Source organism: Papaver somniferum, chromosome 3 (assembly GCF_003573695.1).
Source record: "Papaver somniferum cultivar HN1 chromosome 3, ASM357369v1, whole genome shotgun sequence".
In the NCBI taxonomy this organism is placed as follows: Eukaryota; Viridiplantae; Streptophyta; class Magnoliopsida; order Ranunculales; family Papaveraceae; genus Papaver; species Papaver somniferum.
This window is the reverse complement of record NC_039360.1, coordinates 140,710,660-140,782,748: the sequence shown is the minus strand read 5'-3', so window position 1 is coordinate 140,782,748 and position 72,089 is coordinate 140,710,660. Positions and strand designations below refer to the sequence as shown.

The window sequence follows — 72,089 nt, the reverse complement described above, 5'->3', positions numbered from 1 at the left end:
GTCATGATCTTGTAATTGGTTGATCAAGCTCAGTGGAACAGATGAAACAACGTGACAGTTGCAGTCTATTCGTTTTTCTAATGTTTCTTGGCTTTCAAAACATAAACAACGAACTTATTGATGAAAATATGAATATCATAGCCCACCATTTTTTAATGAGTGGTTTTAAGCCGCTTGATCCACTGCAGAGGAGCTTATTATTATGATATGTGCACACAGTTTGTTTCCTGCAAGCATAAACAATATATGTTAATATCGATGATTTCAAATGTGCCTACATTGGTTGTGGTCAGGAGCACTATGGGCGGGGCCATAAAGGATGAACATGTAGCGGCAGTCAACAAACTTACCTAGAAGAGCAGAATGTCAGGATGTAATCAGTTCCGGAACAGGTAAAGATACTGCTTGGATCATCATAAGCATAACTGTAAGCAGCTGGACAAGCTTCCTTGAACTTCTTTGAGTAATATGTAGGTTGGCAAGTCATGGAATTACCATAGTTACCCTTGCAACAATACTGATCTGATTGAAACACATCGCATGCACTCCGGCAACCAACGACATTATTTCCGGATTTAACAGCAAGTTCTTTCGGGCAATTTGGCCTTAGATCACCATCGCATCCAGCAATGCTACAATTTCCTCTACCATTAATTGGTGTTACAACTAATGGTAAATTGAACCCATCTACCAGGCTAACATCGTAAAAATCAAGCGAAGCAAGGGTAAATTCTGCAAGTGTAGCTGGGGTTTCTCCCGACGCTACACATTTAAGGGCTGTACCGCAGTTCCCAGTTTGGCAAGTGCCATTGCCAGCTTTATCAAAGTTGCAACCAGTTCGACCCCATATTCGACCTGACCAGCCTACCGGGGCTGTAAAAACAGCAGATTGGCCTGGTTTTAATAGGAAACCACCTCCACCAAACATTTCGCCTGGGGTAATTGCAGGCCAAACTGTCTCTTTGCAATCATTTATAATGGTGAAAATTCGTGCAGCTTCGGATCGTTTGACTCCTGTAAGTGAGGTGCAAGGGTTCAGAAAAACAATTAGTAAATAAATGTGTACACATTCCAAAACTCAATGATATGCTCAGAAAGCATGAAACAGGTACTTACATACCTGCACCGCACAGACACAACCGAACAAAAGATGGAAAAAATAAATACCCTACTAATCGAAGTGAAGAATGTATGTTATTACCTGATGTGAAAGTAACTAATATCATCATCAGCAACAATTTTGAATGCACATCATTAAGGTGGGAGTAAGGAGCCATATTTCTCTCAATTGATCAGTCTTAGTTGGATTAAATTTAGACAGGAGACAACGAGTATAAGAACAAGAGAATCAGTAATTAAAAAAACATGAAACCATAGAAGCCAAGATAAGTATAGTAGAATACGTAGTGGACAAGTGATTTACTGCTCAAGGCTACTTTGATTCCTTTCCATTCATCCATTTCCCCATCCGCTTTTGAATATACTTTACCTCCACCGGAACCTCCAGTTCAATTTTATCTTTTTTGGATCGGCAAACTTATTTATAAAAAATGAAAACTCCACTTTATTTTCCTCCCGCTCCCAGTAAAATAAAGTGCTTTTCCCTTTTTACTTCCACAAGCAGCCGTTCTAGGCTTGAGTTTCCGGCAGGGGAGCTGGGATCGAAAGTAGGAGGCGTAAAATAAAAATCACCCAATTTGGGGGGTTTGTGCAAATATATGTCAATGCAACCCTTAAAAATTAGTGGGCAAGTGCGGGCATTTGCATTTTACACCCACTTTCCCTAGGTCCCTCCGCCACACCGGGCTATTGTAGCGGGCATAAATGACTCCCCCATTTTGGTCGTGCTTTGTTTTTCCTCCTCTAGTTAATGCCGGTGGTTTATTGGAATGCTCAGTGCTTGGTCAAAGATGGTGCAAGGGCCAAGCCAAGTAGTTATACATGTTGCACAGTCCGGATATTATTTGTATTGCAGAGCCAATGGTTTTTTTTTTGTAGTACTCGTTTTGTTAGAAGTTTGAGGAGGTAATTACTAATGAAGCTGATGGTGGAAAAAATAACATTTGGGTTTTTAGGAATAATAGTTTAGATCTGCCAATTTCTTGTACCCAACAAGCTATTACTCTTGATTTTTATGGTGATTTATTTTTGTTGTGCATGCTTCTTTTAATCCTGTCATGACGAAACAGTTATGAAAACAACTGGGTTTGGGCTTTATATCCATTACTTGGCTTGTCATTGGGGATTTCAACTGTAGACTTCGTTTGGATGAAAAGAAAGGTGGCAGGGTTCCTAAATCTGTGTCTATTAATGAGTTTAGTAGTTGGATAACTGATAACGGTTTAGTGGAAGCTGATGCTATCGGTAAGAAGTATGTTTGGTCTAATTATCAAAGTGACACTCATAGAATTGTGTCCAAACTTGATAGAGCCATTATTAATGATGCATGGCTTTTGAGGTATGAGAATTGGAAATGCAAAGCTTTGTCTAGAATTGTTTCAGATCATTTACCCCTAATAGGTTTTGCATTTGACAATCCTATGCCACATAGAGATCCTTTTCGAATTCAAAAGATGTGGTTATCTCATCTTGGATTCATGGATTTGGTGAAAGAAAGTTGGCAACTGCCACTAACGGGTGCTCCTCCTTTTGTTTTGTCGGAAAACTAAAAAGATTAAAGGAGACTTTGAAGATATGGAATAGAACTTTTTTTGAGGATATTCAATTTAGACTAAAGCAAGCTGAGTTGAAGTTGGAAACCAAAACTGGTATTTGGATTATGACCCGGTTGATGAGCTTCAGTTCACTAGAGTTATGGATGCTAAGAAAATTGTTGATGATGTATGCACAAAGTTGGCAGTTTTGCTTAAGGTGAAGTCGAGAGTGACATGGCTAGTAGATGGTGACCTAAATACTCGATTCCTTCATAATAGCATCCGGATTAGAAGGAGCCAAAATACTATATGTGAATTGAAAATTTCTATTGATGCTACTTTGTTTTTGCAGGATGAAATTAATGACTATATTGTCAATTACTACAAAGACAAATTCAATGGTGGAGATTTTGTAATTGATCTAAAATTGTTTGACATAGATCACGAGAGTATATTACATCCGAGGAAAGTGCTCTTATGGATGCAATGCCAACTTTGGAGAAAATAAACGAAGTTGTCTTTGATTTAGGAGCTGATAGTGCACCTGGAGCAAATGGTTTCTCAGGTACTTTCTATAGACACTGTTGGGATATAATTGAAGAAGATTTATTTAAGGCCAATATAAACTGTTGGGAGATGAGAAAAATTCCGAATGACATTAATTCAAGTTTTATTGTGCTTATTCCAAAAAATAATGCTTCTGATGCTATAAAGGATTATAGGCCTATTGGTTTAAGTAACTTATTTTCAAAATCTTTACTAAGATTCTTGCTACAAGACTTGGCATGGAGTTGAGAATCTTGGTTTCCGAAGAACAAGTATCTTTATGAAAGGTAGGAGTATAAAAATATTGTTCTAGCCTATGAGCTGATCAATGAAATTGGCGTGAGTAGGAAACATGATAATGTTGGCCTAAAACTAGATATTGCTCAAGCTTTTGACACGGTTAGTTGGATGTTGTGGCCGAGGTATTTAAAAGGTATGTATTTTCTGAAAACTGGGTGCAACTGGATTCTCAACATTCAACATTCTTCTAGAATATCTATTTTAATTAATGGCAGTCCTGAATGTTTCTTTAGCATCACTAGAGGTTTACGACAAGGGGATCCACTTTCACCTTTAATTTTTTGTTTTTATTGAAGATATCTTGAGTCGAAACCTCTCAAAACTTTTTGCTACTAAGAGAATGAACTTTATGGTCAGTAAGAAAGGAGTGGCACCAACTTATCTTCTATTTGCGGATGATATTCTGGTGTTTTGCAACGAAAATTTGCATAGTTTACATTATATAATGGATATGTTAGGATGTATCAAAGGGCCTCTGGCCAATATGTAAACAAAAATAAGAGTAAGTTCTATTATGGAGGTGGCTCTTGTTCACGAGGTATAGCTATTTCTAAATTTTTGGGTATGGAAAGAGCCATCTTTCCTGAAAGATACTTTGGTGCGAACATGCCTGGCATTGTCCATAATATTCATTTCAGGCACGCTGTTGAGAAGATAATTGATAGGTTGGATGGTTGGAAGGGTAAACTGCTTTCTTTCCAGGCTAGATTAATTTTTATTTCTTCACTGATCTCTAGTTATGTTACTCAATAAATGGCAGTTTATCACTGGCCTAGGAGGATGATTGAAAAACTGAAATAGATATACATAACTTATTATGGCATGGGGACTCTGAGAAACATAAATATTTCACGGTGGCTTATGATAGTCTTTGTTTTCCTCGCCGAGAAGGTGGTCTAGGAATTAAGAGGTTGGATGCTCATGAAGTTGTGGTTGAACATTAGAGACTCGTATTAAAATCTAGAAAAATTCTTGAAGGCCGAGTACTTCAAAGTTAATGGAAATTTACTTGATTACAAGTATATGTCCTCGGTCTACCCTGGGGTCAAATGAATATACAATTATGTGGAGAACCATACGCGCTACATTATAGGTACAGGTGCAAATACTTCCTTACTCTTTGATAATTGGTGCGAAAATTTCTCTATTGCTTAGAGACTGAGAATCACTTCTTTGGGAAGGAAGGAATGATATAACTTCAAAGTTTGATTGTTAATGGAAACTAGGTTATTCCAAATACGGTTCGTATTTTGATGCTTAGAGATGGTGTATATATGAATGATTTACCTCTTATTGCTGGTGGTGAGGATTATAAAATTTGGGACCTAGATCAGAAGGAAGTTTTCTCGGTTAGGTCTACTAAGACTATGCTGAGAACTCCATATGAAGAAAGTATTGCAGTTAAACTCTTTTGGAGGTCAGTTGTACACCTTACTTTGGTTGTACATTATTGGAAGATTTGGAGAAAGGAATATTGTGCAACACAAGATCAGGTGATAAAAAAGATGTCTAAGGAAATGCCAAACAAATATTGCTTATGTAAAAAATGCAGTAAGTCTCTTGGCCATATTATTTGGCATAGCAGATTTGCTAGGCGGATATGGGCATAGGCTGTTAGGATTTTTGATCTACATCCTGCTGAGGATCTTGTAGCCTCTTACAAAGATGCAACTGGAAGAAGCAGAATGGTTAAGGACTTATGGCTTGTTGCAAATCTTGCAATTTGCACTGAGTTATGGAAATTACGCAAAAAAAATTTCTTTGAAGGTACAGGTATTAACTAGGTTAGTTTTAAGTGTAGGGTTTATCAGGTTACTCGTGATAACTCTATTCATATGAAAGGTTTTATGTTTAATTCTGTGGAGTACTAACGCATAATGGATTACTTCAAGGTTAAGCATAGAATATCTAAAACTTCTATGCTTGATGAGATTGGTTGGACTCCTCCAGAACATGGTGAGATAATGATATGTTGTGATGGTGCAGTAAAGGGAAATCCGTGCCAAGATGGTGTTGGTATTTGTATTCATGATGCTAGTTGTGCTACTCTCGGCACTTTATGTGTTGGCCTAGGCTGGCATACAAACTATATCGCGAAAATTAGTGTTGTTATCTATGGCCTAGAGTTGGCGCCTCTAAGATGGAATGTGAAGAAAATATATTTCAGGTCAGATTCTCAAAGTTGTATTTAAACCTTTAAGGGTGGAGATTTACCGTGGGATCTAAAACAGAAGTGGAAGTTGGTATGTTTTTTTATGATACCATACGATATGTGCATAGATATAAGAAGTTAACTTTACAGCTAATCACTTGGTCAAGCGAGCATGTTTTCTTGCGGAGAATGATTTAGAGTTTTTTGAAGGTAGGCCAGATTTCATTCCGGGTGTGGAATGGCCTGGTAGAATTTATTCTTGTTTCACTTAAACTGTGAAAGTTTTTGGGGCACAATGTCTTCTTTTCTTTCATAGTTTTATATTTATATTTAGTTTTATTTTTAATGAATTTTTATTGATTGAGTGGAGAAAAAAATCTCCTCTCCCTTAATGTGATGTGAGAATATGAGCCTTACTTTTGTCGTGCTTAATTTTTCTCCCATGACTGCCTAGCCTAATGCGATGTGATAAAATGAGTCCCTGCTTTCGTTGTGCTTAAAAAAAATTCATAGAAGAAAGAAACCTAATATGGCTTTCCAATCCAATAGAGGGGATTGTCCAATATGATCAACGGCTAGGGTCTTGGTTATGAGGTGTCTTCTAGCATATTAAATGTTTGAGTTACCCTTCCATTAATTAAACATAAAAATTAACAAAGAAACCTAATTCTCTAATTCTAATTATGGCACTCCATCCCTCATCCCTTCTTTTACCCTAGCCATAAGTTGGATTCGGCCCCTTTTTTTTCTCAAACAAAACCATTTCAGTGTCTTCAATTAATCAGTGATTCGAAAAATAATTTATCGTATATTAAAATCGAAACCTTTGTTGTTGTTTTTGGAACTCGAAATATGTTAGGTTCTCTCAAATAAGTTCGGGAAAAAAAACACAATTTCAGAACGACCTAAGGTTAGGTGCATGTATTAACTAGGTTAGTTTTAAGGGTACAGTTTATTAGGTTATTCGTGATAACTTTATTCGTATGGAGGGTTTTATGTTTAATTCTGTGGAGGACTTGTGTATAATGAATTACTTCAAGGTTAAGCATAGAATATCTAAAACTTCTACGTCTATTGATGAGATCAGTTGGTCTCCTCTAGAACATGGTGAGATAATGATATGTTGTGGAAATCCGCGCCAACCTGGTGCTGGTATTTATATTCATGATGCAAGTTGTGCTACTCTCGGCACTTTATGTGTTGGCCTAGGCTGGCAAACAAACTATATCACGAAAATTAGTGTTTTTACCTATGTTGTAGGTCTGGAAATGTACCTACAATTAACTGCAAGTGCACAACGTCTATTCTAACAGTGCAAATACAGTTCGATCCCGCTGGGAGTTGTTACGATGTGAAGCTAAACTTCTAAGTTCATTAATACTAATTTAAACAACAAGTATCAAAAGGAGGTTTGTCGATATGACTGGATGATTTTTATGTAGCACAAAATAGAAAACAAGAATGAAAATAAAAGGTACTAGGGTAGTCGAATCCACCTTTTAACCTACACTAAGTTAATTCAGTCTCAATAATGTTCTTGTCCCTTGTAATGGACACTGGTGAAGATGCAAGTCTGTCGTTTATCCATGAAGATCTCAAATGGATGGCTCAATGTTAACTATGCTCACTAACTAATCCTAGTATTATTTGTCTTCTTGCAGTACAACTAATCACATACCAATTTCATCGCTTATATAATTAAACATGTCCTAAGATGGATATTCTAATCGCAAATAAAGTATCTTTCCAAAGCATTAACTGTCTAGGTAAAGCACAACTAATCTAAGGATCAATAACAATCAATTAAACATGAGTTGCAGCACAATCAACATAGTAGTGTTCTACCTATAATGGATGCATGACATACATTATGAGAGTAAAATGCTGAAGTGCTCATATTAACTTTATCTTAAAAAAATGAAGCACAACAAGAACAATATCAAAAACATGAAACAAACTTAATAGTAGATTAAGGGCTTCATCTAAACCCTAGTTATGAAATTAAAACATGATGGAAAATACTGAAAATGCACTACTGCTTGGTGCACCGGCTACTCCGGGCATGAGTTTTACATCACAACCTCTTCTCTATTTATACACAAAAATCCCCAATTGGGTTTTAATTCAACAATAAATCTCCACCCACTCACCATAATTGCCTGAATTTCTTGTCCCCTCTGCTATTTCTTCTCTGCAATTTTATTAATTTTTTGCTCCCCCAGCTGTTAATGGATAACTCTAAACCTAACTTCTAGGTTTACTGTTTTTCGATAAGGAGAAAGATAAGGTTGAGAGATAAAGGGATTAGAGGTTTAATTGGTGGCGTTAATGATGGTGGTATAGGTTGGACAATGGAGTTATTGAAGGGGATGAAGGTGGTATTGGTACTGTTGAACAAGAGAGGAAATGGAGATGGGTTTGGTTTGGTTTCTGCTCGATAGGGAAGAAAAGAGGAAGTGGCTTGGGTGTTTAGCGGGTGTACCCAGTCTGATGTTTTGATGGAGGTGTTGTTGGGCAGCTACATCAGAATTGATGTATCGGGTATGAAAATGGGCTTTGGTCTTGGATCTCTTGATTTTTCTAAGCCCATATCTTCTTTGAAGCCACACCTTCTATCAAGCCCACTGCTGCACAAACTGAAAAAGCGGGGGTATAACAACCACACCCAATAATTCGTTCAGCAATCTGTATGGACTAAAATCCAACTTAATTCCGACAACACCAACTTAAAAGAGAGACTCAATCAAGAATTAAATAAAAGAGTTTATATCTCTTTGTCAATATAATCAGCAAATAAAACAGATAGAAATCTGCGAGCCTGATTGATATGAGAAATAACTTGGACGGTACCAAAGACCAATGCATAAGTATCAATCAAGTTCTATCCAACAAACAAGTCGGATTCATCAACTGATTGAACTACGCACAACCTGTGATATTTCAATTATATAAAAATATAATGCAGAAAAGAAATAACACATATACCAGAATTTTTGTTAACGAGGAAACCGCAAATGTAGAAAAACCCCGAGACCTAGTCCAGATTTGAACATCACATTGTATTAAGCTGCTACAGACTCTAGCCTACTACAAGTTAACTTCAGACTGGAATGTAGTTGAGCCCTAACCAAGTCTCAGACTGATTAAGGTACAGTCGCGTTCCTTACGCCTCTAGAACCACGTCGGATTCTGCGTACTTGATTCCCTTAGCTGATTTCACGCAGAACTAAGAGTTTCGACGACCCAAAGTCGAAGACTTATAAACAAATCTGTCCCCCACCCCGACTTCTGTAAGGGATGCATTTATTAGATAAAAGGTCGACGAGGGCTTTGCCCGTTGCTCAGATGATTCATGATAACTTGACGGATCGCACGGCCTTTGTGCTGGCGACGCATCATTCAAATTTCTTCCCTATCAACTTTCGATGGTAGGATAGTGGCATTTATTGTTTATTCGGTTTTTGATCCGTCTTTTGATAAATCAAGTTGAACATGAACCAATTGATAATCGGGTCTTATACTCCCGAAGATCAGCCTAGAAATATCAATCACCTCAAAATAACCCAACTGATTAATATGGAAATTTATTGCGGAATCACAAGAGTATGAGTCGAAGAACTGTTGTGATTACTTTTTATATTTCACCTATCGGAGATAAATCTCGAGTAAATCTTAGAGAAGATAAAACTCAATACTATAGAAAAATTAAGATCGGAATACGCAACTACAAAGAAAATAGTTGGATATGGCTTCACAAACCCCAATGAAGTCTTCAAGTCGTTAACCTATAATGATTTTTGGAAAAACCTAGGTTAAAGGAGAATCGACTATAGTACGCAGAACACACAAAAGTGTGGGGATTAGGTTTTCCCATTTCTAGAGTTCTCCCTTATATAGTCTTTCAAATCAGGGTTGCTTTCAATCAAAGCTAAGATAGCTTAGTAACAAAGCATTCAATATTCACCGTTAGATGAAAACCTAATTTAAGATTCAAGCTAAGTCTGCTTAAAAATAAAGCAATCAATCTCCACTATTAGATGGTTTTAGCTTGTTACACACAAATGAAAGATACCTTCATTTAGATATGGGTTACCGTACCTAAACATGTATATTGAGTTGGCTCAATAATAGTTAACCCGAAGTTATCCATATGAACACTTTTGTCTTAGCCGTATTCATCAAACACTTCTAGATCAAATATGAAGATCAATCAATCATGCAAGATAATCAATTGAATTTAATTATGTTTCAAATAGAGTTGTTCAATTGTTCACTATCTCATAGAAATATATATGAACAAATTGAATCGAAATCGGTTTGATTCGTAATCGTATAAAGTACATATACAAGATCAATTCATGAACATTAAGCCACGGTTTGCAAAGATTGCATTCCTTAGATCATAAATGTTTTAGTTCATGAGTATGAGAATCATACATTACCGATTCTATAACTTTACCATTGTGTTTGTCAACCAGATACGCGAACAGCAGCTTCAGACCTTGGCCTAGTCAAGCCGTTCGCAAACCCGGTTCCCAAACAACTGTCCCGGACCCAACTCAGGTAAAACTGTTCTTATACTAGGTATCAAACAAGGTTCCCGGAACTTCTCAGGTAAAATCGTTCGCATACTAGGTACGCAAACAAGGTTCCCGGACCTGAATCATTACAAAACAGTTCACATACTAGGTACACATACCGTATTGTATCCATACATAGGTAATTGTTCTAAAATCTCATTTCAATCATTGAAACATCCTTGGAAGACGACAATGGTTGTCTCACACAAACCATTAGCTTCAAGTAATTTTCGAGTGATCGACTGATCAATACGAAACTTCCCAAGCTAACATCAAATGACTGTCTCACACAAATCATATAAGATGTTCAAGGTAATTTTCACATGATCATCTTTTGACATTATATTTAGTTTCTAACAATAAATTGTTTCCAACTAAACTCGTCAAGAATATGATTAACATAGCTAAAGCAAAAAGCTTCCAATACATATTTCGAGAAATAGATAAGCGAGTTAAGCTCGTCTCGAAATATCAAATGTGTATAATGTAAAAGTTTATATACCTATACGACTTAGTATGATTAGAAGATAGAATAGACTTCTGAGTGATAGATAAGTTTTAGTCTCCACATACCTTTTGTTGATGAAGTTCCTCCAAGCTCCTCAGTAGATCTCAGTCTTCAATTGGTGAACGCCATGAAGTCTAAAAGCTCAACTACACATTCTATCCTAACACAAAAGGATTGCAACATGAGGGTAGCCTTTTGCATGAAATTTCTTCTACATTTCTCATTGCCTTTACGCCTTTGGCCACCAATTTCCTGCTCTTTTGTCTTCTCAATCCATCCAAGCTTTATTTAGTACCTTAAAACACAAAATTAATTAGTATAAGTATTTATTCTTGAAAATAATGAAAATACATAATTTGGGATAAAATAGAGAATTATAGCACAAAAGATGAGATGAACACCAATAAAAAGATATGAAATATTTATCACTCATCACTATGGCCTAGAGTTGGCTCTAAGATGGAATGAGAAGAAAATATGCGTCAGGTCAGATTCTCAAAGTTATATTCAAGCCTTGAAGGGTGGAGATTTACCGTGGGATCTAAAACAGAAGTGGAGGTTGGCCTGTGTTTTTTATGATACCATACAATATGTGTAGCTATGGGAAGTTAACTTTGCAACTCATCACTTGGCCAAGAGAGCATGTTTGCTTTCCGAGAATGATTTAGAGTCTTTTGAAGGTAGGCCAGATTTCATTCCGTGTGTGGAATGGCCTGGTAGAATTCATTTTCGTTTCACTTAAACTATGAAAGTTCTGGGGGGGACAGTGCCTTATTTCCTTTCACAGTTTTATCTTTGTATTTAGTTTGCTTTTTAATGAAATTTTATTGACCGAGTGAAAAAAATTTCTCTCCCCTAATGTGATTAGGGGTGTTCATGGTCGGTTTTGGTTCGGCTTTCTAAAAATCTAAACCAAACTAATCCATTAACCATTGGTTCGGTTTCTGAATGGTTTTAGCCGCTTTCGGTTTGTTCCATTGGGTTAATGGAAAACCAACTGTATGTCAGTTTTCTGAAACTGACGGTTCAATTCTTTAAAAAAAATAACACAGTTGAATTTTTTTAACCTACCTGCAGAATGTAATTAACACACAAGCGTAGTTCATAACTCAAATTTATAAGCATAGTTCAAAACATAAATATTACAGATTCAAAATACTGAAGAATAGAAAAATAAGAAAAGAAAATATGATCTCGTCTGGGTAAGGGTGGAACTTAGGTTTACAAAATGTGAGATGGACGCGGTAGATTAAATCTATCTGATTTTAATCAACGACCTATACTTAACGGTTTTCCATTGGTTTTTGGTTCGGTTTTCAGGTCAAACCAAAACCGAACCAGTAATGTCGGTTTTCAAATTCTTTTACCATAACCAATCCATTAGTAAATAGTTTGATTCGGTTTCTTCCTTATCGGTTTGGTTCAGTCCGGTTCCGGCGGAAAACCGAAACCATGTTCAGCCCTAAATGTGATGTATGAGTATGAGCCTTACTTTTTTCGTGCTTGATTTTCCCCCTGGATGCCTGGCCTAATGTGATGTGAGAAAATGAGTCTCTGCTTTCACTGTGCTTAAACTTTTTTCGGTAAAAGAAATAAACCTAATATGGCTTGCCGATCCAATAGAACAACTTGTCCAATATAATCAATGGCTGGGGGATTGGTTAGGAGGTGTCATGTAGCATATGAAATGTCTAAATTACCCTTCCATTAATTAAGCATAAAAGGTAAAAAAAAAAAAAAAAAACATAATTCACTAATTCTAATTCTATCACTCCATCCCTCAGCCCTTCATCTTCCCTAGTCATAAGTTGGATTCCCTTCTTCTTTTCTCAAACAAGAATATTTCAGTGTCTTCAATTAATCATTGATTCGAAAAACTATTCATCGTAGATTAAAATCGAAAAATATTCTTTGTTGTTGTTTTTGGTACTAGAAATAGGTTAGATTCTCTCAAATAAGTTCGGGAAAAAATAATAATTTCAGAACTACCTAAGGTCATGTGGAAGATCAATTTCCCAATTGTAGACTTAATTTTCACGTTTTACGCCTAAAAAAGAAACTCTCATCCGTAGATGGGTAAAATAATTCTTATGGCTAGATCGGAAGTCATCCAACCTAGACGCAACTAATGTTTCTAAAAATTTGTCGTATATTTATTGTTGGATTTTTCGTCACTCTACCTAGTCAATATTTATATATGACTAGGTTATTTTTTGAACAACCTAGCTATAACACATACATATGTCCAGGTTAAGAGATGATCTACCAAGATGTAATTTGGTTAAGATGATGGTTTCCTTAGTTTTACTCGGATATGGTTAGGAGTTCATTATTTTCCTATTTGTAAACATGGTTGCGCTTTAAGTACAAAGCTCGTCATAAATAGGACTAAAAAACTTAAAAAAATCATTTTTTTTTACAGAAATTTGTTTGATATATCATATAAAAATTCATCAACCTCAAAAATTTTACTGGAGTCCCTCATTTTCCTTGACTAAATCAAATTTTACATTTCCAGAAGAAAAAAAAAAGATTGTTATTTTCCATTTTTTATTCCCTCTAACTTTTGCAATCTAATTTTGTAACACTAACTTTAATTAAAAAATATTAATATATACTAATAATTGAAACTAAATTAACTAACCTAATTAAAATCATTAACACTAAATATTTAAAACACTTTGGCCATTATGAAAAATAATTGGATATGGGGTTTTTAGATTTACCTATGGGTGATTATATTTTGTCTTACATGATAAGCCTCTCTATTGGAATTAAAAGACTCTACATTATCATTCAAAAAAAATTAATGCTAAAGCAATATATGAGGTTGGCTAATCTTATGGAACATTTTCCTACCACATGTATAGTGGTGCCACGTAGGTTAGGGGAAACGTCTGAGTGTGGCGGTGAGAGAGGGAAAGAAGACTTGGGCGACGATTTAATATAAATATATTATATTTATTTCATAAGATAATTTTAGATGTATTCCATTTAAAAGTGGGTCCAAAGTTGATTAACAATATATTATATTAGATTCGTTTTAATAAAAAGTTAATGTGCGAGAATTGGGTCGTAGCTTTTTTACTTTCTTCAGCGAGGATTAAGTCCTCGCTTGTGTCAGTTTTCTCTATGACGTACTTTGCTTTCGAGCATAGAGAAATGAACTTTCTTTTATACCATGATTTTAAGTCTAAATCATCCTACTTATTTACTCCGTAAGGGTCGGGCTGAGGATCATTTTCTCGTGGTTGATAATGAAAAGGAAAATCTTACAAAAGTATCTCCAATAATCAGAGAAAAAAGTATTGATTTTTGTTATTACATGAGGTTTAACACCTAATTTTACTAAAACTCTACCTCCCATATTAGGGTCCATAAGTTTAGAAGTGATGAAATATTGTTTACGAAATTTAGTTGTGGAAAGAATCTATGATTCAACTATGGATGAAAATGATTTTAAGAATTTCATGAGACAATATATATTGGGTTTTATTCATAATGGCATTGGTAGTACCTATTTTGAGAATACTAGCATGCTTTATGCTAACAATAAGGTGTTGATTTTATTATACCTCCAATTGGATCTATTCAAGCTATATGCATGTTATGGATGGATTACAAGACTTGCAACATAGACCAAATTGATCATGATAGAGAGAACGTTGCACAAACCGATTTCTACAATAATTACCTTTATCCGAATCATGATCTTAATTACGATCATTCACCCATTCAAAGGGAAGAGTCATGGGCGATAAGCGTGTGAACATAAAAAAAAAAACTTGCTGAGAAATTATACAACTTGGAAGATGACGGAGCCCTGGAAGAGCTTCTCCAAGAAGTTAGTGGGACCATACATACGGAACTTAAACGATGTCGTGATAAAGGTTATGAAACCGATGAGAATTCTTGTTACGGTGAGTCTGAAAGCGGAGATGATCATGTTGAAAAATACCAACATTTTGGGACATTTGATGATACTAGTGTAGTTGACTCAACTCTTGATTTTAATAATGATCAAGCACTTATTCAAAAGGTAGAGCATAAGTATGATGAAACTAGTGTCCTAAAAAAATCCTTGCGGAAAGATTTGAGTATAACATCGTAGAGGAATATGTTAAGACTGAAACCGAATTGAGTAATAATGTGGAAGACCAAAGACCCAGGTGAGCTTGCAAAAGATTGTAGTGATGATGTTGATCTCGGAATTTTGGTTGAGGTAGAAACTGACGAGGAGTGGTTGCAAGGTTCCACAGAGGACCATGATATACAAGAGGTAAGTAATTCACTTGATTTATTTAAGGATGAAGAAGATTCCATAATATAAGATATTTTGCAAGGTTTGACTAATTCCTTGTCTATTGATTCTTCTCTTTTACCACGTATTGGATTGAATTATGTGCTTCAGAAGTATTGTTGAATGACTTGACTTATCGACATCCGTCATTGGAGATAGTTGATTCTCATACTATGCAGGTTTACTAATAAGAAACCGTAGGAGTTCCCAAATTCTATGTTCTTTATATACTTACAAGTGAAAAGACCAAGTGTGGGGAAAATATCTATCGGGCAATAGCTTCACTTATATATTCTTATACTAGTATTTGTGTGAAGCTAGTGTTTGCAAAACAAATTCTGTGAGAGGATCCCCAGCTTTTCAGATTGTTGACATTTGGGAAGTCCATCTTGCAAATCAGGCTAAGGACTTTAAATCCAACGCTGCATGGGAGGCAACCCATTGATTTAGTATTTTTTTTTTCTATCTTTTATCTTTTCTTTTGTTGTATTATGATTTCTACCTTGTTTTATATTAGACTCGATTTACATTGAGGACAACGTAAAGTTAAAGTTTGGGGGAGTGGTGAAGTGATGCGTGTCGTAGGTACAATCAATTAGTGATATCTACTCAATTAACAAGTAATACAATGGAGGTCAAGTTCGTTCCCACGAAGAGCAGGGAGTTTTAGTTCTCGAATACGTCAAAAAGGGGGGATTTTGTTTTGGATTCCTAAGAGAATAAGTATTTAAATAAAGTTAAGTTGTAAGTAAATTGATAGAAGATAATAAGAGTATACATATTTTTCCTACAATTACCCGTAAAAAGCCTTATATATCTTCGGTCCTTTACTATTGTAATGAATCTTAAGTAAATTGAACACTTAGAATATTTCTGGAATCTTAAAAAGTTCAATTTAAATTAGTGATTCTTTATTATTCCTAATTGAATACCTAGGCGTTTTTAGGATTTATAACTATCCTTCAGTTTTTTCTATTGATTTTTGTGGATTGTTCTAAAGAATAGAACCAGACGGATATCCATTACCCGGTCCAGACTAAGAGTTCAAACACAATGAGCCTTCATTATTATAACAAGCCTAAGAAAAACAAGTGCATAAGAAAATCATGGTATCTAATTAGTCAACTACATAAAACAGAACAAGTGTAACAATAAAATAGAACATCTATGAAAACAATAAGAGATCACACCATTAAGTGTGCATTGGCAGATGAGTTTGTTGGTTAAACTTCAACATAGAAGTCACTAACAAGCTGGTTAGGACAAGATTAGGAAATTGATGTAATCCTAAGGGAATTAGAAGTCATCTAGTTCTAAGAAAAGGAAAGACATGTAATAAGGTAATAGGACTAGGAAAAGGAATTCATAGTTCTATATATATATGATCACCAAAGTTGTGGTTGATCATATGAGCAAGATTATAGATTGTGTTTAGTTTTGAGAGATTTTCTAAACATCAATAAAGATAGTTGTCTTTATATAAGCTAAGTTTCATCTTGAAGTTGCCATTAATTGGTATCAGATCTTTTTTCTGAGCCATGGAAAACGAAACCACCATTGTGGGTGCAAAACAGTTCACGCCACCATCAATACAAGTTCCAATCCTCAACGCCACAAACTACACAGTATGGGCCATGAGAATGAAGGTACTGATGAAAATCTAAAAAGTTTGGGAAACAATTGATCCTGATACATTGGACCCAGACAAAAACAGTGTTGCCATTGGATTAATCTTTCAAGCAATACCAGAATGTCTTGTTCTACAAGTTGGTGAGCAGGAAACTTCAAAGAAAATTTGGGATGCAATAAAGGCACGTAATCTCGGAGCTGATCGAGTTAAAGAAGCCCGTCTGCAAACCTTAATGTCTGAGTTTGAAAGAGTGAAGATGAAAGACACTGATATTATTGATAGCTTTGCAGGAAAGCTATCAGAGATAGCCTCAAAAGCTGCGTCACTTGGACAATCCATTGATGAAGATAAACTAGTAAAGAAGTTTCTCAATAGTTTACCAAGATCCAAGTATATTCATATCATAGCTTCTCTCGAACAAGTCTTAGATTTAAAGAAGACTAGCTATGAAGATATAATTGGAAGATTGAAAGCATATGAAGAAAGAATCCTTGATGAAGAAAACAATGGAGAAACTCAAGGAAAACTCTTTTACACAAACTCTTACCAACAAAACTCTGCGACAAGAGGAAGAGGTCTTGGAAGAGGTGGTAGAGGAAACAGAGGCCGAGGAAGGGGAGGAAGGTTTAACTCACAAGATAGAACAACAAGTCAGAATGATCAAAACCAAGGGAAAGAAAAGAAGGATAGATCAAACATTATTTGTTACAGATGTGATAAACCAGGACACTTCTCCTCTGTATGCCCTGAAAGAATACAAAAGATGGAAGAAACAAACAAGAATGAAACAAGGGAAGCAGATACAGCTCTTTTCATGCACAAAGTTGTCTTCTTAAACGAAGGGAAACTAATACCAAAGAACTACGAATCAAAGGATGGAGAAGAAGGAATCTGGTATTTAGATAATGGAGCCAGCAATCACATGACTGGTAAGAGACACTACTTTTCTGAACTCAATGAGAAAATCAAAGGACAAGTGAAGTTTGGGGATGGATCTTCTGTAGAAATTGAAGGGAAAGGATCAATTCTATTTCAGAGCAAGAACGTAGAACAGAAGCTTGTCACAAACATCTACTTCATCCCAAACTTACAAAGCAACATTCTAAGTTTAGGACAAGCTACAGAAGTTGGATGTGATGTTAGAATGCGACAAGATTATCTAACAGTTCATGACCCAAGTGGAAGACTTTTAGTTAGAGTCTCACGCTCACAGAGTAGACTCTACAAGATAAGTCTCATGATTGGAAGGCCATTGTGTCTGAATATGAGACTGGAAGATCAGACATGGAAGTGGCACGCAAGGTTAGGACACATAAGCTTTAGAACTTTAAAGGAAATGTCTCAAAACAAGATGGTTCGAGGACTACCACAGATAAATGATGAAGCAAAAATCTGTGAATCATGTTTAGTTGGGAAACAAACTCGTCAAGGTTTCCCAAAAGCAACAACATTCAGAGCCTCAAAGCCATTAGAGCTTCTTCATGCTGATTTATGTGGTCCTATTACACCACAAACGCTTGCAAATAACAAATACATATTTTTTATTATAGATGACTTCTCAAGATATATGTGGTCCATTCTTATGAAAGAAAAGAGTGAAGCATTTGACAGATTCAAAGCTTTCAGAAATCTGATAGAAAAAGAGTTAAAAGAGGAGGTCAAAATGCTTAGAACTGATAGAGGAGGAGAGTTCACTTCCGTAGAGTTCAACAAGTTCTGTGAGTCAAATGGAATCAAAAGACAACTCACAACACCATATACACCACAACAAAACGGAGTGGTGGAGAGGAGAAACAGGACTCTAATGGAGATGACAAGAAGTTCTTTAAAGGCTATGCAGGTACCTAATTATCTATGGGGAGAAGCTGTACGACACTCCACATACCTAATAAACAGGATACCTACGAAAGCTATGAAAGACATGACTCCATATGAAAGCTTGCGAAAGAGAAAACCAAACATAGATCATTTAAGAGTGTTTGGTTGCAAAGCATACGCAAAAGTTGATTCTGCAACTCTTAAGAAACTGGATGATCGATCTCAGACTCTTGTGAATCTAGGAATTGAGCCTGGATCCAAAGCTTACAGAATATCATCCAACAACGAAAAGAGTGATAGTGAGTCGAGATGTGGTATTCGATTAAAAAGCAAACTGGAACTGGAAATAAACTAATGATGGACCAAGTAGGGATCCAGGAATGTTTCACATGAGATGGGGTCAAGTAATTGATGAAGGCTAAGGACCCATAATCATCAATACCAATGGAAACAATGATGTTAATCAAGAAGAAGAAGAGAATAATGAAAACACTGAGAATAACGAAGAAGTAGAAGAAGAAGAAGAAGAAGAAGAAGAAGAAGAAGAAGAGATCGATGAAATAACTCAACCCATTCCACTGCGAAAATCAACAAGACAGATACAAAAGCCACAGTATCTGGAGGATTATGTTCTTCAAGATGCAGAAGAATGTGAGATTATGATACTTTCTGTTAATGATGAACCAAGGAATTTTCAGGAAGCAAAGGTCTCGACTAAATGGACACAGGCATGTAGAGAATAAATTATTTCAATCAACAGAAACAAGACTTAGTTTCTAGTTGATAATCCAGGTGGGGTAAAAGTGATTGGTCTTAAGTGGATCTTCAAAATAAAACGGAATGCTGATGGTACTGTCAAAAAATATAAGGCAAGACTTGTAACTAATGGATACGTTCAAGAATCAGGCATAGACTTTGATGAATTTTTCGCTCCAGTTGCTAGACTAGAGACAATTCGTATCTTAATAGCAGAAGCAGCATCAAACTCATGGGAAATTCACCACTTAGACGTTAAGACAGCATTCTTACATGGTGAATTGCGAGAAGATGTGTATGTTGAACAACCAGAAGGTTTTGAAGTAAAAGGACAAGAGCATAAGGTTTATAAGTTATCAAAAGCTCTATATGGTCTAAGACAAGCTCCTCGAGCCTGGAATACAAAGTTAGATCAAATCTTAAGAGAAATCAGATTTGTTAAGTGCTCTAAAGAAACATCAGTATACAAAAGAGAAGAAAAGGGAACGCTTCTTGTGATTGCAGTCTATGTAGATGATCTATTTTTGACTGGAAACTCCCTTAAGGTGATCAATGAGTTCAAGAGATAAATGTCATCAAAGTTTGAGATGTCAGACCTCGGAAAACTCACTTATTACCTTGGTATAGAAGTCCATCAAGGAGTAGATGGGATTTAGATTAAACAAGAAACTTATGCAAGGAGAATTCTGAAAGAAGCAGGACTTGAAACTTGTAATCCAACTAAGATACCAATGGAGTTTGGACTTAAAGTTTCAAAGGCACAAGAAGAAGCTGAGATTGATCCAACGAGTTATAGAAGAAATGTTGGATGCTGATAGACGCATTTATGTGTCTATTTTGTTCTCAATATTCTGTATTGTTAGACTCGATTAAGTACTTATTGTGTTATTTTGTGTTTTTGTAGATGTTTTTAGAGAAATAAGCCCTTGCGGCGAAATGGGCTCAAAAAGTGGTGTTTTACACCCCGGATAAAGTTACTAAAGGCACCCCAAAAATGCACCGGAAACGCCCCAGAAATGTGCTTGAGGAACCCAGAAAAATTACTATTTCCATCCCAATTGCTATTCGCACCCCATCTCTGGTTAAGGGGCACCCTTCTTCTCAAATTCAAAAATAAATTTTGGCGGGAAAGTTTCTTTATACACTGGTAGATTTTCCAATCGATTTTTGAAGGTGTTATAAGGAGATTAAATCGCTGAAACTTAATGGGTATATGTGATATGGATTTAAGAAGATATTGTGGTGGTTGAGATCGATCAAATTTTTCCAGATAATCGATTCTCAATTAAAGTAGGAAAGAAGAGATATCGGTTAAACTTGGAACGAAAATTACGTAAAGATGCTGCATGGGTTGTGGAAGTTAAGTGCATATATTCTCCTAGGTTGCATATCAACAGATTTTGGAAATTATCAAGACAATTAACGCATGCAGAGAAAGAAAATAAGAAATTATTCCCAAGAATAATTTTCCTTTACTGTGAAAATTTTGAGGAATTAATGGCGAGATTTGATGCGCCTGGAATGTATAAATAGGAGATACATGATTCCTAGAAGGGTTGTCGAGAGTTTTGGGAGTCGATAGGAGGGCCAGAGAAGCAGAAATCAAGAGTTGATGAAACTCTGTTGTTGCTGCTGCTGCTGATGAAGAACACCAAGAACACGAAGAACGGACTCGCAAGGACAGTCGTTTATGAACAGTGTCTAAGACGCACAGCCGTGGGTCGCAGCACAGTCTAAACAGCAGCAGCACTTGTCATTTATCATTCATTCTGTGACGCTTTTTGTGCGTCGCAGATTACAGTTTACACCATTTTCTCTTCTTCTCATCATTTGTAAACCATTTTTGAGCCATAATAAATTATTTTGAGAGCATTTATACTATGATGAGCTAATTCCCTCGTAACCAAGGCAATGGAGGAAGCTATTCATGCAACATAAATGGGTAACTATTTCATTTAATTATATAATTCACCTAATCGCTGCTTTTGCAGAGTTTTAAATTGTTTGAATGATTGTCTTAATTATTTGTTATTCAGTTTGATAGGTTATGCTTGGTTAAATCTCTTGATAATCTATGCTTAAGGTTTGCAAATAATGTTTGAGAATCTGTATGATTGATAGTGAATTAAAGATAAAAAAGGACTTAAGAATTGAATAGAGTTTTGAAATATTTATCATTCAATTTTGCATAATAGTGGAATCTAGTGTCTTTGTTACCTCTCGCACCCATTGTTAATAATTTTGTATATAATTTTATTGAATCTTTAAATTTAATCTTCACAAGTCCGAGAGTTTGAACCTCATTACTACAATCCCAGAAAATCTATAATCATTTTGGCGCCGCTGCCGGGGATTTGTGATTAGGTAGAATTCTTGTGTGTAAGATACTTATTACACACAAGACCAGATTTGGCTTTCTCTGTGGGAGTAGCAAGCCGTTATATGCAGAGTCCACGCAAGTCTCATGGTGATGTAATAAAGCAGATATTGAGATATCTAAGAGGAACAATCAGCTGTGGATTGAAGTATGGTCGAGGAGGATCAAAAGGAATTGTTGTGTATAGTGACAGCAGTCATAATATTGACCAAGATGATGGAAAAAGTACAACTGGTCATATATTTTATCTAGGAGAAGCACCTATTACATGGTGTTCACAGAAGCAAGACACTGTAGCCCTCTCATCCTGTGAAGCTGAGTTTATGGCTGCAACAGAAGCAGCTAAACAATCAATATGGCTTCAAGAACTGTTGGGTGAAATCAAAGGAAGAGAACCTGAAAAATTTCTCATCAAGATTGATAATAAGTCTGCAATTGCACTCACTAAAAATCCAGTGTTTCATGGGAAGACGAAATACATTCACAAAAGGTATTATTTCATAAGAGAATGCATCGAGAAGGAGGTCATTAACGTTGAACACATACCAGGAACTGAGCAGAAAGCAGATATATTGACAAAGGCATTAGCTCGGATCAAGTTTGAAGAAATGAGACAATTGATTGGAGTACAAGATATGTCACGGGTAAGGTTGAAGCTTAACGGGGAGAATGTTGGTTAAACTTCAACACATAAGTCACTAACAAGCTGGTTAGGACAAGATTAGGAAATTGATGTAATCCTAAGGGAATTAGAAGTCATCTAGTTCTAAGAAAAGGAAAGACATGTAATAAGGTAATAGGACTAGGAAAAGGAATTCATAGTTCTATATATATATGATCACCAAAGTTGTGGTTGATCATATGAGCAAGATTAGAGCTTGTGTTTAGTTTTGAGAGATTTTCTAAACATCAATAAAGAGAGTAGTCTTTATATAAGTTAAGTTTCATCTTGCAGTTGCCATTAGAGTTGCGCTCCAGAAACATGTCCGGACTCGCAAACATAAGCTGTCACAATGGGTTCACCATCCTCGACCCTCGAAGAAAGCCCATAATGCAAAGGGGAACTTAGGCGCAGGCCCAGAATTCTTTTTTTTCTTACCGCCAGGCCCGGATTACTTTTTCCTACAGTCGCGCCCAACATTATTTAAAATCATTAAAAACGTGCAGAGTTCCTCAATTACCCTTCAGCGGTTTCTATGTGTAACCTGATAAGCTAAACGGTCGGAACCATTTCTTTTCTCTTCTTCTCATTTTTTCTTCATCCGTTCTTCTCATTTTTTCTTCATCCGTTTTTCTATTCCTATTCCTCCATAAACACTGTAACGGATGATTGATTATTGAAGTTGATCAAACCCTAAAAATCAATTTCAAACTCTAAAAAACATTAACCCTAGAATTCAGTTTTTGAATATGGTCCATCAAGTCATGAATATGGTCCATCAAGTCAAGAATCAGAAATGGAAATTCTTGTTTCAGGTTTCATCATGAGTATTTCTTTTCTTTTGAATATCAATAGACTGATTAGTAAAAGGGTTTTTTAGTCATGGGCCAGACGTGTACGAATGAGATCCTTGAATCAAATCAGATAATATTAGCTGTGTTTATCACAATTTTAAAGATTAATGACGAATCAAACTAAATAATTTCAAAAAACAATTTTTTTTAATATATCGGGATGTTATGCAGCTGTAAAAAGAACTGCACCAACGGCTTTGGGTTTCTGGAGATTTGGGTCTGCTCTGTGTATTTTTCATACATTTGGGTCTGAAATTATACAAAAACAAAAAATGAACAAGAACAAGAGTGAGAGGAAGAATGGATAAAAATGTAGTATTAATTGATGTATATATCTCTGTATACATAATGAGGTAATTACAAATCCTTGGTAGTGATTATGAGCAACCAACTAATAATCAATCAAAACAAAATTTAGCAGACATGAAAGAAATGGGGTACATAAAAGAGTTCGAATAAGTGAACCTAACAACTTGGCTATTCAACAACGGTCTCCCATTATTGACCAAACAATCATCATGAGATAATCTTTTAATATATTAGGATTAACAATCTCTTGAAATCAATTTCAACCCAAATCACCATGTCTATAAACAAGTTGCGTTGAATTCCTTCTTGTTCCTGTTATGCATCAGTTATGCACCTTAACAAATCAATGCATGACATATTATTCAGTTCCAATATTAAATGCATGACTAGTTATGCACCTTAATAAATCAATGCATAACATGTTATGCATCCCAATATATGAATGCATGACCGGTTATGCATTTTTCAATATTGAAAAGGAGTTAAGAAGGGTTGTGTTTTTAAATGCATAATAAGTTATGCACCTTAACAAATCAATGCATGACATATTATTCAATTCCAATATTAAATGCATGACTAGTTATGCACCTTAATAAATCAATGCATAACATGTTATGCATTGTTTAGACTTGCTGCATCACAGGTTATGCATATAAAACAATGTTGTTATATTTGTTATGCATTCCTTTGTTGTTCTAAATAGCAGTTCTAAAATGCATTTTTTTTGTTCTTTTTTTTACGCAGTTAAACCTAAAACCAAATCTACAGTTCAAGGAGGTACTTATAGAGCAGGTTTCCTTAGGGTAGGTTACTTGTTTAGTAAGATAAAAGACAGAGGTGGTTTGAATCCGTTGCAGGCTAACATGATGAATGTGTGTGTGTTTGGAAAGTTCTATAACTGGTTATATGCTGCAAACATGGCATACTTGGATGGTAAGAGCAACAAGTTGATGGATGAAGTCTTTCTATCATATGACCATGAAGAATTGAATCAACATTCATTCAAGTTGTCTGAAAACAAGTCCATAGCATCAACGTCTAGTGAGCTTGCTGTTACATTTCTGATTCCAAGAATTGAAGGAGACAGAGGAAATGATATTCTGACTTCGAAGGCAGAGATAGAGATGACTCAGTCGCATCCCCTCGTCAAGCAATTCCCATTCAAAACAAATCTAGGATTTATCAGCAAAGATCCCAAAGCACGGGTAACAAAGGTGTGGATAGATGATATTGAAAGGCTGGTGTTGGAAAAACTTGATAAGAAAGGTCATGAAGAGGAAGTTGTCTGCCTTATCTGCCTTTACATGCTAGTCTTCTTGTTCTTTTGTCATTCAAGTGGAGACAATTTAGATGTCTCGTATGTTGGTTTGGTTAAGGATTTGGAAACCATGGACTCTGTCTCTTTTCCTGATCTTATTCATGAACACCTGATGGAGAGCATCAAGACTGTCAAAAGAAACAATCTTCATATCAGGAATTGCAGTGGTTGCACTATATATTCTCTTGTGAGTTAGTTTTTTTTTTACTTTCATAACATCTGTCAATAATTACTTTCTTGGATACAGAATATCTTATTAGTTATTATTTTTTGCAGCTTTGGTTGGATGAGCATTCTAACATAGATGAGATATCATCAGACATCGTCAAGGTCATTTCCAATGCTACACCGAGAGCTGCGAAGTGGGACTTGGCAGCAATGAAGAAAGCAATGCTCAAGAAGAATATTACGTTCTTAAAGGTACCTGTTTGTGAACATTTCATGATTTATAATGACCTTCATGCATCTATGATTGTATCTCTAAATTCCTTAAAAATGAATGCATAATAAGTTACGTTAGCAAAAAATGATAACTGCATAATAAGTTATGCACCTTAATAAATCAATGCATAACATGTTATGCAGCCCAATATATGAATGCATGACCGGTTATGCATTTTTCAATATTGAAAAGGAGTTAAGCAGGCTTGTGTTTTTAAATGCATAATAAGTTATGCACCTTAACAAAAATCAATGCATGACATATTATTCAGTTCCAATGTTAAATGCATGACTAGTTATGCACCTTAGTAAATCAATGCATAACATGTTATGCAGCCCAATATATGAATGCATGACCGGTTATGCATTTTTCAATATTGAAAAGGAGTTAAGCAGGGTTGTGTTTTTAAATGCACAATAAGTTATGCACCTTAACAAATCAATGCATGACATATTATTCAGTTCAATATTAAATGCATGACTAGTTATGCATTGTTTAGATTAGCTGCATCACAGGTTATGCATATAAAAAATGTTGTTATATTTTTTATGCATTCCTTTGATGAGTGTCATTAATCATGTTGCAGTATAATGAGAAATTTAGAGATGAGTACAGTACAATGGAGATGGAATTCTGTGAACCAAGAAAACCAAGAAAAGGGAAAGAGACATATGATCTCGTCGCAATGAATCTTGAAGAGAACAGGAACAAGTATGAAGAAGCATTTATGGATGCGATTAAGATCATTGAACAAGAAACGTGTCCACCCGATTGTGCTGAAGCAAGGTTGCAGATCATTGAAGCAAAGCTGAAAGACATGAAGCAGACTCAGGATAGGAATAGACAGAGTGGAGTAGACTTCAATGAAAAGTTGTATAATTACGTGAAGGAATTGCTCGTTGATTGTGGCAACATAGAAGTGCAGGAGGAGGAGTCAGGTGGACCTAGTGTCAATGTATCATCAGCTGAGCCAAGCGACCCACTGAGCCAAAACTTGCCAAGGAGTGAGACTCTTGTTGAACTGGTATCTTCAACTGAACCACCTACACAAGAATCAGTTCCAGAAGTTATCAGACTCGATAGCCAAGACTAAACGTCTAGTCAAGGTATCCAGTCTTCACCTTTCAAGTTCATGGACATGGAAAAAGTTGTTAATCTCTCCAGCGACGACAAGGAAACAGAAACTCAAGTGGAATTGGAGACAACACCAAATATAGCAACAACACAAGAAAGACTTGAAGCACAGGAAAGAGACTTTTTGGCCGGTGGTGATGATGACATTCTTCCAGAAACTCAGAAGAAAGCAGAAGAATATGTGGTGCCCACATTTAATCTACATTTATCACAACCTGCTGCTGCAATTAAAGATGATGCTGGCGGACCACAAGAGCAAGCTGAAAATCTGCAACAACACGCTGTTGAGATACCACAACATCAAACTGAAGAACCACAACAACCAGAAGAGCCAGTGGCTGAAAAGCCACAACAAGTAGCTGTTGAGATGGTTGTTGATGCAGAGAAGGAGATGGTGGTTGAGAATCCTTTAACTCCTGGTGCCACACAAGATGCTGAAAAAGAAAAATGCTATAATGAAGATGCTGAGATGGAGACCGTTTCAAAAAACCTGGTACCTAAAATATAACATCTTTTATTATGGTATTTTTATTAATGTCAAATCAACTATGTACTACTTATTATTTTTAATCAACTATAAACTGTTTATTATTGTTGTTTGTTGTTTAATCAACTATTTACTTAATTTCATAATAAACTGTTTATATCTAACACATTTTGGTTACATGAATCTCTAGGAAGAAGACGTAGGAGGGGAGTTTGTACCAAGAACAGAATTTTTGAAGAGGTCACCATTGAAGAAAAAGTCAGTATTGAAGCGAAAAGCAAACAAGGCAGAGAGGATGGGAAGCAACCAGGAAGCAAGGTAAGAAGAATCAAGGAAAGGACAACATGGAATCAAAGGAAACCAGTGTACTACTCAAAGATTGTGAGCTAGGAAGCAGAAGAAGCAAAAAGACAAGCCTGATGAGAATAAAGTTGAAGAAGAAAATCCCGTACGTCTGCTGGCTTGCCGTTCAGAAAATTACCTCGCTGGAAACAATGGAATGCTTTCAAGATTACAAGGATACAATAGAACCAGCCATGATGGAAGTACTGGAGACATACTTTGAGAATGCCAACAGCCTGTAAGTACATCAAAATACCTTTATGCTTGTTTGCATAATATGTCATGCAGCTCCCAATGTTTAATGCATGGTTAGTTATGCATTGTTTAAAATATCTACATCACATGTTATGCAGCTCCAATGTTTAATGCATGTTCAGTTATGCAAAAAATGTTGTTATATTTATTATGCTTGTTTAAGAAATCAATGCATTACAGGTTATGCTTCTTATGAAATAAATGCATAACAAGTTATGCTTAAAAAAAAACCATGCATAACACAACCCTCTAGTTTATGGTTCTGCCGCATGTCACTTGAATAAAACATCTCACCAATTGTGTCTTATGTCATCTGCAGAAATTCGGCTTGGAGTATCAGAGAAGGAGAAGACCCGTACTTGTGGGATATTCGGATTCACGGAGATATAATAAGGCAGCTAATGAACAACGAATACTTAGAAGACCAAGTAGTACGCTACTACAGTTATAGGTTGTTCAAGAAGCGGAAAATGAAAAGATGGCTGATAGTGTTGAACATAGGTATGCGGAGTCTGCATTCATGACGCCAGATGCTTGGGTAAGTCAAGAAAATAAAATCATTTTGCTGCATAACAAGTCATTCCTGCATATTATCTTATGCCCATATAATTACTTCAGCATAAAATGTTATGCAACTAGATTGAACTGCATAACAAGTTATTCACATTGTTTTCTACACCTGTTGTGCACCCTTTCAATTGCATCCACTAACTTTTTTTTCCTAAAAAATATTTCTTTTGCAGTTCTTTGTTAAAAAAAGGAGAAAGATGGGATTGCCAAATTTGTTGGAGAATTCATCTTGAATCTCCCTATTGAAGTTGAGAGAATGTTCATTCCAATGAACTATATGACAAAGGAAAACCCTGCTGGTACACATTGGACATTGTTAGAGTATGACTTTTCAGAGGGTGAGTGGAACTACTATAACAGTGTTGAAGGCTATAAATCTAACTGCAAGAAACAAGCTCTCATAATGGCAAAGGCTTGTATGCCGTATTTGATCCAAAGATATGATGAACTGAATCTATCACCACAAATCGTGGATATAAAGCGGGAACCGCTTGTATACAAGGATATTTTTACCAAGATTGTTCCTGAACAAGGTCATCACCCCGACTGCCTCATATTTGTATGCTATTATATGAAGATGAGCATGAAGTCTCAAGTCAGGGACAAATGGCTGAAGTTGGGAAAGGAAGATGCGAGTAGAAAAATCCAACAAGAAAAGAGTAAGTCTGGTATTGAAAATGCTGACGGATCTTAGAAACAGTTGGGCGATAGATGCCAATGAAGACATCTGGGATGATATTGCGCGTCAATGTGATGAAGCTGAGCGTCAAATGTGAAGCTGTGCATAATAGAAAGGCTCAAACATAACTTTGTTTTAACAACCTGTGTGTTGTTGGTAGGTTGAGAAATTTAACTTGGGAGTGAAAACTAATGGGAAAGTAGTTAGTAGTTCTTGTCAGAACAACTTATGTTATCTTGTCGATGTTTATATATATATTTATTATATATCAATGCTGGTTTCAGTGCTTCTATTTGCTGCAATCTTATTTCATTTAACTGTACTATGATATAAATCTTACAAGGAAAATGAAGGAACAACAGGTTACATATAAACATCTAAATAACAAGTTATGCAAAAAATAAACCTGAATAACATGTTATTCCTAATAAAATAAATGTGCATGACTTGTTATGCAGACGCATGACTTTTATGCAGATGCAGATGCATGAAGGAACCACATTTGCATGAGTCGTTATGACACCATCTTTAAAAGAATAAATGCATAACAGATCGTGCATCGTCGAAAAACAATGCATAAGAGATTATGCATCTTCAAAACAATAACGCATAATACGTTATGCATCATAAAAACTAATGCATAACAAGTTATGCATCATCAAAAACTAAAGCATAATCCATTATGCATTTAAGAATAAAAATGAAAACATTATCTGATAGAAGCAGAAAAACACACAGTGAAAAAAAAGTATTTTTCATAAAACCAATACAAAAAAGAAACTAAGTACAGAAAAAGTACTTGTTCATAAAAACTAATACAGAAACTAATGAAAGAAAAATGAATAAGGTTCAAACATAAAAGTAATAGTCTGAAGAAACAAACAATTTTTTTTTTTTGTCCTTAGTCGTTTCGTTGTTTTTTTTCTTCTTTATGCTTCGGAGGCTTCTTGTAACAGGTAGGATTCGTACATGTTTGCTTGTTATGATGACCAAGCTCAAAACAATTACCACAGCGAATAGCTCTCCTGGGCGGCTTCTCATATCTGCTCAAATGCCTATTAGCTTGTGGTCTCCCTGGCGGCCTCCTAACATCAGGTACATCGATAATATCATTACCTTCATAAACTTCAGGCCTGTTATAGTTCGGAATAGGATGAATTGCATGACTGTAGGCATTATTGAAGTATGAAGTAGTGAAATAAGGTTCAACAAAATCATATGGATTAGAACCAGACATTGTTATCGATGCGAAAGCATGCACATGGAAACCCATAGACGCGCCACCTCTGACAGGTACATGTCCTTGCCTCAAGGTTAACACTATGAGAACTGTCCCCTCCTTCCACTTCATAAACATGAGTATCGGACTGTATAACCATCCAGGTTAAACCCCCATCAATAAGATCCTTCATCTTATTTTCATTCTTCGGTGTGAGAATTGTTATGAAACTATTACCCGTATTCCACCTTTCTGACATCATACTCATCACATCCTTCCTTATCTGATCCAGAAGAGCATTTGCAGGGAGCTTCTTGTGTACCTTCATCCAACTATTGAAGGATTCAGCAAGAGTAGAAGATGTCCTACCATACCTACAACCCTGGAAAAAGGCATTTGACCACTTCTCTGGAGGGATATCTTCAATATAGTCGGCAACCCAACCACAATCAAGACCCCTAATAGTAGCGATGGCAGTTTGGAAACCTTCGCGACTAAGAGCATAAGCATCAGCTTGAAATGAATCAATAACTGCACCATACCTTTCGTCAGATGCATTAATAGGTAAGTTCATCTTAAGATGACAATAGCAGAAACTATGGAAGGCTCCAGGAAAGTAAAATGGAATCGCTCTCTTTAATCCTTCTGCACGATCAGATAAAAATGTGATTGGCCTTTGATCATGATCAAGAACATTACTCAAATTCCTCATGAACCATTCCCAGTTATCATTATCTTCACCAGGTACCAGGGCCATGGCTAGTGGGAAAAAGCCTGCACAGAAAAAAAATATAAAATCAAGCCAGCGTCTACATGAAGTATGTACAGCTAAAAAATGCATAAGACATTATGCATCTAAACTAAATAATGCATAAGACATTATGTATCTAAAACAGAAAATGATGCATAACCAGAAAAGTGAAAACAAATAATGCATAATGTCTTATGCATCTAAACTAAATGATGCATAAGACATTATGCATGTGCATAAAAAGGATGCATAAAATCAATAAGTGAAAACCATAATGCATAAGACATTATGCATCTAAACTAAATAATGCATAAGACATTATGCATCTAAAACAGAAATGATGCATAACCAGAAAAGTGAAAACAAATAATGCATAATGTCTTATGCATCTAAACTAAATGATGCATAAGACATTATGCATCAAAAATAAATAATGCATGAGACATTATGCACATATATAAAAAGGATGCATTATCAGAAAAATTACCATTTTCAGCATTGATAGCGGTTGCAGCCATGAGGCATCCTCTATATGTCCCTGTAAGAAAGGTAGCATCGACATAAACCATGGGGCGAAGGTAACGATAACCATGGATGCATGCCTCGAAAGCAATAAAAAGACGCACAAACTTATTTGAAGGTGCCTCATCTTCTAATTCAGCTGAACTATCCTCGTTCTCTTCAGGTTCATCCGTTTGAACTTGAAAATCAATCCAACTCCCAGGATTTGTGATGCGAATGGAATATACATACCATGAAAGATGCGAATACGACATGGCTTCATCACCAAATATATCCTCATACACTTTCTCTCTTCCGTTGTAAGCTTGGTAGTATTTCACATTGATCCCGTAGCTAGTTTTGAAAAACTTCGCCAAATCAGATGCTTTGAAACTCGGATCACTTCGGATTTCATCCTTGATCAGACTAGAAACAAATTTACTGCTGAGCCTGTGAAAAAGCCTTTCAGTTCCAACACCACAGGTATGACTGCTCTCATATTTCCTAACCTTAAGCATCCTGTTTTCAACATCAACAGCACAAACCTTATACTCCCAAGGGCAATTTTCTTTTGAGCATTTTGCATAGAACCTGCTAGGTTCATTCTTCTTATATACAAGAACACGCCTAGCTTTTAACTCGTATTTCTTCACTACGAGACGTACCTCTACTACACCTCCAAAAAACACTTTACCAACTTCACCAAGTAATTTATCCCAACCTTCAGTCCTAAGAACCTTGTTAACAGGCACAGAACCATCTTCAAGGAAATTCACCATAGCTTGTTCGGGTTCAGGTTCTATTACACGACTACTTGAAGCTCTACTACGACTTCTGGAAGAATTACAGCCAACTTCGACAAGTAAATCAAATCTCTTCTGACCTTTACAGTGGCAACGAGATACAAAACATTGAAGCAGAATATCAGAATCAACTCGCACAAACTTGCTTCCATCATTAAAGGAAAATCTGACATGATGCGGTAATAAACAAGTCCAGTTCTGGCAAACGGCTGTCTTCAAAGACTCCAAAGTTGTGTTGACATCAACAGGATGTGCTAAGAATTCACTGAAGTAGTGAATTACAGCTAGTGCACTACCAACATGCATTTTCACCCTGCAAAACACAAAAGAGAAAAAACCAAACATATCTATCCTGCATATACCTTCACAAAAATTCTTACTCAAAATTAAAAGATCAAATCAACAACAACAAACAATCTACATTAACCATAATCAGATGAGAAATCAACAGGATATCAAAATTAATAACAGATAACAGATCAAAAATAAGAATGGAAAAACAAATCAAATAAAAAATCCAACAGAACAGAAGCAAAACCTAGTAAATTGGTATGTCAACATCGGAACATGAAATCGAAACAAAAAAATTTAATCGAAAAGATCTACATTGATGTTAACAAATTCAAAACCTAGAAAATAAACAAAAATTCAAAAACAAGCTTAAAAGATCTAAAAAACGATTCAAAAAACTAAATTAAGCTTCGGAAACCTAAAATAATAGATCCTAATCTTACAGAAACTAAAACATAGAATCGAATCGAGATTAAAAAAAATCAGAATCAAAGATTGGAATAAAAACGAACGAACCTGAAGCTTTGCTGAGTAAATTGAATCTCTCTCGGTAATCAAGGACAAGTGAGGCTAAAGCTTGCTGAGTAAATTGAATCAATCTCTCGATAATCAATCTCTCGAAAATAAACAGGATATACTGAAACTGAAAGTGAGGCTAAATTGGGAAATAAAAAAGAAAATAAACGAATTTTGGAAACTCTAGGCCTGCAAATAATTTGTTGGCTGCTTTTGGGTGCGCCCGTGAGATTTTGTGAATGTGGGTTTCATAGTAGGAAAATGTGTAAGAATGGGTCTCCCTGTAGTTTTCACTAATGCAATCAATCCCAAGGGGGAACTTAGGCGCAGGCCCAAAAAAAAAAATTCTTACCGCCAGGCCCACAATTAATTTCTGATACAGTCGCACCCATAATTATTTAAAAATATTTAAAACGTACTGAAAGACTCTATTACCCTTCATCGTTTTTAGGCATAATTTGTTTTCTTCTCCGCCGGTTTCTTTCCCTATTCCTCCATTAATCTCTGTAACGAATCTGCAAAGATTTTTTCTCCATCATTTAAAGAAATAAATCATTTAAAATCGATGATTCAAAGAAGTAAATCATTTTTGACTAAACCCTAGAATACATTCCAACAAAAATGGATGAAACAGACGAAGAAGAAAAAATCAAGTAGAAGAAACAGAAAAAAAGTTATGCAGCTAAATTTTCCCTTATATTGTCTTATGCACTAAACAAAATGATGCAGAAGACATTATGCACGTGCATAAAAATCCATAAATCAGAAAAGTGAAAAAAGTAATGCATAAGACAATATGCAGCTAAAACAAAATAATGCATAATGTCTTATGCATCTAAAAAAACTGATGCATAACCAGAAAAAGTGAGAAAAGTAATGCATAAGACATTATGCAGCTAAAACAAAATAATGCATAATGTCTTATGCATCTAAAAAAAACTGATGCATAACCAGAAAAGTGAAAAAAAATAATGCATAAGACATTATGCAGCTAAAACGAAATAATGCATAATGTCTTATGCATCTAAACAAAACTGATGCATAACCAGAAAAATGAAAAAAGTAATGCATAAGACATTATGCAGCTAAAACAAAAATAATGCATAATGTTTTATGCAGAAATAATAATGGCATAATGTCTTATGCACTAAACAAAATGATGCAGAAGACATTATGCACGTGCATAAAAATCCATAAATCAGAAAAGTAAAAAAGTAATGCATAAGACAATATGCAGCTAAAACAAAATAATGCATAATGTCTTATGCATCTAAAAAAAACTGATGCATAACCAGAAAAGTGAGAAAAGTAATGCATAAGACATTATGCAGCTAAAACAAAATAATGCATAATGTCTTATGCATCTAAAAAAAACTGATGCATAACCAGAAAAGTGAAAAAAAGTAATGCATAAGACATTATGCAGCTAAAACAAAAATAATGCATAATGTATTATGCATCTAAAAAAAACTGATGCATAACCAGAAAAGTGAAAAAGTAATGCATAAGACATTATGCAGCTAAAACAAAATAATGCATAATGTCTTATGCATCTAAACAAAACTGATGCATAACCAGAAAAGTGAAAAAGTAATGCATAAGACATTATGCAGCTAAAACAAAATAATGCATAATGTTTTATGCATCTAAACAAAACTGATGTTATGCATAAGACATTATGCATAACATCTTTAATTCAAATCTAATCATAAATTTTCGATTGAGATCAAAAACATGGAGACAAATAAGGAATGAAAATTTCCAATTCAGTTGACATCGAAATACTGCAACACACTTCTTACCCTTTTCAACTTCAATTTTAATTTCTTTTTACTTCTCGAATAATCAAAGACAACAGAAACCCAAAATCCCCAGATTTAAACCGCATATTTTGAAACAGAAACCCTAGTTTTATTGAGAAGATTATTCAGAAAAGGATTTGGGAAAAGATTTGACAAAGGGAAAAATCCAAATGTTAAAAACGAAGAATCGGAGTTCACCATTGTTTTCTTCTCGCTTCTCTCTGTTCGTCGCTCGAAGAAAATGGTAGTTTGGCCTTTTAAAAACTGAGAAGCAGAATTTCATAAATTATGGGTCTGCTACGAATTTTTGACGGGAAAATGGGTGCGCGCCTGAACTTTTCTGTCCGTGGGTTTGACAGTGGAAAAATCTGGGAGAATGGATCTCCTTGTAGTTTTCACAATCCCAAGTTACTTTACAAGAACAAAATGCACAATACACAGGAATCTTACTTCTATTACCATCATTTAAAGTTCTCCAAACCATAGACCTCCTAACATTCTTGAAAATCCTTCTAAAAAGCATATACTTTCTTCTCTTCTTTGCGTACACAACCAGGCCAATTATACAGATATAAAAACAATCCATTCGACATCGATTACCTCGTCGCCTACTTCCTTGTTCTCTACTCAAATTCCAAACCTTTGCAGCTAAATGTGGCCCAACTAATACACATTGTTTCATTATCTCATTAGTATACTTCCTTATTTTTCAATTACGTCATTCTTACTTAGGTACTGTATTTTTCAATTACATCATTCTTACTTAGGTACTGTATATTTCTAGACAACTTGTTAACAACCAAGCAAGAATTCCAGAAAAAAAAAAGATTGAAGTCAAGAACTATTATTACTGAGTGATGACAAGCCGAGATGCACAAATCTGCAGTGAGGAAAAAGGCCCTTGTAAGGCTAACAAGAATTGGGAGTAAGCCTAGTCTCTATGCAATTATGCTAGTAACTTGAAAGAACAGAACCAATTCATATAACAACGGGATCGGGAACTTTCAAAAGAGTGAACACAGACCCATTATTCAGACACCACAAGTTCAAGACACAATGTGCAATCAATTTCATAAAAATTTCAAACCTCAATCATCATCACAAGCATTCAACAGAAAGAAAGAAAAAAATGCAGGAAAACAATAAGAAAATAACACTATTAAGTGTACATTGGCCGATCAGTCCACGCTCCGGAAACATGCCCGTTCTCACAAACATAAGCTCTCACAACAGGTTCACCATCTTCATGATACCCAAAAACTCTCCTCAAACAAAACGCAGAATGCAAATCCCAAGTCTCATTACAAGAGCAAAATGCACAATACAAGGGAATCTTACTTCTATTACCATCATTTATAGTTCTCCAAACCAGAGATTTCTTAAAATTCTTGAAAATCCCTCTAAAAAGCATATACTTTCTTTTCTCTTCTTTGTGAACACAACCAGGCCAATCACAGATATAAAGACAATCCCCTCGAAACCGACTACCTAGTAACTTATTCCCTTGTTCTCTACTCAAATTCCATACCTTGGTAGCTAAATGAGTTCCTATTGATGCACACTGTTTCGTTATCTCAACACTTTCTTGTTTCTCGACCTCATCAACATTCATTTCCTCAACTTCTTGATTCTCAATCACCATTTCCACAATTTCATGAGACTCAGAATTATCATATTGTGTATCAAGATACAAATCATCAAACAAAGACCAACGATCATTACCAGAGTCAGAACAAGTACTTACAGCAGTTACCAGAGCCGAAGAAGCCGCAGTTGAAGAAGAACAAATCTGCTGAGAATTGTGGTTGAGATCAACATGGGTTGTAGGTGTAATCTGTCTGTAACTTTCGTCGGGGCCTAACTCGCGTTCAAGACCAAAATCTGAATTCTCTAACAAAATTCCAGCATGAAGAAGTCCTGGGCAACAGACTGACAGCTTGTAAAGAGAAGCCCAACCTCCAGGAGGATGATCAGAAGTAGTACTAGAGATATGATCGGAAACAATAGTAGGAATTTTCTCTAAACATTTGTTTTTCCAGAATATGTTACGAATTAGTGATGAGAATTTAGTTGATACAGATGCTAAACTAGCCCAATCTCTTGGATCAGGCTCAAGTTTATGAATAATATGAAGGATAACATCTTCAGAGAGGTTTGAAAATGAAGATTTTGGTCCTTGGGTTTTCAGAAATTCCTCCATGAATAAGATTTTCCTTTCAAGAACAAGAAGAAAAATGGATAGATGGGGATTAAGAAGACTAGCTAGTTGCAGAGAATGGAAGTAAGAAAGCTTGGGTCTTTAAAGATGAAATGAATACTGGGTCGGTGAGAAAACTGCAAACGATTCAAACAAGAAACTAGACAAAAATACGGACAGAGAAACAAAGAGAGTTCATCAATACTGCCAGGGTTGGGTTACACGAGTACTGATGAATTCTCTTTGTTTATTTTTTTCTTTTTTGTGTGGCAGAGAGTGCGGGTTGTTCTTATATTGAGTGGCTGACGATACAGATGGTAATTCTTTTTTTTTCTTTTACTTTGTTTTCAAAACAAAATTGAATTCATTGAATGAGAATCCCATTATTATTGGGGATGCACCCGGCTCGGGCCGCCCGGGATCATGAAATAGTAAATACAACACCGCGTAGCCTATTATTTATTTTTTGACTCAAAAGTGGCAAAGTATATTAAGAAATCTGGCCATCACTAAGAAAATAATAGAGATTAATTAATCAAGAATTATCCATCACTAAGAAAATAATAGAACTTAATTAATCAAGAATTGTACAAAAATTGAAAAGAAAAGACATCAAAACAAGCACAACAATTACAAATTCCTGGTTAATGCAATGATTGCCTCCCAATTGTTCAACATTGTTATTAGAACGGCTAGGCAAGAAAGCCTTTGTATTACCACCAAATTTGTGTTGACAACTCTTCTCCATAGCAGTTTTTCTTCTTTCCCATACTTCCAAATCCACTTAGGATGCAACGCCTTGTTCATGAGTCTTAATTTTTTTGATTCCTACGCCATCACCTTCTTTTGTCAAGCTAATTTTATTCCATCCCACCCAACTTTTCTTTGATTTTTGATTCACAATACCCAAAAGAAATTGTCTCATAATCTTCTCCGTCTGTTTTTCAACTAACACTGCAAGATTACATCCCAGACACCTACAACTTTGGATTTTCTACCTAGTGGTATACCTAAGTACTTCATAGGAAAAAAAGTTATAGGATAACCAAAAATATATGCACCCTCAACAGCATTTGTAGCATCACCCACCGGAACCACTTTTTTGGAAATTTACCCGTAAACCAGAAACAATCTCAAAAGCCAAAATCACGTTCTTTGAGTTACGTACCTGCTCGCAACTATCATCCAAGAAAACAATGAGATCATCTGCGAATTGGAGATGAATAATCTCAAAGGACTCACTCGATGTCTTGAAACCAGATAATAAGTTCATAGATGCGGCCTTCTTAATCATAATAGAAAGAACTTCAACTATCAAAATGAATAGAAATAGAGACATAGGATGACTATGATGTAAGCAAAGATTTCTTGTTATATAAGTAATATTAGATATAATTGATTTTTATTCAGGAGTTATTTTTGTTGTTTTAAATAATTTTTTCGCTACTAGAGCGATTTTTATCTTCGCTATTTGGGCGATTGTATCTACATTTTTATAGTGTTTATTTCTAACGATTTTTTCGTGTTTCGTTTTCTTGATAAAAGTACATCGGCGATTCAACACGGGCGAAGATCAATTCTTTCTTCTTCATAAAAATAAATCTAGGATTTCGGGATAGTCGCTGCACATGAAAAAAAATTGGGTAAATCACTCCTATGTCATAGGAGAATCTCTTTTCCAGGAATCTATCAAAATGGTCGTATTATAATTTCGAGAACCATTTCTTCTCTAATATCAAAGTACAAGATTTGGGGGCTATCGTGGTAGATCGCTCTTTCTCTTCGCGATTTATTTATGTTTTGTATCTTTCTTTGTATTTGTTTCATGTTGTGATGTACTTGTTTCTTTTTAAAACCATCATGTAAACGTTTCTTTTGGAACGAAATACTTATGGTTTGGTGATAAAAAAACTAACCTAATTATAATTAATGAAGGGTCAAATGATTAATCTTTGGGAAATCAAAACTTTATTTTCCTTTTTTTCTTGATTTAGAAAAGGAAAAGGAGGATTTTTGATGAATATTTTTGAAAACCTTTGAAGAAAATGATGAAACCTATCTTGAAAATACTCAGGAAAACCTTGTAATCTACCCCATTAGAAATTTTAATTGATTCAAATCCGTTAAAAATCGAAAAAATATCTACGGGTTTTTTTACTAGTTACGGCTGGGATATTTTGTCGTGCTAGCCATAGTACATATGAACTGACGGGAGAAAGATCTTCTCCAATACGTAAAGGATATTTATGGTTTGCAATCTAAGAACTCCTAGTTGTAACTACTTATTATGGCTGGGTGAGTATGAACTCCTAGCCGGATCATGTGACTCTTTCACGGTTGTAAACTCAACCGTGAATGGCGGCTAGGTATCCCAACCGTTTTTGGTGTCGGCACTCTCAACCAATTCAATTATTGCTTTTTTTTTTACTTATACCAATATGGTTGAGTCTCTAAACGGCTAGTTTTTAAATAACAAAAAAAATAGTCGTTAGGTCATTAAACTCTATAAATGAAGACCATGCTATCATATCTTCCTCACCACATTCTAGTTTTAAGCTTTCATGTTCATTTTCATCTATTTCTCATCCAAGAAAAAAAAACACCATGGTGACTTCTTTCCCTTATTTTGAAGATTCTGCTATGAGCATGGGTCACGGTCAGACAACATGGTGAAGATCTAGATTTCGACATATACCAAACATCGTTATCCTCTTGGAACTTTATATTCATAGTTTTTGTGGCACTAAACGGAAATCGTAATGGAAGAACTTTGGAAATAATTAAGGAAAGATTCAAGAAACTCTTAGAAGAATGCGAATCTTGCAAAAAGGAAATGAAAGTCATAAAGGATGGCAATCTCACAATTTCGGGTGCCATAAGAGTAAGTTTTTTAACAAGTTGTTTCATTATAAATAGTTTTGAATAACATTATCTAATATGATTGATTTGTTTTTCGGTGGTCGATGACTCGAGCCGGATATAAGGCAGTCCATGCGAAAGAGTTTGAGCAAGATGATTGCTACCGAATCTTGGAAAATATTACCTATGATTTTTACCATGTATGATTAAGCATTTAACTGAAATGTTATGATCTATTCTATCAATGTTACGAAAGATATATGCTTTTCCGATTCAATCAATGAAAATTCATTTTGGAAAATTATGTTTATGTTTGTTCAATTTCTTAAAAGGAAAAATGAAGAATTTTGGGAATTTATAGGTACTTTCGGCTAAGTTTTCTCCAGCAAGGACCTAGCCATTTTGACCTAAATGGTAGAAAAATTGAATGTTTCAGATTTACGATTTGGATAATGGACCATGACCAAACCGTAAGTCCAATCACAACTGTGTCCTTGGGCATTCCTTGTCGTAATGTGTTTTTCAGTAGACGTTACAGATTGGAAATTGATGGTTCGACTGGGAAATAACTGGTTACGACAGATTATTTTACATGTGATTTTTATAACTACAGTTGGTTTACCTAGCCGTTACAGATCAACCACATGTGATCATCAATTCATAATATTACCATTACATAATTAATCCACGTTACATCCCATTATATCTAAATGGAAGGAAAAAAAAAACTTAGAGTATTACGCTTAAATAGCCACGCTTTGTTGAAATGCTTAATAAATTCTTTTGTGATCCAATAGCATTGTTCATGCTCAAATTCTTTGCGGATAATAGCTTGGTATTGGGAAAGAAACAAAGCTTCCTAAAAAAACAAATAAAGATTAAGTTAGTATATTATTTAAAACTTACTTGATGAACAACGTTTTCACATACTCACTCTTCTGAAAAATGACTTTTCGGGACTATTCTTCTTCACTCGTTCCAATTGACCCCTTAAAAATTCCATTTCTAGGTGGATCTCCTCGAACATTTCCTTTATTTGGTTCATTTATCTTCCATTTTCATTACCAGTTATGGCCACAAAGACCATAAATGCACGGTTCCATTGAGAATTATTACTTTCATCCACGTTGATACCCTGATCTTCATCATAATTTCTGACCGTGAGCGTCACCCAGAAAATTGCAACATCCTCCTCTTTAGTGTAGTGAGTAATCACGTTTCTTCTTTTTTGTTGCAACAATTTTAGAGTTTGAAAAAAAATTGAGAGTTTATCCACAATTTTTTTGTTGGAGAAGGGTCTTTTATAGCAAAAAATGAGCGAACAAATAGTTTTTCGAAAAAAAATAGTTGTTCCTCGAAAAAATTAATGCAATTACTCAATGCAATCTCTGATTTACGGCTGGATTTTAATCCTTACCAAGATGTAAATATGAATTTTCCAAGTGAATTCAAATGCAATCCCAGATTTACAGCCAGGATCTAAAGAGGAGACCAGGTCGTATAAGTACCTATAGTTGGGTGTAGAGAGAGCCTTAAATATGAACTTTCCCAGCCGATTCATTCACGTCCCGACCTGTGTCTATATTGCGGCTGGGTCTCTTCTATAAATCCCAGTCGTAAGTACTTATATGACCTGGTCTTTTCTTTAGATCCTGACCATAATTTGGGATTGCATTTGAATTGACTTGTAAAGTTCATATTCACGACTTGGTAAGGGTTAAAACCTAACCGTAAATATGAGATTGTATTGAGTAATTGCATTGAGTTTTACGAGGAACGACTATTTTTTTTTCAAAAAACTAGTCGTTTGGATCATTTTTTGCTATAAAAATACCTTTCTCCAACAACAAAATTGTGCAAAAACTCTCAAATTGTTCCAACCAAAAAGAAGAAATCTGGTTACTCGCTACACTACCAGGGAGGATGTTGCAATCGTTAGAGCGTGGCTGACGGTATTAAAGTATCACAAAAATGTAAACATTTACATAGATGAAACCTTCGATTCTTTTTGGAACCGTGTGCGTATTTTTTTAGTGGTGTTACACGGAAATCATAAAGGAAGATCGTTGAAACTCATTACGAAAAGATTCGAGAAGCTCTTTCCACAATTGGAAGCTTTCAAAGAGGAAATGAAAGATGTAAAGAAAAACAATCCCAATATGTCACGTGCTCAAAGATTAAGTTCGTTAATAATTTGTCCATCAAAAATTATTTTGAATAATACTAACCTATAATTGATTTGTTTTTTCAGTGGGAGATGGTTGAAGCCGATTATGAGGATGTCCATAGCAAGCCTTCATGGTTTCTATCATGTCTTGGAAGAAAGTATTTATGCTGATTTCGATCACCATTATTAAGACCCATGCTTGCAATGTATTGATTTTTTCTTTAAATTTTATGTTATGAAATACGTATGCCTTTTCGTTTCAGTGAAATGTGTATGCCTTTTCCCTTTCCTCAGATCCTAAAAATGACACAATTATATAAGCACATGGAAAATTATATTTTTTTGCAAATACAAAACCGTTAATGGCTAGGAAATTAAGCCCAACCGAGTTGGGACTTCACGGAAAGAAAAACTGCAAAACCTAACCGTTGAAAGAACATATGACTAGGATAATAGTGTCACGGCTGGGATACTACTGTCATAGTTAGGAATTCCTAGTCGAGTTAAAAGAAAATTTTCTAGTTTTCTGCAGATACTTAAAAACTAATGGCTAGTAGCTAAAAAAACTGCAAGACATAACCGTTTGAAGAACACATGGCTGGGACACTACTGCCACTATTAGGAATTCCTAGCTGAAAGAGAGGAAATTTTTTTAGTTTTCTACAAATACAGAACAACTAACGGCTAGGAAGTCTCAACCGTGTTGGGAATTCACGGCTAGGAATTCTTAGAGTCCTGACCGTAACTAGCATTTTACGGTTAGGTCGACCGGAACTCCTAGTCGTAATCAACCCAAAAGCAGTTTTCCTAAACCCTAAATTCATACCTATTAAACCAATCTAAAGGTAAAATAAATTGTGGGTTTTTCAATTATTAACATTATAGAGGAGGATTTACTGGTGGTTGGACAAATTCATTCACCGAATCTTCAATTCGTGGTTCAATACCTTTACTGGTGGTTTATCAACATTAGAATCATCACCAGTTGATGATGGATTCAATCCAAATCTCCCTGATCTAGTCATTTTGAGAATCAACCTTCATAAAAAAAATTGAGGATCGATGAAGATTTCATCAAACAAAATGAAATATATAATCATAGGTTTTGTTTTGTTGTTTGGTTTTTTTTTCTAAAAGTGAGGTTAGTGAATAAATTTTGGTTTTTGAGTTTTGAATTAATTTTGACTTTATGTAACAGAAATAATTAAAGGGTAAATTTTACTTTTAACACACATGTGGTACCCCATAACCACTTATAGGATACTAGAATCCTACGAAGCCCTCAAAATCCAAATGGGTGTAGCCCCAGTAATAGGATTCTTGAATAATTAAGAATGTTCAAGTTGCCTACATAGTAATTACTTAACTACTCTAAATGACAAGTTTTTCTCTTCTAACTTTCTTAGAGATTGCACCAGCAATGTTATTGACATCTCTTCTAATATGAGAAACTTTTGCAAAACTAACACAAGATAATAAAGTTTTGACATCCCTAATTATTTTATTATTCTCCCATCAAATTGTGACATTATCCAAGTTAATTGAATGTACCACCTCTTCAACATCAACAATCAAGTGAATCATGTTGATGTTTGACCCTTTGACCCAGTTCAATGCCTCCTAAATAACCATGCACTTTCCTTCTTTGGGATCTATCACTCTACATGCATAGGTTCCTTTGGTACCTGCATTAGCAAAGAGCACCATTCATGTACCTAGATCATTAGTTAGATAATCAAAGGAAGCATCAGCATATATAGTAAATGTATTAATTACAACACGAGACACAGTTGTATCTGTATTTGAATGATTTAATTCATAGTAAAATTATTTTGATGAAACTTGATTCTTGCATTTGTGCTAGAGTGAATTGGAGATTTGTTCCGGAAGATGCCTTCACATCATTCTTTCCAAATGATCAACACCCTCTTACTTGATCAATGTTGATAGATCTCCAGACTGCTCTTACGTGGTCACAACTGATAAGAAGATGGTATAATCAATAGTGATTCTTCTTATGATTACAAACGTTGCAGTTAGTGTCAACTGAAAGTTTTTTCCTTGTTGGAGCAAGGCCTTTAAGATACTTCTAGGTGAAAAATTTGACTCTGTGAGGTAGCTTCATCTTCCATTGAGATTTCTGGACTTCCTTAGGAACTTGACATAGAGCAGCTTGATTCATGGTCATATTTTCCACTAATTTATTATCACTAATTTTGATTGTAAGTAATCTATCTTTGGAAGGCTTCCATCTGATAATATCATCTTCGTGGGGAAATTTGTATCTCCTTTATCTTGTTTGCAACTTTAAAAGTGAAGTGAGTGTTAAGAAGAGTGAGATTCTAAGTGGTAGTGTTGGGCAGAATGAGTTCACTGGCATATTCATAATTCAGATATTGTGGTGCTAATGGAACCGGTTTGATGTCAATATTTATAATCCAGATCATGACAAATTCTGGTACCATTACCAACATTATTTATCTTTGTGAAATAATTTTGCTGAAGAATTGATAATCCAACTCCAATCCCTTTCCACATCCAACAAGTATTACTTTATTTAGTCCAATGTGAAGTAATTCTTTATTTTTTGAAATACTTTTCTTTTAGAACCTGTACCCTAAGTTGATCTAATTGGATACATATTTTTAGAACAAGTTTGGTAGGCAGAGCATGATTAAGCATTTTTAAGTCCCTGAATACAAGACCTCCGAATTCCATAGGATGTATACATGTTTTTCAAGCAATTATATTAGCTCTTTTGTTGGTTTTATGTCGCCACCATAATTTCCTTTGTAAAGAATCAAGCTCAGTAATCAGTTTCTTAGGCATTTTAAATTGGCTCATTTGGTACGTAGGAACTGAATTGAGAACATACCTGTCCGTGACGGTTCTACTAGCTTGAAAAAGTGTTAAGCCTTTCCAATTGGATAACCTTATTTCAAAATCAAGAGTAACTTATTCAAAGGATATGACTTCAGACTTACCAATAAGTAGTGGATAACCCAAATATTTTCCCTCTTTTTCCATGCTTCCCAGAATATGACTCGAAGTATTATGCACATCCTCATCCATGTTATCACTGAAAATAATAGATGATTTGTCAAAATTAATGACTTGACTAGGTTAAGAACTAAAATCTTGGATTACTTGTAAGAGATTAATATTCACATTGGTTAAATTATCATGAGTAAAAATAAGAAAATCATTTGCACATAACAAATGATTGATAGGTGTAGCCTCTCTAACTAGCTGTTTTGATATCCCAATAGAAGTCCCTAACTTGGGACTCAAGCCTAGTGCATCTGAGGTATCGCTTGAGTGTATTCAGACTCCACAACCTGATCCGCCTGATAATGTCCAGGAGAAAATCCATATGTTAGAGACCCGTTTTTCGGATGAATCTGTTTGCCGAGACACTCATATGAAGCCCAAGTGGGCACCTCAGATAAATCCAGTTGTCTTGCGAGAAACTTTAGATCAGGTTGTGCTCTATCTGCTCATTTTTCTGATCTTGAGCATTTGTCTCCTATTTGTGGCAGTTCTATTTGGTCTTATGGACCCACAATTATTTCGACTATTGGTATACGACTTTGGAAGGTGAAAATTCTTTTTGAGGTATTTGATGTCTAGCTAATGACTATAAATTTAGCATTTACTGGGAGGCTCCCGCGTTCATGTGATACGGTAATATCCTTCCTTATTTCTTTTCCCTCCAGTGGTAATAGTTTCTCCTTGTTCATGCTTTTATTTTCATCCTTAGAACATTGAGGACAATGTAAGATTTAAGTTTGGGGGTGGGGAAGAAACACTTTTTGTTAGCTTTTAGTTGCAATAAATAAACTCCAGAGCCTAGAAATTTATGCCTATTGAGGATTGCACTAACTAATCTAAGTGGATGGAAGCATTTTGATTGTAGGAGTTTGAGGAACCAATCTGATTAGATGGAAACATTTAAAGAGTCTATTCATAAAAGCACAGAGCTCAGATGTTAGAAATAACATGATAGTTTCACCATATCTCGTTGAGTCCTTTTCACTTCTATTTTTATTTTATTTTGTTTTTAAACTATGTTTCTCTAAGTGATAGGTGGGGCCCACGATTCAAGTTGTTACCAATGCTAGGGTGAATTAGAGTGATTGAGATACCATGAAAAAAAAAAGTTGAAAAAGAAAAAGAGATAAAAAAAAATGGTAGTTACCAAAAAAAAAAAAAATTTGAGACCAGACCATTTGACCAAAAGGAATAAATTCAATAAAGTCGACCACTGGTACCCTTGTATATGCCAGTTGTGTTGACCTAGAGTTAGGTTATCGACCACTGGTACCCTTGTATATGCCAGTGTGTTGATATTAGTCAGACTAGTATCTCAATCCATTAGGATAGGTTCATTTTGGCGGAGGCCTTCAGACAGATATGGGAAACGCCGTTCACTTAGTAAACATCAAAACCATACATGTTTTTCTATATCCATCTTCTTGATCTATCCATGTGATTAGTTTTGACTCCGAATATGATGTCCATAGTGCAACTATCTGAGTAGAGCTCTGTCACTTTATATGAATTTTAGTATGCTTGAGTGCAAACTCGTGTACACCAATTGGAATTTCGCATCAGGGTACTTCTTCCTGTAGTCAATAAGTATGCCAACCAAGGAGATTCTTTAGTGCCTTCCAAGGTTCTGCGTAGATAGCTAAGGTCTGGAGTACAGGTTTTGTGGGTATATCTCTGGTAAGCCCTCCCGAGACTATAACCCGGCCACTAGGGCCACCTAGGGGTTTAAAGGCTTATTGCATACGCTAAATGCAATCGACGATGCCTGCGACAGTGAGTTAGGATTTTATTTTGTAGTTTTGATTTGCTCGGGACTAGCAAATAATAAGTTTGGGGGTATTTGATAGACGCATTTATGTGTCTAATATAGCTCATTTGTATATATTGTTAGTACTCGATATTGTACTTATTTGGTTATTTTATGTATTTGTAGGTGTTTTTGGAAAATAATCTCTTGCGGCGAATTTGGCTAAAAAATGGTTTTTGCGCCCGTGGGAGAAAATTACTGTACGGACTCTCATTTTGGATAAGGGGTAACCTAATTACTAAGGGGTGACCCATTTCCAGGCATATGCTAAAGGGAGACCGGAACTGGATAGGGGGAGGTCATCTTCAAAGTTTCAAAACTGGATTTTGGCGGGAAAAGGCAGCAGCGTCAACAGTTTTGGATCAAGGATTTGAGCGACCTAGCAGGCGATTCAATGGGCAAATTTGGTACCCACGGACTCTACAAGACATAAGGGACCTGTTAGAAGCGATTAGACCCATCTAATTGGGCTGGATAAGTCAGAAAATCCACACAAAGTCAAGACAGTGCACACGGTCCCTGTTTAGGGTTTTGAATTGGTTTGAAAGATTTGGGAGAGATTCTTGCGTGGGATATACTTCAAAACAGTTGAGTTCAAGTCAGAGAAGATTTTGGGAGCAATAGAATAGCTCACAGACGCATACAAAGATCGACAGATGGAATTATTGTTCAAACTGCACGTGAAGAATAAGAGATTTATTCTCGAATTTGATCGAGTTTCTAGGGAATCTGAAGGCTATATATGTTGGTTTACATAGAAGGGGTTAGGAAACCCCTGAGGAAAACCTTAGGAGAGAGTTTAGAGTCGATGAGAGCCTAGGAGAAGCAATTATAGAGGAGACAGCGCTGCTGCTGCTGCCATTAAAGCTTCTGAAGAACACGAAGAACAGACTCGCAGAGTCAGTCGTTCTTCAGCAGACTTATTTTCAATACCACTGTTGTTGTTTCACAGCAGTAGATAGTTATCGTTTACAGCAGTCTTAAATTACCATACTCTTTTGTAACAGTGACCCTTTGTAACGGTGACGCTGTAACACTTTACAGCGTTACAATTTCCTGTTTCATCTTATACATCAATAAAACACCTATTTTAGCCATGAATTTATCTTGTGAGTGTGTTTTTGGGATGAGGAGCTAAACCCATTAGCCAAGGCGACGGAGGAAGCCATTGGTCCTTATTTATGGTATAATTCTAACTTTATTATTTATTTGCAATATTATTACATGATTATTTGCATGGAATTTTAATTGAAAATTGATTTTTATTGAATAATTGTGATTCATTTTGATGGAGCATGCTTAGTTTAAGACTCTTGATGTTTCATGCTTGGTGTTTACATTTATTACTTCAAAAATCTACAAAAGGCATAATATTAGAATCACTCTAAAAGAAAAATTGCATGAATTAATTATTAGAATTTATCAAATAATGGTCAATGGTGGAATCCAAGTCTTGGTGTTTTTCTCTAAAGGTTTGAACTATTTTATTTATTTGCGTGTTTAATTTAAATCTAAAAAATTGTTTTCTTCACAAGTCTGAAAAGACCCTTTTTACCAACTACAATCACTATTTGAAAACCATCAAATTTTTGGCGCCGCCGACGCGGACCTGTGTTTAGTTAGCATTTTTTTTAGATTTTTTTATTATTTTGTTCTTCTTTACGTTTTTGGTTTTTTTTTGTTTCCTTGCAGATTTTTGAAGATTGGAGCGAAAGACAATTTGCCAAAGCTTGTGGTGATTTACTTAAAGTTTGGGAGCGAAAAGCAAAGCTAAAGGAGCGAAAGAAGAAGAATTTTTTTATTTTTTGATAAAAAGAGAGAAAAAAAAAAGAGAGACATTTTTATTTTTGTAATTTTTTTTTTAGACTTTCTTTTTTTTTTTTTTTTATGGACTTTGGACATTAATTTTGGGACATTTTTATTTTTATTTTTAAACCCTACGGAAGGGTACCCTTAAATAAACTGTTTGCAGGGAAGGACGTGATTACAATACCTCGGCCCCTCGGGTTCGCACACGCATAGGAGTCGTGGCCCGAGTCGACTTCAGCGGTTCTTCGCCCGTCTGGTACGGGAGGTAAAATTCTAAACACCCGCGAATCTCCTGCAAGCGGGTTACTGGACTCCTTAAGGTGAATATATGCTGAGGACTTGAATATGGACTGTTTTTAAATTCCTAGTAAAGGGCAAGGACTGGACCATATAAGATAAGGGTTCGGATTTCATCACCGCTCCCTTCTTGCCCGCCTTAGGAAAACGAAACCTAAAGCGAACCTAAGCCTAAAATTTGGACTAGAAAGAGACCTATAGGGTATCGAGCTTAACAGGACAATCATTCGAAAAATATTGGTTACTCTTTTAAGCACACCTCGAAGTTCTTGACGGTTTCTGCGAGTTGAATGCGTGACTGCGCCGCATTGGATCGGTGAGGTTTTGGGTATCAAAGCTCCACTGAGCTTCCCTCGCCTCGATTCAACTTGCTTAACTCGGATTGATTCCAGAGGGGTTTGCTCAAATTGTAACGAATTCCCTTTCGAAGGATTAGAAGCTGGTCTAGAAACAATCTAAGTGGAGCCATCATGCTTGTTGTTTGCTAGAAATCTTTAGGTTTGCTGTGGTAAAGTCGAGTCAGCCTGCTGTGTGATTGCTAGAACCTTCCTGTTAGGATTTTTTTATTTCTTTTTGAATTCTTTTTAGTGTATGCCCGATTTTGTTTAGGGCTTGGAAAAGAGATACTCTAGGTCGATTGATTAGCGAAAAACCTAGTAGTTCTTCTGATTTAAGCAGGGAGCTCGAAGACTCTTCTTTGGAGAGCCCTGTTTTTGGAAACTTGTTTTGAGAATTTCTCTGAGTGAAAGTACCCCTAGTACTCAGTTGTGCCAGCGATGGCAACTTTGAAAGATTACATGTTCCCAACTAGGACCAACCGAGCTTCATGCATTAAATTGCCAGCCACTACGGCTAATTTGAGATAAAACCTAGTATTCTTCATGATCCCTATATTCTTAGGAAAAGATGATGAGAACCCTTATTTTCATATTAGGGACTTTGAGGAAATCTGTGGGACAATTAGATAAAGGACCTTACGATGAAGTCTTGAAACTTAAATGTTTCCCTTTTCCTTGAGAGATAAAGCCAAGACCTGGCTTAACAACCTACCTGAATCCATAGAAACATGGCAGGAACTTATCGCTGCCTTCTATATGAAATTCTACCCTAAGCATAAAACTGCAGCTGTTAGGCAGAAAATTAGTGCTAGTGTGCAACAAGAGGGAGAGTCTCTTTATAGGTTTTTAGAGCGATTCAATGATCTCCTATCTCAGTGTCCTCACCATGGATTTGATAATATGAAACTTGTACAGATTATTTATGATGGTTTAGACTATTCGACCAAAGCCATGGTTGAGTCTATGTGCGCTGGTGAGTTCACTAGTAAAAATGCTGATGATGCTTTTACCTTCTTAGGAGCTATCGCTGAAAAATCCCAACAGTGGGAATCTTGTGTTGACCCCCCTAAAAGACTCTTGGTCAATAGAAGTAGCACCAATATGGTAGATACGAGTTTTGGTTCAGATGTTAAGTTTGCTGCTTTATCTAGAAGGTTAGAAGCTTTGGAAATGGGTCAGTCTAAAATAGGTCCCTTGTTGAACCTAATAGAGCCTCTCAAGTCTCTAGTTGTGTAATAGAGCCCGATAATTCATTTTGGGAAGGTCAGGTTAGTGAAGAGCAAGCCCATGCTGTCTATAACAATGCTAGGTTTGAGAACCGTCAGAAGTTTGACCCATACTCAGAAACCTACAACCCTGGTTGGAGAAACCATCCTAATTTCTCTTGGTCTAAGGGCCAGAGTCAAGGCCAGTCTAGCAATTCTCAGCCTCCCCCAGGTTTTGGTTTTAAGAACTCTTCAGGTCAAACCCAGTTTCAAAACACTTCCGAGAAAAAGATCTCTACCTTAGAGGATACTCTCACTATGTTAGCAAATAACCATGAAATGCTAACAAAGAACCACATGAGCTTTCAACAAGAAACTAGGCAAGAATTGAAGAATAATTCCCAGAGTATTTCCAAATTAGAACTTCAAGTAGTACAAATAGCTAAGTTCATAAGTGAGAGAGAAGATGGAAGGTTCCCTAGTCGTACTGATCCCAACCCAAAAGGAGAGAAATCGTACAATCATGTGAATGCTGTCACAACCCTTAGGAGTGGAAAGAAAGTTGACAACAAGGTTGCCATGCCTGATAGTGAACATGTTGTAGTTCACCGTGCTGAGCCAGAAAATGAGGAGACTGATAGAGTCTCCAAGGAGACCAATGAGGGTCCTGTTGAGCCCGGCTTTGTTCCCAGAGCCCCATTCCCACAGCTGCTAGTTCCGACTAAGAGGGAGTCCAACTTTAATGATATATTGGAGGTTTTTAAGCAGGTTAATATCAACCTTCCATTATTAGATGCAATTAGGAAGATTCCCTCTTATGCCAAGTTCCTTAAGGACTTGTGTACGCGAAAGCGTAAGCTCAGTGTCTAGAAGAAAGCCTTCATAGCTAGTCATGTGAGTTCTATTATTCAGAATACCACTACTCCTAAGTATAAAGACCCAGGGTCCCCTACCATTTCTTGTACAATAGGTAAGTACCGTGTTGAGAAAGCGTTGCTTGACTTAGGAGCCAGTGTGAACTTACTGCCATACCATGTGTACCTTAAGCTAGGACTTGGTGAGATGAAACCTACCCAGATAACACTCCAGTTAGCTTATAGGTCCGTTAAAATCCCTCGTGGTGTGATCGAGGATGTTCTTATTGAGGTCGACAAGTTTATTTATCCAGTGGATTTCGTGGTCCTAGATACCCAACCTGTCCCCGACCCAGAGAACCAAATACCTGTGATTTTAGGTCGTCCATTCTTAGCTACGTCTAATGCGATCATAAACTGTCGAAATGGTATTATGAATCTATCTTTTGTTAATATGACTATTGAGCTGAATATTTTTAATGTAAACAAGCTACATTCTGAGATAGATAGCACATGTATTGAAGAGGTGAACATGATAGGAACCTTAGTTCAGGAGTCATTACCAAACATCGTACCGGAAAATACATTGGAGAGTTGTTTATCCCATTTTAGCTTGGATTTCGACGATGATAGTAACATTGAACAAGTAAATGCTCTGTTGGATTCTGTTCCTATGTTAGATATTGATATATGGAAAGATAGGTTCGAACCATTACTAGCTTCTGAGTCTATCTTAATACCTTATTTAAAAGAGCCTCCTGAGTTGGAGTCTAATTATACATTTTTAGTCCCACCCGAGTCTTTCCCTGTGATTATAGCCTCCGATTTGGATAGTGATAAGGAAAGTAGTCCAGAGACCGTGCTTCAAGAAAATAAGGAAGCCTTAGAGTGGACCATAGAAGATATGAAGCAAGCTGAGTCTAATTATACATTTTTAGGCCCACCCGAGTCTTTCCCTGTGATTATAGCCTCCGATTTGGATAGTGATAAGGAAAGTAGTCCAGAGACCGTGCTTCAAGAAAATAAGGAAGCCTTAGAGTGGACCATAGAAGATATGAAGCAAGCTGAGGATGAACCACCTGATTATGACTTAGAGAAAGCAATTGACCTTTTTCAAGAACCCGATGGTCTAGAAATTAGGAACATTGTGACTAGTCATTGTAGAGGCACCCAAAATTCTAAGTTTGGGGGTAGAGATTGTCAATTATCCCCAATAGAAGTCCCTAACTTGGGACTCAAGCCTAGTGCATCTGAGGTATCGCTTGAGTGTATTCAGACTCCACAACCTGATCCGCCTGATAATGTCCAGGAGAAAATCCATATGTTAGAGACCCGTTTTTCGGATGAATCTGTTTGCCGAGACACTCATATGAAGCCCAAGTGGGCACCTCAGATAAATCCAGTTGTCTTGCGAGAAACTTTAGATCAGGTTGTGCTCTATCTGCTCATTTTTCTGATCTTGAGCATTTGTCTCCTATTTGTGGCAGTTCTATTTGGTCTTATGGACCCACAATTATTTCGACTATTGGTATACGACTTTGGAAGGTGAAAATTCTTTTTGAGGTATTTGATGTCTAGCTAATGACTATAAATTTAGCATTTACTGGGAGGCTCCCGCGTTCATGTGATACGGTAATATCCTTCCTTATTTCTTTTCCCTCCAGTGGTAATAGTTTCTCCTTGTTCATGCTTTTATTTTCATCCTTAGAACATTGAGGACAATGTAAGATTTAAGTTTGGGGGTGGGGAAGAAACACTTTTTGTTGGCTTTTAGTTGCAATAAATAAACTCCAGAGCCTAGAAATTTATGCCTATTGAGGATTGCACTAACTAATCTAAGTGGATGGAAGCATTTTGATTGTAGGAGTTTGAGGAACCAATCTGATTAGATGGAAACATCTAAAGAGTCTATTCATAAAAGCACAAAGCTCAGATGTTAGAAATAACATGATAGTTTCACCATATCTCGTTGAGTCCTTTTCACTTCTATTTTTATTTTATTTTGTTTTTAAACTATGTTTCTCTAAGTGATAGGTGGGGCCCACGATTCAAGTTGTTACCAATGCTAGGGTGAATTAGAGTGATTGAGATACCATGAAAAAAATGAAAAAAAAAAAAGTTGAAAAAGAAAAAGAGATGAAAAAAAACAAAAAAAAAAGATGAAAAAAAACAAAAAAAAAAGAAGAAAGAAATTGAGACCAGACCATTTGACCAAAAGGAATAAATTCAATAAAGTCGACCACTGGTACCCTTGTATATGCCAGTTGTGTTGACCTAGAGTTAGGTTATCGACCACTGGTACCCTTGTATATGCCAGTGTGTTGATATTAGTCAGACTAGTATCTCAATCCATTAGGATAGGTTCATTTTGGCGGAGGCCTTCAGACAGATATGGGAAACGTCGTTCACTTAGTAAACATCAAAACCATACATGTTTTTCTATATCCATCTTCTTGATCTATCCATGTGATTAGTTTTGACTCCGAATATGATGTCCACAGTGCAACTATCTGAGTAGAGCTCTGTCACTTTATATGAATTTTAGTATGCTTGAGTGCAAACTAGTGTACAGCAATTGGAATTTCGCATCAGGGTACTTCTTCCTGTAGTCAATAAGTATGCCAACCAAGGAGATTCTTTAGTGCCTTCCAAGGTTCTGCGTAGATAGCTAAGGTCTGGAGTACAGGTTTTGTGGGTATATCTCTGGTAAGCCCTCCCGAGACTATAACTCGGCCACTAGGGCCACCTAGGGGTTTAAAGGATTATTGCATACGCTAAATGCAATCGACGATGCCTGCGACAGTGAGTTAGGATTTTATTTTGTAGTTTTGATTTGCTCGGGACTAGCAAATAATAAGTTTGGGGGTATTTGATAGACGCATTTATGTGTCTAATATAGCTCATTTGTATATATTGTTAGTACTCGATATTGTACTTATTCGGTTATTTTATGTATTTGTAGGTGTTTTTGGAAGAATAAAGCTTTTGCGGCGAAATTGGCTAAAAAATGGTTTTTGCGCTCGTGGGAGAAAATTACTATACGGACTCTCATTTTGGATAAGGGGTAACCTAATTACTAAGGGGTGACCCATTTCCAGACATCTGCTAAAGGGAGACCGGAACTGGATAGGGGGAGGTCATCTTCAAAGTTTCAAAACTGGATTTTGGCGGGGAAAAAGGCAGCAGCGTCAACAGTTTTGGATCAAGGATTTGAGCGACCTAGCAGGCGATTCAATGGGAAAATTTGGTACCCCCGGACTCTACAAGACATAAGGGACCTGTTAGAAGCGATTAGACCCATCTAATTGGGCTGGATAAGTCATAAAATCCACACAAAGTCAAGACAGTGCACACGGTCCCTGTTTAGGGTTTTGAATTGGTTTGAAAGATTTGGGAGAGATTCTTGCGTGGGATATACTTCAAAACAGTTGAGTTCAAGTCAGAGAAGATTTTTGGAGCAATAGAATAGCTAACAGACGCATACAAAGATCGACAGATGGAATTATTGTTAAAACTGCACGTGAAGAATAAGAGATTTATTCTCGAATTTGATCGAGTTTCTAGGGAATCTGAAGGCTATATATAGTTGGGTTTTTGTCATAGAAGGGTTAGAAACCCTAAGGAAAACCTTAGGAGAGAGTTTAGAGTCGATGAGAGCCTAAGTGAAGCAATTATAGAGGAGACAGCGCTGCTGCTGCTGCCATTAAAGCTTCTGAAGAACACGAAGAACAGACTCGCAGAGTCCGTCGTTCTTCAGCAGACTTATTTTCAATACCACTGTTGTTGTTTCACAGCAGTAGACAGTTATCGTTTACAACAGTCTTAAATTACGATACTCTTTTGTAACAGTGACCCCTTTGTAACGGTGACGTTGTAACACTTTCACAGCGTTACAATTTCCTGTTTCATCTTATACATCAATGAAAACACCTATTTTAGCCATGAATTTATCTTGTGAGTGTGTTTTTGGGATGAGGAGCTAAACCCCTTAGCCAAGGCGACGGAGGAAGCCATTGGTCCTTATTTATGGTATAATTCTAACTTTATTATTTATTTGCAATATTATTACATGATTATTTGCATGGAATTTTTATTGGAAAATTGATTTTTATTGAATAATTGTGATTCATTTTGATGGAGCATGCTTAGTTTAAGACTCTTGATGTTTCATGCTTGGTGTTTACATTTATTACTTCAAAAATCTACAAAAGGCATAATACTAGAATCACTCTAAAAGAAAAATTGCATGAATATTAATTATTAGAATTTATCAAATAATGGATCAATGGTGGAATCCAAGTCTTGGTGTTTTTCTCTAAAGGTTTGAACTATTTTATTTATTTGCGTGTTTAATTTAAATCTAGAAAAATTGTTTTCTTCACAAGTCTGAAAAGAACCCAGTTTTTACCACAACTACAATCACTATTTGAAAAACCATCATCAATCTTCCAGAAATATAAGCAGCTTGATAAGGGGAGACCAAATTTATCCATGAGAGGCTTCATTTTGTTGATCATAATTTAAAAAATTATCTTGTAAGAAGTATTACAAAGTCTTATGAGCCTAAATTCAGAAGGAGAAGTTGGTTGTTATTTTTAGGAACCAATGAAATATAGGTCTTCTTCATATCCCGAAGAATGTGCTTAGAAGTAAAAAAATTCTCGACCATGTCACAAACATCACTTCCAACTATATTCAATTGTGTTCTGTAGAACCCAACTTGAAATCCTTATGTACCTAGTGCAAACCAGTTTTCCATGTTCTTGAGAGTGTGATGTGTTTCTTCATCAGTTGGAGTTGCAAGAATAAATCTATTATCCTCTTATGTGACTAAAGTTGGCAAATGATTGTAAAGCTTTTCTTCAAACTGGAGATATTATGGAAGCACTTATTTCTTCAACATGATTTGTCAGCATACTAGCAATTTCTTCTCTAAAATGATGCCAATAACCATTTTTATCCTTAAGAGAGTCAATATTATGTCTTACTCTTTTTCTTCTTGTAAGAGTTTGGAAATACTTAGTATATTATCCATCTCTCTGAGAAAATTATCTCTTGATTTTTTTTTCCTGTGAAAGTCTAGCTGAATTTGGCGCGACTGTTGAACTATTCATTAACTATGATTGCATTGAGAGTTTTTCCTGAGAATAAGGTTGAGCCTAAATTGCATCCAGTTATTTATTTTTTTTAAGATTATCTACCTTTTGGTTGATATCCCCAAAATGGTACTTGTTCCATTTCGACAAAAAAAATCTAGTAAATTGAAGTTTTTTAAAGAGTTTAAAAGCATTAAAAGTCTAGAACCTTGTACATTATCTCCACATGCTTTAGCTATCTCCATTGTCTTGTCATGTAGCCATGCGAGAAATAATTAAAAAATAGGAGTGACTAAATGATATGTGTGGCTGACCAGATATTATGTGGAACATGATAAGCCAGGTTTTGTTAAGCGATGAGATTAATCCATTTTGTATTAACATGAAACAGATTTATATCTTGACTAAGTGCCATAAATTAGGAAAAATGATGATTTACCACCGTAGTGGGTTTGGCTATAAATAGTCATATATGTGTGTATATTTTTTTATTCTAATTACTTTTCTCGCAAATAATGGATTTCATAAGTAATCCCTCATGAAGATATATATATTTCCCTACGTGTGGATATACGTACTTACACAAGATTGAGATGTGGTTATTGGTCTGAACCTATCTCCTGACTTAATTTAATTATCGATCTTCATCTGTAGATTACTTGATTCTAGGTCCAATTGGTGATTATCGAGTTATCTTTAGGTCATTAATCATTGTTGAGTTCTAAAGGAAGTAGGAGAGAGAAATAGATAAAAGATAACTCTTATTGATCAAGTTAGACTGAATGTTATGTCTATGATTACAAAGGGAGCCTTCTTGGTTTTACAAATAGTTTTTACATTACATTGCGTATGAATCACGATAAAGATATTCTAATGGGGACCGCTCGTGTATTCCAGGAGGTGATGTCATGACCCACTCAGACTTTTACTTCGTTAGTAAGTTAATAGCTCGACTTGTGATCTATGTTATCTCGATATTCAGGTCTTGACTGTGACATCTTTGGCTTTCTATTCGCTTCCTGCTCCAGAACTCATGTCTTGCACGTGTCAGGATATTAGTTGTCTTGTTCTCATTCCCTGTTGACTCATTATCTTCAATTCGTACTCGAGCTGGGAACTTGTTATCTATAACTCGACCTGATCTCTTTCTTCGCACCAATCTCCATGATCAAACAGCTATCGGTTGTTGGTAGAAGTTATTATTTTGTCATCTACATATTTTTCCCCAGTTTATTTGAAATATAGTCTTTAAACTGTATTTTATTCAAAATTTGGTTTAGTTTTTGTCTTTTATAGACTTTATTATTTCGACTAAAAGATATGCTTTATCGACTTAGCTCAGAGACATGGTTTGACAGCACATTGAAATGATCATATTATTCTGAATAGATGGGCGATATGACCTAGGTGTTGGATCTTACATCTTTGCTCTGATCGAGGATATCTCTAATCAAGTATTCCTCTCTTGACCCTAGGAAATAGAGCCGTTATTATATAGTCGTCGGTAATTTTCAAAAAATTACCGTTATAAAGATAGTCGTTGCTAATTCACGTGCATGAATTAAATGAAATTAATAAGTACCGATTAATTAAAAGTGGAAGGAAAATTTTTAAGTTCTAAAAAATTCTAATTCACTAATACTGCGTTTTAAGATATAAACTTTAAAACAATAAAAACTTAAATAAAGGCTTTAATAAACATCTTGGATAATCTATGGCTTCCTAGTTAACTTCACTTGGCGTATCTTTCATTCAACGAGTTCTTGAACCGTTTTTCTTTTGTTTTTGTAACTTTGGTTGTTAACTTTTAAAGTTTGAGCTCTTCTTTGCTTTTTAGCGGGACATTTTTCTGGATTAACTTGTAATTGCACCATTGTTCCCCTTTTATCTTCAATTTCCTAAAATTAGCACATATCTTATTAACAACAACTTCAAGTTTCGCTTCACAAAAAGTGTAATAGCTTTTTGATACACTTCAATTAAAATAATCTAAAATACCAGAATGAAAAGTAGAAGGATTTTTAGTGGAGAAACTCAAGAGAAGATTGAATTTTGGTGTACGTTTTAAGTGTTTGAATGGTGCGTTATTTATAGAGGGAAAATTCTAACCATTGCAATCCGACCATTGCGTATCAGTTAGAGACGGTCATCTCTATACATTGAGACGCCCGTCTTCAACTGATATTAGGGGTGAGCATTTGTTCCGTAATTGACGGATTTTATTTGGACCAACCGTATTTTTGCGGGTAGATGGCTGGGCCGAACATTCGCTAATATGTTTGATGCGGATGAGATTTTTGAAATCCAATATATGGCAGATTGGACCTGGATGCAGCCTTAAAAATCCGGTTAAACATCTATACCCGTTAGATTAAGGGCATTTACTTAGCTCTTGGAAAGTATATTGATAGTTTAGGAATTCCTAAGGTGTTTGTTTTCTTAGGTGTTGCCTCACTTGATATTTATATACATATATAGAATGCGAAGGTTTTATAAGTAGTCATTGTCCGTCGACTCGGTCCATCCATGCATCCATTGAATATAAATATGTTGGATATTGGATCAAATGTGAATACCAAATTTAAAATCCATAATGAATTAGATTGGACGCAGATGAAATGAAAATCGGTCCGTTCCAGCACATGCTCACCTTACCAGCACATGCTCACCTTACCTGATACGGTCGACTTATTTTCCTACTTTCCAGAATTGAGTTTGCCTATCCATGTGGAGGCTCAAATCTGCTCATTTGAGCATGTCCACTGGACTTGCCCTTACCTGACATATTTTACTAAACCACACACTTCAGTAGGTGATTGAAACAAAATATTTTGAATTTTCTGTTAGCTTTGTAATTTTTGTGTGGTGAGCATGGAATGCTGAAAACTTGAGGTCCTAAACTAGGACACCACAGGTAGGGAAGGAACCTAACTTTATTCCCATGTTGCTAAGAGAATAGCCACATACGTAACAATGACATTTGCTTTTTTTTTTCAGTGGGGGGCCTTCGAAGTTTAGATCTGCCTGACTTAGGACACTTGGAGTCCTGGAGTTGTGCACATGCAATATCTTATCTTGTCTCCTTCAAGATATTGAGTACTTTTTCAAGGGCAAACCCACCGTGGTTATCTTTAATTAGCATACGAATCCTATTTTATGGTTGAATCTTGCAGGCTACTTCAACCATTCATAGTAACCATCACGCTTTCAAAATAATCATCTAACCAGACCAAGTTGTCAACACAGCCCGAGAAAACAAAATCTCATCAGAGAAAAAAAATTAATCGGTGCATCGAAGATGAGCACAGACAGATCAGACAATTAACAAACCCTTGTTGATAATAGGGCAAAGTACTTCATTATACATGCAGTATTATTATTGTTGAAAACAAATAAGGCATTCTGCTGCATTTTATGTTTATATACCTAAACCGTCGTATTAGACCCCTGAACCGAAAATGGCCAGTGTGATTGGTGGCTGGTTGGTCATGTGACCGGTTCCTGTTGTCCCAGCCCAAAAAATAAACAAGACCTGATCAGGTCAGGAGCAAAAAAGGATAAACTGGGTCATCCGAAGTAACTTACATCTAACGGTGTTTGGAATTTAACTAGTGTTTTAGTTCAACATTCTAGGGCCTAAGCAACGGCAGAACCAACAACGGAATAAAGTGTGCTCAACTTATTATGTTCAACAAAGTACTTTTTAAGTACATTATTTTAACCGAATACGAAGTACTACTGCTATTACAGATATATATAAGTTGCTCAAATGTCTGCACCTAACAATCATTTTATAAATCACAGGAAAACATGGACAGTCTCCTCATAAGTGAGTCACTACTGGCTCTCGGATCGATTTGCGATAAAGATTTCACCCGTAAATCAAAACCCAGAAGAAAAAAATGATGAATGAAACAGGGAAGAATCAAGTGATGGGCTGATCGGGTTGGTCGTTAGGGCACATATTATTCTAAAGGTTAACTGCTACCAGAACATTTGATCACCAATAGGAAATTTTATCCTCTCTACCGGCCTCTGGAGTCAACAGAACGGCTGCGATCAGATCTCACCTACCAAATCAAACCACTTATATAAAAATCCACGAAATATGATACGTGTAAAGCATAAATTATTAATTAAAAAGAGTTCAGCCTCATACCGCAGGTGAAAGAGACTGGGATAAGCTCCTGCTTCGGCTGGGAGTTCGTTTTTTCGAACTTCTCACGCGTCTCTGAAGATGAAGGCAGCAGAATGTCAAGTTAAAATTCTTTTCCTCTTTTTCGGAGAGATAATTCACATGAACAAATTAAAACAAGAAAACAGTGAATAAGGGCAAGACATGAATGATAATTAGGCTAAACTTACAGCTGGTAATGGAGATCTTGATCTTGATGGGGATCTGCAAAATATCCAGGAACAACTTAGTCTATTTACAAAACAATGACACTTGTTCCATCTCAAAGTATCACACCCCAAACTAAATAAAACTGAAGAAAAAATCCTCATAGACCTAGGTGTCGCTCTAATGGAAGAGCTCATAACAAATACATCAATTAAAGGTTTGGTCAGACACTGCCAAAGAACTTCAGCAATGAGACCACTGAGAAGGTGCATGACACGAGAAATGAACACAACATCCATAACATATGCTCAAGATATTGAAAGATTGATAAGTGTTCAACTGACTTTTTCAAATGGACCAGCAAATTCAAATAACAGTATATTTCAAGAAAACGGCTATTTGCATGATCAAGTTGGATAAGGAAATAATCATGATTCAGTTCCACCACCACTTAGTGTAACCGGTAAGTTCCAACAATGATTAGTTATAATCCAGCTTTAAGCTTTTCTCCATCCCAGTGTCCCACTTTTGCTCCAATGGGTGCACACTATGTATATAAGATATAGGAGTTAATATCTGATTTAGGTTTGCAAAGTGTGCCCATCTAAATTAAGCATGCATACCTCCACAACCAAGAGAGTTGCAGACAGTTGCACCATATATCCAAGAAAGTTCCTAACATGCAATCCCCAAATCTCTGCAAAAGCCATATCTAAAAACACAAACAAGGCAACCTTCATCATAAACACAAGATGCAAGCTGGATAACCCAGAATGCTTTTTCTCATTATCTCCATCCTCCCTTCAAAACTTTCACCGCGTTGAGGAAGTAAACAATTTTTTGAAAAGAAACAAAAAGACCAAGACGAACAACATGGGGTGATGAGACAACCCCATCTGTTTTACACAGTCCTCCAGCCAGCCAACTAAAACCTTAAAGTAGTCACAGGTAAGTTGCATATAGAAGAGGAGAATGAGTTTCCAAAACAAGGATATTCATCTCAACAATGCAAAGCCGGATCAGCAAAAATTTGAAAGAAAACAAGGACAATAGAAAACCTACGATAAAACCAAAAATAAACAAATAACCCGCGGTTAGAAAGAAGATTCACTCTGGTAAAACAATTTACAGTTTCCTTTTTGTATTTGTTCGTAAAGTGGATTTTCCAACGAGTTCAAGAAATCCAAAATAGTAAGTGATCTTCCCCTTGTAACTAAAAAGAAAAAAATGAACGCCTTATGGGATGCTATAACATCACTTTACGCTCTTATCCTATTTTTTTTCTTTTCTTTTTGCTCGATATGCTTTTCTTATCCATTTAAAAGGGAACTACCAGAAAGAAAAATGAAATGATGTGTGCGAAAGAACTATGAGTTCATGGTGCATCAACAAAGTCTCTATGAGATTGGAAACATCATAACAGGGAGGATGATAGGGCAATTGTAAAATCATACTGGGTCCAGAAAATATGAAGAAATAGAATACAGAGACAAACTTTTAACAATGAACAATGAGAATTTAAGGAATTAACCCAACCAAAAAACCAACTAAAGCAAGATTTAAAAAAGCGAAGGCGTAAAGCGCTGTGAAAAAACATTATTGAAGAGCTGCTTCACAAAATAGATAATAATATAAATAAATAAATACTTATAAATCTATGTGAAGCTTCCTGACATAAAACCAAAAAATCTATGTGAAATTAAGTTGCCAACATGATAAAGGGAACCATTAAAGATGATACAAACAAAAGGAGAAGAAGAAACGCTGCTGGATGAGTTTAATAAAATAGTTTGGGTTTTTTAGTATTATTTACTCAGAAAACAGTCGAACAGACGCTAGGGCCTGTTTACTGGGCTTCAAAGGCCAATTATTTGTTTATTTATATTAGACCAGATCATAAGCACATGCTCTGATGCGTTTGGGGCCTACGGCGCAAAAAAAAAAAAAGCGCGCAAAATGCTTTTTGAAAGAACGAACCAAAGTATAGTGACAATCTCACGAAACAAGCACAAGAACAAAAAGCATACCTGGACGCAGAGGCTGAACGAGAATCTGAAGATACAGATCTGGATCGAGATCTAGACACAGAATAGCGAGAAGATTTGGTCCTTAGAGACTTGCTGCAAAGCAGTTCCACAATTGTAAGTACTGAGAACAATTCTTCACTGAAACAACTATTGAGACTCGATAAAGAAATTTGCTAAAACCTCCGGCTCTTGCTCCGACTGTAGCTGCGGCTGCGGCTTCTGCTTCTCAAAGATGAACTCCGACTCCTGCTCCGGGATAAACTCCGCCTTGAGTCATACTCCTTCACCTATAGAAGAAAACAGAAAGCAGAAAGCTAAGAACCATGGTTTTATCAATGGAAAAAAAAAAGTATTCTCCGGACCTGCTAGTACTCGGGCATCATTTTTCAATACCATAAAGATTAGATGTACTATCAAGCTGCAGCGCACTGCATGGTATTCACCAATTCATATACCAGGTTTCATTTCCAATATATGATTTTCTAGATGTTTGATAAATAATTGCAATCATACTGAAAGCTTTCTCTATCAGTGAGTCACCTAAAAGGATCCACGGACATATGAAAGTAGAGCAGAGTCGACCATACCCGCACATAAGCCCGAGAAAATGCATTGCGAAACTCGGAGTCGTCAAGCTTTCGTATCTGTTAAAAAGAAACACAAGAATCATTCATCTGAAACAAGAAATCAGGCTAAAATCATAAAAAGAATTTCATGTCATTCAACTTACCGCATATTTCATGTCATCATAATTTGTGTAATCAACAACACCGATAGTACCTAAACAATGAACATAAGGACAATACTTAGAGGAAGAAAAAAATATTAGGTCCAGGTATTTTGTATGGCGTCCTAGTTTTATAAAAGTACAGGCATGTTAACCAACTGTGCAAGAGCCAAGAGTGGAATAATAAACTGGTTAGCAATCCTCACTTGAGACTTTGGACAATGTAGTAATCGTATGCCACCAGTATAGTAAAAAGTCAGGCCGCAGCAGACAATAAACCAATAGGTTAACAACAATCTTTACCGGGTATATTAATTATATGTCCCTACTTTTGACACCCAACAAATATATCCTTATTCAACAATAAATATGTCCCTATTTTTTTATAATCTTATCCATTTAATATTACATTACCTTAATACCCTCACCCATGTAATATTTTTCTTTATTTCAAAATGGAGCAAATTTCTTCCTCTACCACTAGCACCACCACCACCAACATTCAACCACCATTCCACCACCACCGTTCAACAACCACCACCACCAATATTCCACCACCACTATTACACCACCAACAGTCCTCCACCACCACTAGTTTGTCGCCGCCACCACCACTAGTCCGCCGCCGTCCCGCCGCCACCATTAGTTCAGATATTTTTGTATCAACAACAGTAGTTAATCTATTTCAGTTGGATCAACAGTAGATGTTTATCCATGATGATGGAACAACAGTAAGTGGCATAAAACTAAAAGTTTATCCATTGCAGTTGGATCAACTGTAGAAGTTTATCCATTCTAGTTGGATCAACAATGGATGTTTATCCATGCTGATGGAAAAATGCTACCATTTCATCGGCTGCAGTTTCAGATCCACCAACAAAACCATCAACCACCATTAATAATTCATAACAGCTACCACCACCACCGTCGCGGCCGCCACCATCGGTTCAGAAAATTTTGTATCAACAACAGTAATTTATCCATTTCAATTGGATCACCAATGGATGTTTATCCATTTCAGTTGGATCAACAATGGATGTTTATCCATTTCAGCTGGTAGCATTTTTCCACCAGCTGCAGTTTCAGATCCACCAACAAAACCATCAACCACCATTTATGGATAAATAAGAGAAAGCGCCATTTTTGAAGGAATGCTTCAGATTCAAACACGCAAAGATAACAAGGCCCCTACTTGTTTATCAATATTGAAAATTTTTGTCCAACCAAAATCTTTCCTCATCCATACCTCGCTCAATGACCCCCTTTGCTGATTACCAATCAAGTGAAGACAACCTCCCAAAACACAAACATATATACGGCCGATACACTTTGAAAAGTTTTCTGGTAGTGTATTCCTTTCGAATGTCTCCATACCAATGTCAAAAGAGCAAATCAATTTACGGATGTCTTGATCTGTCTCAGTATACTTCGATTTGTCTCCATATCAATTTACGGATGTCATCTCATGTTCAATTCCATTATCATCTCAGACCCTTGACCATCTTCAAATTTCATCTGAATTGCCACCATCGTCTCTCTGAAATCAACAGCAATCCTTATCCACGATCTGTGTTCTTCTCAACCACCACAAACTGCTCCTCCATATCAGATCGAACCAGCTAATTCTCCGTTCTTAACCCAGCAGCCATCACTTCCAATTTCATATTCCAGCTGATTGAGCAAAGCCCTAATTCTTCTTCTGATTCTTCATTTTCTCTCTCAATCGCAATACCAGCAGCAAATCTTCTCTCAGAACCCTCAATCGGTTCTCTAACCCTAACTGATTTCCCCCGGTCTTCAATTTCAAATACAATAAAAAAAACGATATTGATTCTCTCACTGTCAAACGATATTGATTCTCTCTAGGTTTAAGATTTCTCTCCATCTTGCGACGGAGGTGGTGGCGGTGGGTGGTGTTGGTAGTAGCAGAAGGGTGGTGGTGATGCCGATAGAGGAGAAAAGAGAAGAGAAATCTTTTTTTCCAGATCTGAAATCGGAAGTCCTTAAATTGTTCAAAATTGGGGTATATTTGGAAGTCCCTAAATTGTTGATTGGCCCCTGAAGGGCTTATTGATAAAGAGGGACATAATTATTATGTGATACGGATATTTGTATAGACCATCAAAAGTAGGGACAATAATTCAATTACCACATCTTTACCAAGCCCAACCCCAACACACAATAGCCACTCCAACACTGTGAAAGAATAAGATAGAAACTCACAATCATAGAAGTTGAATCGACTTACCACTGCCTTCACGATACACTTGCGAGAAACAGACATCCCCAGCTCGGCGCATGTGATCCTTACCAATTGATGCAAACAAATTTTAGTCCAACAAAAAGAAAAATGAGAATAACTGGATAAGTAGTTGTACAAGAAAATTGATGGATGATCAATATTTTCACCCAATAATTATTGTGAAAGAGGGGGAGAAAGTTGAAAATTATGTTATACCTTTAGGTCTTGCCATGAAGCAGAAGAAGGTAATCCAGTGACCAACACTGCATAAGAAACAATAAATTTATTTTCACAGAAAAATTGTACGCCGTACAGATATAATATAGGGAAACAATGTAGTAGGAATACGGACCACGGTAGTCTGAGCGCCTGGATACTCCACCACGACCACCACCGCTACTGTAACTGCTATGACGATCTATTGATGACGACTGCCCTCGCCCGCCATGTGCAAGTTCCACCTATAAAGTCAGAGGGAATAATTATTGATTGTAATTTGTAAGTAAGACAATATTGGGTCTCCAACAAGTCCTTGAAAGGAGAAACCAACATGACACCATTAACAACAATGACAAAAAAACAACTAACCCGCAGACGATGCCCATCGAAGCTATACCCATCCCGACCACGGATAGCATCCTCAGCATCGCGAGCGTCTTCAAACTACAATCACAAGAAGTGAAAAATAAAACAGAAAACATGTCATTATCTCGTGCAACAAACCACATTAACAAACTAGAAGTCCAAATATAACATATAAATGAACCCATTTATTTGTGCTGGATCGGCGCAATAAGTGTTAGCTTCCTATCAAAGCCAGCTTTATTCTTAGCATACGGTTGCTGATACTAGGTTTTGCGTACGACTGCTATAATACTTCATGCCATGAAGATGCTTCCCAGTGCGTACCACCCGTTATAATATCTAACTACTAAATAGGTATGTATAGCTAACTTATATGCCTACCCCCTACCCTGTGGCTTCATTATTAACATAACGGTATGGGATCCACCTGATCCTTGTAAGTCAGTGAAGTGTAATGGTGTCCAGAGAGGAAATTTTGTATACTAACAATTCCATGAGGTATTGTGAAATTAATGATGTAGAAACATATTATACCACCTTAAACACAGATATGTATTTACCTCGACAAAGGCATAACCTGGGGGCCTTGGTGGAACCTTTAGATCAATATCGATGATGGGACCATACTGCAACATAAAAACAAGTAAATAAGTGAAAATATATCATCCACAAAAGACATTACACGTCTCCTGTCAAAAGATTGCATATATCCACTTGAAAGACCATGCACATATGTAAAAAACCAAAGAGCAAACACTTCAGACGCACTAAAACCTAACCATACTTGGTGCATCCCAAAGTCGGAAAATGAATAAAGGGATAAAAATTTCAGATATCTTATTCCTACGCATGAGGCTGGACATGGCTTCATATGATGACTCTTGAGTCACGTGGGAATACATCAGCAAACACTAACCGACCGATATTGCATGTCAAACACATGGAAGCTCACTAAAACCATATTCCACCTATAACCCTTCTTACTCCCTCGTCGGAAACCTATGTTTGAAGTTCAGTGCTACCATTGCATGGTCTTTTAAACCTCAAAGAAATCATTTACTAACTTGAAAACTGGAACAGTCAGTAAGTTCAGTGCTACCGTTGCATGGTCTTTTAAACCTCAAGAAACTATCTGCTTCCTTCAAAATTGTAAGAGCCGGTAACCTTTAAAGTTTAAGCCTCAAGAAACATATAGACCAACCCCAATCTACTGTAACCTGTGATCTGAGGGCTTATAATTGCCCATGTGATTTGTTTAAGGCTAAGAATTCCATGGTCTCTAAAATATATCAATCATGAAAAACACTTAATAAAATCATACCTTGTAAAACAAATCCTCCACTTCCCTCTCACGGATATCTCCTGGGAGATTACCAACATACAGAGTTCGACTTGAACGACCAGTCATGCTTACCAAACTGTAATAATTATACAAAGAAAATAAAACAACATTCAGTACATCAAAAACCCTAACCCTAATCATCAACCCTGATCAAGGAAAGATAAAATTCATAAGAAATTGTTACAAATTAACCAATAGTAAGGGTTTTCGCGGTTTCATTTCAGAGTATATATAAAAGATAGGAGACTAATTAAAAATATACATATCTAATATATTTGGCGGTTTCAGAGTATATAAGAGATAGGAGACGAGTTAACCAACCTTTTGAATTGGAGGGAGGAAGTAGAGAAATTAGAAGATGAACTTATTAGGGGGAGAAGAAAATAGTACTAATGGGGATAATTTCTGTTTCTAGGGTTTTTATAAAGATCGACACGTTCGTCTAATCCCCGCAAATCATTCACTGAAATTTACAGCGGTAATTTTAACCAACCGTCCTTAGGTCAATTCATATGCAATGAACAAACTTGGAGTTCGTTCATTTTGCTCCCACTATGGAACGAACAAACACAGAAAATGGATGTTCAAATGAATTTGAATGAACAGATCCGTTCATTTGAACATCGAGTCGGAACATCAGGCACGCGTTATTGTAAAGACGCGCGCCGTCCTTACTAATGCTGACGATGGAAGAAATGACGCGTGTTCATGCAAAAAACGCCAGCGACACTTGGATTGACATCCGCGACTCTTGGATTGGCGCCAAGTACAATCTCTGATTATTTTACTACTTTTTAACCTTATTTTATCTCACTTCATCCTATTTTATCTCACTTCATCATATTCTATCTCACTTAAATATTACTCCCTCTGTTCATTTTTATCTGTCCTAATTTCTACTTTGGTCTGTCCATTTTTATCTGTCCGCTCTGTTTATAGACATACTTTTCCCTTAAACTATCAAATATACCCTTTCTTTTTTATAATTATAAAATCATTTTTAATATAAACCCAATTAGAAATCATAAATATCATCACCATCACCATCACCATATATAAGGAAAACATCCATTCAATATTTTTTAATGTCATTCCTTTTTTAAACAAAAACATTTATGGGTAGTTACAAAATTCTTAATACTTGTTCTATTTAATATGGCTATATACATGAGAAAGAATAAAAAAAAATTATGACAAAATATTTTTTTACAATATTTTCTAAAACAATAATACTGTCCAAACTAAAAATTCTAACACTAATAATTTTAATTTTGGTAATAACATAATATTAAATAGGCTACTCAAGGAATAGTCATGACATTTTATAGGATTTCCTTAATATCTTGACAAAGTCAAAGCGGACTCTTAAAAATGGACGGAGGGAGTATATTTTATCCTACAAAATATTTTATATTAAAAAAAATACGAGTGGGGCCCTAGAAAACCAAATCTGTTCATTTTTCCTTGTTTTACCATAGTGGAGAAACACGTTTGACCATCCACTTGGCTCAACAAAATTTGGAGTTTGAACATTACCATATGAACTGCTCTTAATTATTTACTAGAACACTCATAAAAGTTTTTATAGGCACACTCCATTTTTAAACCGGATAATTTAAGTCCTACTTTTTTTATTTTTTTATTTTGAAGAATGTATTTTATTAAGTTAAACTGAGATTACACATGGGAATGCTATGTCGATAGAGTCTACTATCACAATAGAACTTAGGTGGGGGAATTACATTGTCCCAGACTATTATTACGAGTTTCTCATAGTGCAAGTTCATAAGACTTTAAACCAATAATGATTACATACTGCAAGTCCATCTTCCAAAAACTCTATAATTTAAATAAATAAATCTAAAAACATGCAAGATGAAAAACGTTGGAAATAACTTGTGTAATCGAAAAAAAAAATTTGCTATACCAAACCCTAATTATCCTTCTCAAAATCAAGAATAAATTCTCACAAGAAGTTTCCTAGTATTTAAAATCTTTGAAAAATTCTTTATCATCTCCAAACTACTTATCAACGATGGCCATAGGAACATACAGTTCGTGAATGAAAGAGTTAGTTCCTGCAAACCTGGTAGGTTCTTGATTGAAGTGCTTCTTGTAGTTTAAGAGATTTTTGTATAATCTTCTTCAATCCCTGCACCTCCTTCTTGGTTTTTCTAAGTTCCTCAAGAAGTGTTTCAAACATTTTCTGATTAGAGCGATCCGCTCTAGGTTTCTTTATATTCTTCGTTTTCCTCTTAAGAGATGAGTCAAAAGGATAGGACATCTCTTGTTTCTTTCTAGTTGGATGAGTATCAACAACCGTTGGAGCATAGATTTCACAAGAAAATGTTGTGCTTGGAGCCTCCATGATTCGTAAGAATAAAATGATTTGTGAAACACATATATATTGCTCAACAAGCAAAACTTCTTGTAAAAGAGATACGAGTCTTGAAGTAGAAGATATTTACAATACCATTACTTGAGACATAGATTAAGATGAACAAATAAAAAGATGGACATCCAAGTAATAATATTCAAACTTGATCCAAAGCCCTGATGTACACAGTTTTTGTCTGTTTTAAGTGCACATGAGACAGGATGCATGTTTGAACACAATATTGTGTTGAGGTGAGCATTAGATTGCTCACAACTAGATTCCTGCACGGAATTTGGAACATCCTTCTTTACGAGACATTTAGTTCGGACTCTTCTCTTCGTTTGAGATTTTACCTTAACCGTAAAATCAATCAATCTTTTAGAATAAGAAGAGCTAATTTTGCGTACCTCAGAATTGGACTTTTGAACAAGCTTAAGCACATTTTCCAAACGACTAGCCCTCTGTTGCAGTTTATTGACATACCTTAGTTTGTGTTTGTACTTGAAACATTGTGTGAGTTTATGACCCTCAATGGTACAATATGGACACGTTGGTTTGGAGATTGATTCAGGAATGGCGTCAGCAGCTAAACACAGGGTACCTGAAACATTAACAGAATTTTCATTAATATACGAAAAATCCATAACATCCTCCAATGATTTTGACGAAGAGTCATCATTTAAATTATCAAGATTGATTTGGGTATTGTTACATTCATCAAAATTGATAGTTTCTCCCAAGAGTGCTACACTTGATCCATTATCCTCTTCGGAATCATAATGATCAGGTGTTTCATCAAGTGTTGCAGCAAGAATCTTGTTGCCAGTGTATTTCTTAAGATTTGGACACTCATTGGCAAAGTGATCGAACCCTTTACACTTGAAGCACTGTGGCATATCCTCATCGTCAGTATCGTTAGAATCTCTGTTTTTGACAAAAATACGATTATGTGTCCTAGATGGCGTAGGAGGATTTTTTCTAGTGAAACGTTTATTTCTCTTCCTAAGAAGTTCTCTAAACCGTATTGTGATTAATGAAACTGAATTATCTAGATCTTCATCTGAGAAATCAGGATCAACAAGATTGTTCACAGAGTTATCGACACTTTCACTTTTAAGAGTTTAAGTGTCTTTTAGTGCCTTGAACGCAATATCCTTTCCGGCTTTGGATTGCAGTTCATGGTCAAAGATCTTTAAGTTTCCAACTAAAATAGTTCAGGAAAGAGTTTGAAGGTTATTTCCTTCCATGATGGCATATTTCTTAGACTCGTATCTTGCTGGTAAAGATCGAAGAATTTTCAACACAATGTCTTTTTGGGAAATGGTTTTCCCTAATGCAAAACAAGCATTAACAATTCCAGAAACTTTTTGATTAAACTCATCAGCCATGCGAAGATTTTCCCAGTCAGAATTTAGGTTTTGAAGCCTAGCTTCTTTCTCTAAAGTATCTCCTTCGAATACGGTTTCTATGATATCCCAAGCATCTTTAGACTTAGTGCAGGAAGTTACATGGTGCTGAAGATCTGGGCTTATGGCATGAATAATAGTATTTAACCCCTCAGAATTATGCTTTCCAGCACTTATCTCGGTTTCGTTATATTGTCTTAATTGCATCGCAACAAAGGTTTTGTCTCTAACAACTGTCAACGCATCGTATCCAATAACTACAAGTTTCCATGTCTCAAAGTCACGGGATTATAAAAAGGAACACATAACAATTTTCCACCATAAGTAAGTTGTGTCATTGAATGCTGGTTGTATGTTTATCGAGATTGCACTCTTGTCCATATAGTCAGATTGCTTCAAACACAGACTTATAGGTCTTAAACGTGTTTGTCTGCTCTAATACCAATTGAAAACACGGGGTTACCAAAATACACCACTAACTTTTTCTTAGGATACCTGTATGGACAAACTTAAATATAATTTCTAGAGTTCAACTTAATGAATCTCAATCAAAGAATAATATTCAGAGTTATATCTCTTTCTTCCACAATCAGAAAGTTTACAGAGACGAGTCCGTGAACCTGATTTGCGGGTGAGAGTACTTGGTAATTCAAAGATCAATTTCCAAGTATCAATCAAGTTGTATCCAACAAGCAAAGATGGATTATCTACTTTGATTGATTAACGCATAGCCTGTGATATTTCAATTATAAAGATAAACAATATAATACGGAAAAAGAAATAACACAGACTCCAAAAGTTTTGTT

General features: G+C 35.9%; 3 protein-coding genes across 6 annotated transcripts in view; all 3 read right to left on the bottom strand.

The window, feature by feature from the left end:
• Positions 1 to 1,318, bottom strand: part of LOC113361682 (pathogenesis-related protein 5-like) — a 1,472-nt gene extending 154 nt beyond the window's left edge. Inside the window, exons 1-3 of the mRNA XM_026604846.1 lie at positions 1,202 to 1,318; positions 351 to 1,014; positions 1 to 227 (exon numbers count right to left, since the gene is read on the bottom strand). The exon at positions 1 to 227 is cut by the window's left edge and continues 154 nt beyond it. Coding sequence (XP_026460631.1) covers positions 95 to 227; positions 351 to 1,014; positions 1,202 to 1,277 — 873 coding nt within the window. The 5' untranslated portion in view covers positions 1,278 to 1,318 and the 3' untranslated portion in view covers positions 1 to 94. The remainder of the gene's footprint in view (positions 228 to 350; positions 1,015 to 1,201) is intronic.
• Positions 1,319 to 35,507: 34,189 nt separating this feature from the next.
• Positions 35,508 to 37,028, bottom strand: LOC113357541 (phytochrome A-associated F-box protein-like). Its single transcript, XM_026600979.1, has one exon. It carries the CDS (start codon positions 36,753 to 36,755, stop codon positions 35,715 to 35,717), a length of 1,041 nt encoding a protein of 346 aa, XP_026456764.1. The 5' UTR covers positions 36,756 to 37,028; the 3' UTR covers positions 35,508 to 35,714.
• Positions 37,029 to 59,896: 22,868 nt separating this feature from the next.
• Positions 59,897 to 68,047, bottom strand: LOC113357539 (serine/arginine-rich-splicing factor SR34-like). Of its 4 annotated transcripts, XR_003363684.1 has the most exons (16): positions 67,822 to 68,047; positions 67,480 to 67,576; positions 66,719 to 66,784; positions 66,162 to 66,236; positions 65,926 to 66,034; positions 65,790 to 65,836; positions 65,580 to 65,637; positions 63,335 to 63,384; positions 63,192 to 63,248; positions 62,785 to 62,891; positions 62,605 to 62,697; positions 61,201 to 61,289; positions 61,026 to 61,124; positions 60,601 to 60,634; positions 60,395 to 60,466; positions 59,897 to 60,305 (listed from the first exon to the last, which is right to left on the bottom strand). XR_003363684.1 is itself a non-coding variant. In XM_026600978.1 (14 exons), exons 2-14 carry the CDS (start codon positions 67,564 to 67,566, stop codon positions 60,261 to 60,263), a joined length of 900 nt encoding a protein of 299 aa, XP_026456763.1. In that variant the 5' UTR covers positions 67,567 to 67,576; positions 67,822 to 68,045; the 3' UTR covers positions 59,897 to 60,260. The 4 variants fall into 4 exon arrangements, 1 of the variants encoding a protein (XP_026456763.1); XR_003363685.1 differs by lacking the exon at positions 59,897 to 60,305 and having other exon boundaries at positions 60,922 to 61,124; XM_026600978.1 differs by lacking the exons at positions 61,026 to 61,124; positions 61,201 to 61,289 and having other exon boundaries at positions 67,822 to 68,045.
• Between the last annotated feature and the right edge of the window lie 4,042 nt (positions 68,048 to 72,089).

Coding starts and splice junctions, on each gene's coding strand:
- LOC113357539 (XM_026600978.1), bottom strand. CDS start 67,566: ATGACTGGTCGTTCAAGTCGAACTCTGTATGTTGGTAATCTCCCAGGA. Junction 65,638..65,789: donor CTTCATGGCAAGACCTAAAG/GTATAACATAAT, acceptor TCAATTGGTAAG/GATCACATGCGCCGAGCTGG. Junction 62,698..62,784: donor AGTCGGAGCAAGAGCCGGAG/GTTTTAGCAAAT, acceptor ACTGCTTTGCAG/CAAGTCTCTAAGGACCAAAT.
- LOC113357541 (XM_026600979.1), bottom strand. CDS start 36,755: ATGGAGGAATTTCTGAAAACCCAAGGACCAAAATCTTCATTTTCAAAC.